Below are 72,089 nucleotides of genomic sequence, written 5' to 3'. Positions count from 1 at the left end.
TCCGCCTTTGCCGGATGCACGGGGGGTATGGTCACTAGTGTAACCAGGGGGTGAGGCCTCATTTAACACAGTAAATTCATCAGGCTTAAGCCATGTTTCAGTCAGGCCAATCACATCAAGATTATGATCAGTGATTAGTTCATTGACTATAACTGCCTTGGAAGTGAGGGATCTAACATTAAGTAACCCAATTTTGAGATGTGAAGTATCACAATCTCTTTCAATAATGGCAGGAATGGAGGAGGTCTTTATACTAGTAAGATTACTGAAGCGAACACCGCCATTTTTAATTTTGCCCAACCAAGATCGAGGCACAGACACGGTCTCAATGGGGAAAGCTGAGCTGACTACGCTAACTGTGCTAGTGGCAGACTCCACTAAGCTGGCAGGCTGGCTAACAGCCTGTTGCCTGGCCTGCACCCTATTTCATTGTGGAGCTAGAGGAGTTAGAGCCCTGTCTATGTTCGTAGATAAGATGAGAGCACCCCTCCAGCTAGGATGGAGTCCGTCACTCCTCAGCAGGCCAGGCTTGGTCCTGTTTGTGGGTGAATCCCAGAAAGAGGGCCAGTTATCTACAAATTCTATCTTTTGGGAGGGGCAGAAAACAGTTTTCATCCAGCGATTGAGTTGTGAGACTCTGCTGTAGAGCTCATCACTCCCCTCATCACTCCCCCTCTCTTACCAACTCCCCCTTCTAGTGTTGGTCCTGTATCCAAAAGGTTGCTGGTTCGAATATTCAAGCAGAAAAGGTGAAAAATCAGTGATTCTGTCCTCGAGCAAGGCACTTTACCCTAATTTTTGCCAGGGGCGCCATACTACTTCGTAGAATTAGTAAAAACAAAACATTTCACTGCACCTATCTGGTGTATGTGACAATAAAACATCCTCTCGCATGAACCATCATGAGATCATATTAAATGCCGCTGCAAAAGATTTGCATTAAAACACTTTGAAACGGCAACCTATGATCGGAATGTACATTTTTTGACTTTCATATTAATTTGTCGTTGTTTGAATCCCAGATTGCCCCTTTAACTGAGATGACGTAATACCCCTATCATATAGGTTTTTTTTTCCTTTTCTTTTTTATTTAACTAGGCAAGTCGGTTAGGAACAAACTCTCTTATTTACAATGACGGCCTAGGAACAGTGGGTTTGTCACGGTTGTCGTCGGTGAAGGAGGACCAAAACGCAGCAGGTACGTGTATGCTCATCTTGCTTTTAATAAATACAACATGAACACCAAAATAACAAAGAATGAACGATCAACAAAAACAGTCTGGTAAGGCACAAGGCTAAACACAGAACAATCACCCACAAATACCAAACACAAACACAGCCTACTATATGGGACTCTCAATCAAAGGCAGACAACATCTGCCTTCAACTGAGAGTCCCAACCCCAATTAACCAAACATAGACATACACTCACTAGACTCCACATAGAAATACCTAAACATAAACCAAAACCCAGAATTACTAAATCAAACACCCTTTTAACAAAACACACCACCCTGAACCACATAAAACAAATACCCTCTGCCACGTCCTGACCAAACTACAAAACCATTAACCTTATACTGGCCAGGACGTGACAGGGTTACTGCTTGTTCAGGGGCAGAATGACAGATTTTTATCTTGTCAGCTCGGGTATTCGATCAAGCATCCTTTCGGTTACTGGCCCAACGCTCTAACCACTAGGCAACCTGCCGCCCCAAAAACATCTTTATGTTTTCAAGTCAAATCAAATCACATTTTATTGGTCACATACACATGGTTAGCAGATGTTATTGCGAGTGTAGTGAAATGCTTGTGCTTCTAGTTCTGACAGTGCAGCAATATCTAACATTAATCTAACAATTCCACAACAACTAATACACACAAATCTAAGTAAAGGAATGGAATAAGAATATAATAATATAAATATATGGATGAGCAATGACAGAGCAGCATAGGCAAGATGCAATAGATAGTAAAAAATACAGTATATACATATGAGATGAGTAATGCAAGATATGTAAACATTATGGAATGTTGGAATGTATTAAAGTGACTAGTGATCCATTTATTTAAGTGGCCAATGATTTCAAGTCTGTATGTAGGCAGCAGCCTCTTTATGTTAATTATCACTGTTTAATGGCCTTGAGATAGAAGCTGTTTTTCAGTCTCTCGGTCCCAGCTTTGATGCACCTGTAATGACCTCGCCTTCTGGATGGTAGCGGGGTGAACAGGCAGTGGCCCGGGTGGTTGTTATCCTTGATGAACTTTGTGGCCTTCCTGTGACATCAGGTGCTGTAGGTGTCCTGGAGGGCAGGTAGTTTGCCGCCGGTGATGTGTTGTGCAGACCTCATCACCCTCTGGAGAGCCCTGCGGTTGTTTGCGGTGCAGTTGCCGTACCAGGGGTGATACAGCCCGACAGGATGCTCTCAATTGTGCATCTGTAAAAGTTTGAAGGTTTTGGGTGACAAGCCAAATTTCTTCAGCCTCCTGAGGTTGAAGAGGCGCTGATGCGCCTTCTTCTCCACACTGTCTGTGTGGGTGGACCATTTCAGTTTGTCCGTGATGTGGAAGCCGAGGAACTTAAAACTTTCCACCTTCTCCACTGCTGTCCCGTCGATGTGGATAGGGGGGTGTTCCCTCTGCTGTTTCCTGAAGTCCACGATCATCTCTTTTGTTTTGTTGACGTTGAATGAGAGGTTGTTTTCCTGACACCACACTCCGTGTTACGTTGTTGGTAATCAAGCCTACTACTGTTGTGTCATCTGCAAACTTGATGATTGAGTTGGAGGCCTGCATGGCCACGCAGTCATGGGTGAACAGGGAGTATAGGAGGGGGCTGAGCACGTACCCTTGTGGGGATCAGCGAAGTGGAGATGTTGTTTCCTACCTTCACCACCTGAGAGCGGCCAGTCAGGAAGGGCTTCAAGCTTAATGATGAGCTTGGAGGGTACTATGGTGTTGAATGCTGAGCTATAGTCAATGAACAGCATTCTTACATAGGTATTCCTCTTGTCCAGATGGGATAGGGCAGTGTGCAGTATGATGGCGATTGCATCATCTGCGGACCTTGTGGGGCGGTAAGGAAATTGAAGTGGGTCTAGGGTGACAGGTAAGGTGGAGGTGATATGATCCTTGACTAGTCTCTCAAAGCACTTCATGATGACAGAAGTGAGTGCTACGGGGCAATAGTCATTTAGTTCAGTTACCTTCGCATTCTTGGGTACAGGAACAATGGTGGCCATCTTGAAGCATGTGGGGACAGCAGACTGGGATAGGGAGAGATTGATTATGTCCGTAAACCCGCCTTGCGAGGGTTAACACGTTTAAATGTCATACTCACGTCGGCTACGAAGAAGGAAAGCCCACAGTCCTTGGTAGCGGGCCACGTCGGTGGCACTGTATTATCCTCAAAGCGGGCAAAGAAGGTCTGGAAGCAAGATGTCGGTGTCCGTGACGTGTCTGGTTTTCCTTTTGTAGTCCGTAATATTATTGTTTGTAGACCCTGCCACATACGTTGTGTGTCTGAGCCGTTGAATTGCGACTACGCTTTGTTTTTATACTGGCATTTGGCTTGTTTGATCGGCTTACGGAGGAAATAACTACACTGTTTGTATCGGCCATATTCCCAGTCACCTTTCCATGGTAAAATGCGGTGGTTCGCGCAGTGGAACTTGACATGTTCAAATCTGAGTGGGCGTAGAACCAGCAAGCAGGGTAGAACGTGTAAAATGGTATTTCCACAGCTTATTTTCAGTGCTGGCTAGCTGTCTTGTCAGTTATAGTGTGGAGGAGAAATTATAACTATTCACAATGACACCAGGAAAAGGGGATATTGAATTAAAAACGGTTTCTCAAGGTGGAAAGTGAAACAGTCTACAATCCTGTCAGTGTAAATGGATTTTTCAGATTCAGAAGGAAATACTTGAATTTGACGGGTGAGCAAAAGGTGACCCTGAGTAAAGTGACTGTCAGTGAGAGCGGTTAAGAGGACAATCTATACAGTGATTAAAAACGAATCAGTGTCACAGTGTGTCACACACACACACAATCACTAGACTAGAAGGGGAGTGGGAAGCACAGAGACGTTGTTTCCTCTCAATTGTCTTTCCTTGATTCCTCTCATCCTCACTCACCTCCCTCACAAAACGCATTGGAGGTCCAAGGTCCCTCCTCTCCGAACTTCTCCAATGCATTTCGAAAGGAGCTGAGGACATTATGAGAGACAATTGAGAAACATCCACTGGCCCTCAGAATGGGTGTTCTTTTAGAGTATGGACGTGTCCAGCGTGAGAAAAGGAGCCGTCCAGGCCCCTCGCGATCCTCCGAGGACACAGAGTACACAGAGAGGGCCCCAGGAGATTTCCTCTCTGTAAACTGGGATCCCGGTCCACAATCAACTGGGAATTACACACGGTGTCAACTAGGGGCCAAAGGATGCAGAGTGTGTGTGTGTGTGTGTGTGGTGCATACGTTTTTCCATACAGCTGTGAGGGGGAAAAAAACATAATCACCAAGTCTCCTTTCTCGGACTTCCACTCGGCAATCACTCATGTGATTTAAAAACACATTCGGACATCTTCTATCAAACTGAATGATGACTCATGGCTTCCAGCTAACTCCAGTCATTTTTTATCCTCATCTACTCCAAATTTCTGATCAATCGGTGTCTCAATTCCATCCCAGTTAGTTACCAGCTATAAGTGCAGTAGTCTAGTCGTCCACAATCAGTAGCCGACACAGTAGCCACATCTCACACAGTAAACGTCTCCTCAGTCGCTTACTAGGGAGAGAGACCGACATCAATATTCAAATTAACATTTTCACAGTATACAGGGTCCTACACCCCGTTAACATAGTGGCAGGTGAGCAGGAAAACCAAAATGTGTATTTTACTGCGTAGCTGGAGGCCACAGTGCTAATCTAGATGGAAAATCTCTCTACCTGACTGACTGATGTAGCAGAAAGCAGCAGTGTTGACATTCAGAGGGTCAGGGGGAATCCACAGAGCGGTGGCGGTGGAGTGTGTACTGTGTGTGTGCGTGCGTATCACCATATATAATTTATGGGGGAAAAATCATTATTTGATCACTGGATGTGATATTGCTTTCTACCTTTTCTGAGAAAAAATATATACAGTGCCTTCAGAAAGTATTCACACCCCTTGACCTTTCCAATTTTTGTTGTGTTACAGACTGAATTTAAAATGGACTAAATTTAGATTTTATGTCACTGGCCTACACACAATACCCCATAATGTTAAAGTGTGAATGATGTTTTAAGAACCGTTTCCAAATTAACTAAAAATGAAAAGCTGAAATGTCTTGTGTCCAAGGCTAAATAAGATCAGTAGTAAACATTTGCTTATCAAGTCACATAATAAGTTGCATGGACGCTGTGTGCAAAAATAGTGTTTAACATTATTTTTTTAATGACTATCTCATCTCTGTACTTCACACATACAATTATATGTAAGGTCCTTCAGTCGAGCAGTAAATTTCAAGCACAGATTCAACCACAAAGACCAGGGAGACTTTCCAAAGAAGGATGGCTATTGGTAGATGAGTAAAAAAAGCAGACATTGACTAGCCCTTTGAGCATGATGAAGTTATTAGTTACACTTTGGATGGTGTATCAATAAACCCAGTCACTACAAAGATACAGGCGTACTTCCAAATTCAGTTGCCGGAGAGGAAGGAAACCGCTCAGGGATTTCACCATGATGATAATGGTGACTTTAAAACAGTTACAGAGTTTAATGTCTATGATTGGAGAAAACGTAGGATGGCTTAACAACATTGTAGTTACTCCACAATGCTAACCTACTGTAAATGACAAAGTGAAAAGAAAGAAGCCTGTATAAGAAGGAGCCAAATATTCCAAAACATGCATCCTGTTTGCAATAAGGCACTGAAGTAAAACTGCAGAAAAATTGGCTAATTAACTAAATGTCCTGAATAAAAAAAGCATTATGTTTGGGGCAAATCCAACACAACACATCAGTGATTACTGTACCACTCTTCATATTTTCAAGCATGGTGGTGGCTGCATCATGTTATGGGTATGCTTGTCATCGGCAAGGTCTAGAGCTAAGCACAGGCAAAATCCTACAGGAAAACCTGCTTCAGTCTGCTTTCCAACAGACTGGGAGACACATTCACCTTTCAGCAGGACAATAACCTAAAACACAAGGCCAAATATACACTGAAGTTGCTTACCAAGACGACATTGAATGTTGTTGGTATTGTGTGTAGATGGGTGAAAAACCTTTTTTTTTATCAATTTTGAATTCTGGCAGTAACACAATGTGAAGAAGGAAAAAGAAAACTGCACACTGCTCTTGATAGTATCACTGATATTTAATAAGCTTACGTGTCGGCCTCACGGCCTTCGTCAGAGCTTTTGCGCTCTGACGAAGGCCGTGAGGCCGATACGTAAGCTTATTAAATATCAGTGATACTATCAAGAGCAGTGTGCGGTTTCCTTTTTCCTTCATCCTGTTTCAACTGTTGCCATGCACCTGCAAAAAGATTGCTCAGATGTGCGAGTGCGTTTTGAATTTTGGATGGCTGTAACACAACGAAATGTGGAATAAGTCAAGGGGTATGAATAATTTCTGAAGTTACTGCACGTTCTGTCCAATATAGAAATGTGGAGGGAGTCTAATGTACATAATCTTTCCGGCTGATAATGTGTTTTCATATATAATGTGTTTACATATAGCTTTTAACCAGTTTGTCGGTTTTGTGCCCTCTGTGTGTTTATGTGTGATGAAACTTAATAAGCTTGGGCTACACTTAGAGATAATATTCTCTGATGGGAGTTCTGCACATTCTGCATGTTATGAATGTATTCAATGGTTTATTAATCTCTCTAATGCACATAAGATGATTTGAATGAAGGACAAGGACACTGCTGGTGTTTGGGTGAATAAAAATCTTTTCTTTCCTTCCATTCCATCCTTAATTACAACGCAACCTCCAAAAGAAAGTATGGGACAGTTTCGGGTGAGATTTGAATAGAATATCTGAATAAAAAATGCTTGCTATTGTCTGGTTCAGCCACCTGGGTGTTTTAAGGTTTGGTTAAACCAACAAAATGTACAAACAAATAGATTCCCAGGCTTGACTTCCCAGGCCTGGTGGATCCAGAACGTAGCGTTCATTCTGGATCCCCCAGGCTTCCCAAAACCATCTCTCGCAAGCAAAAACAAGCTTTGTTCCCAGTATTGTGAGACGATTAGCTCTTTGATATGGGTATCTGGTAGCGGTGGACTACTGAACTGTTGTTTCGATGTTCACCATCTGCTGAGCGCTGCCCCCACACAGCTGCTTGGGACATAACTGCAGTCTGTCAAACATATGAAGCAGGAGAATTAAGTGTGTGTAAATGTTGCATCAAGGCCTTTATAGCCATCATGAGAGATGGAGGCCAAGTTAATTTACAGCTACCGGCGATGGCGAGTCATTTGCTGTAAAGCGGTCAGAAGGGGTAACATAATGCTCCTCGCTTTTATGCCCCCTCAGTATTGCTGTTTGTTTGTGTGTGTGTGTGTGTATGTTTGTGCGTGCGTGTGCGTGGGATGTGTGTGTGACGTGTGTGTGTGTGCGTGTGTGCGTGCGTGCATGTACAAATAAACCCCCTCAGTGTTGCTGTAACCTTGGAGAAGAATTACTTATTTTTTCCATGGCCCTTAGTCATCACCTTGCAGAGAGTTTCCAAATACCCTGAGATGGGTTTTGCCGCCTATAGGGCGGCCCTGAAAAACAATATGCTATTGGAAGTCAATCTCCACATTATAGTGCATTTTCTTCCTGCCTCTGACAGTGTAATTGAAGATCTTGAAGATGTCTAATTAAGGCGGAGGGAGAGTGTGTGAGCGTGTTTTGGTGGGTGGATAATACTGCTTGAAGGAGGAAGGATACACAGATAAAAGACCAAAGGACACCTCAGCTAGGAATATGAATCGCTACATTCCAAGTCATTGTTGCTTTTGTTATATGTCTCTTTTTCCGTACTAGTCATTAAGACGGTGGCGCTGAACAGGGCGCGCGTCTTGCCGGTTCCTTACTGAGCCATTGACTTTATGTTCGTATTCTTATCTTTTATTATTTCCCATCGTTGTTGCATTGTTGAGAAGTAAGCATTTCGTTGGGTGGTGTATACCATGTGCATCCTGTACATACCACCAATAGAAGTTGAAACTGTGACTTTAATATTTTCTAATCCACAGAACAACCTTAGCAAGTGTCGGCCCAAATGCATGTCTGCCAATTCGATGTTGTCAACAGGTTATGCTTGTTGTTAGGTGTGAATGCATACTGTAGTTCGCCTGTGGTTTTTATTAACCCATCCACCCCCCCCCCCACACACACACACACACACACACACTTCGGAGGACACATTTCTTGTTTGTTTTTTACAGTTTTTTGCTGCATATACATACATTTTACATAGACATTTTACATAGACATTTTACATAGACATTTTACATAGACATTTTGCCTAGACATTTTGCATACACATTTTACATACATGGTACTTTTATATTAAGTAGTCACATAACAATAACACATTACCAAACATAAACTCTTTAATACCAACCCTCAGCCCATCCTACCTATCACCATAGACCACCCTGGTTTGGTTTCCCTGTGCCGTATATTTTTCAATTGTGATGTGATGTTTTAAATAAATTGGTTTGCCTGTGTTTGTATGTAAGTTAAAGAGTGCAATGCCCAACCTTAATCATTTTCAAATCCACCAACCTCAACCAACGTCGAGCCAAATGCCTCTGTGTGCCAATTCTGTTATTTAAACACCTAATTTAAACACCCAACACCTAATTATAAGATGTGCTGCAATTTGTACATATTTACTCCAACAAATGTCATCCCAAATGTCACTGTGTGCAAGGTCATATTTTGTAAACAACTTATTATTATTGTGCTGCAACCTTTACTTTTTGAGTCTTGTTCTGGAGGTAGCTATGCAGAATAGTCACTAGCTGGCACAGCCATAAAGTCATAGAATCTGATTTTAAACCTAACCCTAACCTTAACCTTAACCACGCTGCCTAACTCTAACCTTAAATTAAGACCAAAAAGTCATGACCGTGAACATCAACCTGCTTCTACCACACTCCCTCCTCGGAGTGTTGTTCTAGCAGGGGGAGTCTCTCTTTTTGTGGTAGTAGGAGGGCCCAGTAAATAGTCAGTGCTGCTGCCTGCTTAACTAACTAGCCCCTTTGGCGTGTCTGCCTCTGCCACTGCCCAGACACAAGTCCCCTCTGTCTCTCTCTCCCTCTCCCTTCTCCTATCTCTCTGTCTCTGTCTTTCTCTCTCCCTCCTTCTCTCTATCTCTCTGTCTTTCTCTCCCGCTCTCTGTCTTTCTCTCTCTCACTCTCTCTCCCTCTCCCTCCTCTCGCTGTCTCTCTCGCTCGCTCTGTCTCTCTCTCCCTCACTCCTCTCTCTGTCTCTGACTCTCTCTCTTTTTCTCTCTCTCTCTCTCAGTGGCTGCTGAGTGTGTGTCTGTGTGTGGGTATAGGCAGGCTCACAGCATGCGTTCTGCAAGCTGCTGGCACTTCCTATCCACAACTTAAACTCTCATTCCAACCGAGGGCCATAGTGAGTAGGGACTGTCTTCATAATTGTTGTTGGTGGCCAGAGAAACAGTGAGTTTTCCGTAGCTGTCCCCCTGCACCGTATCGCCCCTTAGGAATCAATGTGTATGTGTATTTTGGCAGGTCATTATCTGATGTGAGTGCAGTGTGTGTGAGAATGAGAGTGTGTGTGTGTGTGTGTGTGTGTGTGTGTGTGTGTGTGTGTGTGTGTGTGTGTGTGTGTGTGTGTGTGTGTGTGTGTGTGTGTGTGTGTGTGTGTGTGTGTGTGTGTGTGTGTGTGTGTGTGTGTGTGTGAGAGAGAGAGAGACAGTGTGTTCTAATAAATAGTGTGTTCTAATTAAGATTATAAACTGGGTGGTTCGAGCCCTGAATGCTGATTGACTGAAAGCCGTGGTATATTTAAGCAATAAGGCCCGAGGGGGTGTGGTATATGTCCAATATAACACGGCTAACTCCCGAGGTGCCTTATTGCTATTATAAACTGGTTACCAACATATGTAATTAGAACAGTAAAAATACATGTTTTGTCATACCCGTGGTATACGGTCTAATATACCATGGCTGTCAGCCAATCAGCATTCAGGGCTCGAGCCACCCAGTTTATAACAGACTGTATACCAAGGGTATGACAAAACATGTATTTTTATTACTCTAATTATGTTGGTAACCAATTTATAATAGAAATAAGGCACCTCGGGGTTTTGTGATATATTGCCAATATACCACGGCTAAGGGCTGTGTCTTAGCACTCCATGTTGCGTTGTGCATAAGAACAACCCTTAGCCGTAGTATATTGGCCATGTACCACACCTCCTCAGGCCTTATTGCTTAAGTATGTTTCTAATAAACAGTGTGCTGTAATAAAGTGTGCTCCCATAAACAGTGTGCTGTAATAAACAGTGTGCTCCCATAAACAGTGTGCTGTAATAAACAGTGTGCTCCCATAAACAGTGTGCTCCCATAAACAGTGTGCTTTAATAAACAGTGTGCTCCCATAAACAGTGTGCTCCCATAAACAGTGTGCTCCCATAAACAGTGTGCTGTAATAAACAGTGTGCTCCCATAAACAGTGTGCTGTAATAAACAGTGTGCTCCCATAAACAGTGTGCTGTAATAAACAGTGTGCTCCCATAAACAGTGTGCTTTAATAAACAGTGTGCTCCCATAAACAGTATGCTGTAATAAACAGTGTGCTCCCATAAACAGTGTGCTTTAATAAACAGTGTGCTCCCATAAACAGTGTGTTCTAATAAACCCTAACAAGCACACACTGATTCCCTGGCCACCTGTCTCCATCAGAGATCCTCTACATCTCAATCGCTCAAAAACAATCACCATCGTCTCTTCCCTGTGTTGTCTGTGTGTGAAAAGGACATGCGCCAAAATCCTCTTTCTCCCCTGTTCTCTCCTCTCTCTCCACGAACCTTCTCTCTCCAAACTCCACATCAACCTCCCAACCCCTTATCTCTTAGCTCCCATCTGACTGTTACTGGTGGGCTCCTGGGGGAAAGGTACGTGTCTGTTCCTACTAGCCTCTGTAGCCATTTTGGCTCGAACATGACTTGTGCCAGGGGCTGCCGTCTTATACATACCTCTTCTAATGCTCCACTGTGTGTTATCTATGCTGGTCACCCAGACAGACCAGGAATAAACTACCTCTGGCATGTCTCAAGCCAGTCCTAAACTCCTTAAGCTCCTTACACAAACACAATAATCTAGGAACGTGCCAATCCAGCCCAAACAACATCAAAATGGTTTACATTCTTCAGGCGCCATTATGAGCAAATGCTTATTTTTTTGTTTGCTGAGTTTCAAGCCTGCCATAACAAGGCACAAGATACCATAAAGACAAACACATCTGAACGCCATGCATAGAAGGTTTACAAGAAGGTTTACAAGAATAGGCTATGTGATCATCCTAGCTACTCATGTCAGTTCATTATGCATGAAGATGTCCTATGCATTTACTAAATGCCGATATTCCAGGTTTGGACAAATACATTAGGTTTACATTACAATGAGCCTGCATTATAATAGTTCTGTACAAACAGTAATGATGTACTGTACACATACGCACACCTTTGTTGTCCACTCCACCACTAACTCACAGGCGTTAATGGCGCACCGGGGAAACGAGTGATATATGCATTAATTTACACATGTATAAAGCATGGCCAGGGCTGTGAATACAAACAGGTTTTCTCCCTTGATAAGACGGTACTTAGAGTAACGAGTGCTCTTAGAGGGAGAAGATGGCCGATCCATAAATCAATGTCTGCCTCCCAAATGAAACCCTATTCCCTATATAGTGCACTACTTTTGGTTAAATGTAGTCCACTATATAGGGAATAGGTGCCATTTGGATTTTTTAAAAATGCTTTCACAGTGCGGATGATGCTGCCTCTAGCACCTTCCCTTAAGACTGATGTTCAAATAAACATTTGCATTAAATAATCAACAAGCGTAATTTACTTTCCCCCATTTCTGCTTCCAAGCGAGCTAACCTTTCCTTATAGGGGATGTGCTCTTCCTGCAGAAGAGTCTGGAAAATATGCAAATAATAGTAAGAATGATACAGCATGTCTGAATCGGCTTTGGAGTCTGCATACATGTCATCAGGTTCAAAGTCTTCAAAGCGTGTGCGTCTGTTTGTGCGTACAAGAGTGCACGTGTGCATGCGCATGTGCGTGCGTACTGTACGTGCATGTGTGCATGTCTGTATATTCGAATGCAGCTGAGAAAAGATTGTTTAAAATACGTGAGCGTGTGTGTGTGTGTGTGTGTGTAACCGGTGTAAAATGGCTAGCTAGTTAGCGCTGCGCACTAGTAGTGTTTGAATCAGTGACCCCAGTTGCTCTGAGGTCACTGATTGAACGTGGCTTTTGTAGAGCGATAGGTAACGATGCTTCGAGGGTGACTGTTGTCCAAGTGTTCAGAGAGTCCCTGGTTTGAGCCCAGGTTGGGGCAGAGAGAGAGAGGGATGGAAGCAACAGTGGTGTGTGTGTTTGAAGTGTGAAGCCCAACTCCGCCCCTAACTCGTGCACATAAACATGCTGCAGACCAGCGGATACGATAGGCCAGAGGCAGATCTGTGAAAAGCCTGACCCTGTGGACCACAACATTCTATGGAGAGCTTCCCCACCAACCCCCAGAGAGACAGGAGACAGCCAGCTGCACATCTGAAGAGAAGACGACAACCCTGCCGGGTGATGTCACCACAGTGCAGACACGCACATGCACCCAAGCGCACACATACACACACACACACACACCTGATATGTGTCCAGCGGAAGCCCTAACCTGCACCCTGCAGAGAAGCTGATAAGACCGGAGGCTGGAGCAGAGAAAGCCATGGTGAGAGACAGTCTGAGGGTGTGTGCAGTGGTGTAAAGTACTAGTTTAGTAGTTTTTTGGGGGTATCTGTACTTTACTTTACTATTTATATTTTTGACAACTTTTACTTTTACTTCACTACATTCCTAAAGAAAATGATGTACTTTTACTCCATATGTTTTCCCATCCAAAAGTACTTGTTACATTTCAAATGCTTAGCAGGACAGGAAAAGGGTCCAATTCACACACGTATCAAGAGAACATCCCTGGTCCCTCTTACTGCCTCTGATCTGGCAGAGTCACTAAACACACATGCTTCGTTTGTAAATGATGACTGAGTGTTGCCCTAAGCGTGCCCCCCGGCCAGCCATGAATTTTAAAAACACAAAAATCGTGCCGTCTGGTTTACTAAATATACGGGACGTGAAACGATTTATACTTTTCAATAGGCTACTTGCTTAGTCTTATAACGAATCACATGTGAGGTATTTATCATACATGATAAATATTATGCCCACTACAACACTGTCGCTGTAAGATCACAACATACGACTGTATGTAAAAGTGTCATATACTGTTGCAGATGATATCAAAGAGACTTGACGGGTAATCCACACGTGTGACAATATTCAACCAAAATTCCCTGTTTACTTGAAGAGTTATGTCTTTGCCTCATTACAATCCCTCTCAGATGCCTCTGTTGCCATGATGAACACATGATATCGTGTAAAAAGAAACATTGTATTGTGTGTAAATGTTGTATTACGCCACAGTCGCTCATATTGAGTGGCAGGGGTTTAGTATAACCTCATGATCTGTGAGAATCAGACTTGGGTTCAAAAACTATTTGGAATGTAAGCGTTAGATTGAGCCTGCCTGGAGTACCAGATGTGGTGCTGGATTTGAAAATGTGGAACTATTCCCTTGGTTCCAAGGCGCCAGGCTCAATCAACCCCAGCTAAATGTGAACCCAGGTCTGATATGGAGTGTGGCGCTTGTTTAACCAGGCTATTGTTTCAGCTGAACAGTGGCACAGACAGGTGCCCGGTGCCAGTATTGATATCTTCATGGCAGGCAGACAAATGTAGTGTTTTCACACGAGGAGGACAGGATTGCGGTTAACGGACCACTTCGTCCCAAATGGCACCCACTTCCCTATACAGTGCACTACTTTTGACAAGGGCCCAAAGGGGGGAATAGGTTTCCATTTGGGACCCAACCCATGAGTGGGTCCTTTCCTTCCAACACCAGAGTTATGATAACAGCATTAAAATCAGTTGCCAATAAAAGCATGCCGTTTCAATTGTCTTTGTAATAGCTGTGAGAAATAGGAAACATCAATCGTTGGAGCGAGGTGCTTTGAAAAGGAAACAAAGAGCTTTCAATCTTCTTTATCTGCCTGCGCCAGTCAGCCCTGCAACACCTCCTTACCCCTAGAATAGATCAAAACAAAAATAAAACAGCCGCCATTTTTCAAATGACTATCAAAGCATAACAACAAAAATATCTGTCAAATGTTTCTGTTGTCTGACCGACATATATCAAACCACGAGGACACATTGTCTGTAATCGAATACAACGTCCAGAGCTCCACAGGGCAGGCAGGGAGAGGATTCTTCATACACAGAAATGAAATCCAAATTGCTGAGATTCTTATTTCCTTGGGTGTATGTCAAAGCAGATTATCAAAGGAAATACCAGACATTTATTACAGAGCACAAAGGGGACAGACCAGAGTACACCTTATAAAGGGCTGGCAAAACGCAGCCAGCCAACACAGGAAATGACACGTGATGTTACTAATTTACGTGTCAGTGAATAGCAAGGACACTTCATAACTTGATTCTGCATGCCGTCCTATTTTCTGGTTATTATGAGTCCGAAAATGACCAAACCAGATGCATCAAAGTCATGCCTATAGCAATGGTTCCCTGGTCTCTACAATACTATGTCTGCCAGTATGTTGTCATTGTAATGTAAATGTGACCGAGAACCAGAGGTGGAAAAAGTATCGAATTGTCATACTTGACTAAAAGTGAAGATACCTTAATAGAAAATGACTCAAGTAAAAGTGAAAGAAATCTCAGTAAAATACTACTTAAAAGTGTAAAGGCATTTGGTTTTAAACATACTTAAGTATCATAAGTAAATATACTTAAGTATCAAAAGTAAAAGTAATTTCACGTTCCTTAAAATAAGCAAACCAGACGGCTAGATGTTCTTGTTTTTTAATTTACGGATAGCCAGGGCCACACTCCAACACTCAGACGTCATTTACAAATGACGCATTTGTGTTTAGTGAATCGGCCAGATCAGAGGCAGTAGGGATGACCAGGAGTGTTCTCTTGATAAGTGCGTGAATAGGACAATTTTCCTGTCCTGTTAAGCATTCAAAATGTAAAGAGTACTTTTGGGTGTCAGGGAGTAAAAAGTACATTATTTTCTTTAGGAATGTAGTGAAGTAAAAGTTGTAAAAACTATCAATTGTAAAGTAAGTATAGATACCAACAAAAATGACTTAATCAGTACTTTAAAATATTTTTACTTAAGTAACCACTGCCAAGAACATGAAAGTGTTGCACTTGTGTGCTGTGTGAACGAGAGCACTATGGAAGTGTGCATGTTTAGGTAACGACATAGTGAAGCTGCTGTTACCACAGAAGTTCCTGGACATGTGATATTATTTAAACCCAGGTCTGAATGGGATGCAACGGGAAGGGACAGAATGTTTTAACAGGACAGGAGCCCGTGTTGCACATAAAGGTTTCTGACTTGGAACTGTAACGAGGCAGTGGCTGTGACAGCTGAGCGTCCTCCACGCTACATAGAAAAAGCAGAACAATGATGGAGGTTTCCACGCTACATAGGAAAGTGCTGGTTCAATTTCAGACACTCTTACCAGTTTGGACAGGGTGGGATATCCACTATCCAGTGTGTATTTAAAATCAAAAAAGTAATAACAGTTGATTTAGTGACAGGAGGAAAACAGATGATGGGGAAAAGTACCTAATTTGTTTGTCATTCCTCTTTTACATGTTTCAAACGTAGTGCAGTGTTAAGATATACCGAAGCGAGTCGGCTGGATAATTGGATTTGGATATTGACTGTACAACTGTGCCCTTTGGCCAATGAGTTCTCCTAAATAGCATTAGTCTATATCCTCCTTGAATAATGGATAACATGTCAAATATGAACTTTGTAAGTCCCTTGTATGGTCAAGGGTGTCTGCAACAAAAAGCAGAACAATGATGGAGGTTGGTTTCACCTAGACCTGTCAATTGCGCTACACAGTCACATCACAGACCATGTTAATTGAATGAATTTCCTCGTTTTAAAGTTGTTTGTTACCGAAGGAGACTAGACTCATTATTCATTAAAGCACCTCACAGAAACGTTACATTGGGCAACAAGAAAATTAAATGTCTGTTTGTGTCAGGTGTCCAAAAGTGGAATAATAAACGTGAAAAGAAAAAGGTATGTTGGATTGGATAATAACAGTAGTGTTCTTCTGTCACAGTACACTAGTAAATACATTCCCTCACATGTTCTGTAGTGACTGACATTGTGTAGTTAGTTACTGCATTATTCTGCATCGGCAGAAAATCATCCAGCATCCGGACCCCTGACAGGCATCATTGAGTCATTTGCTCACAAAAACAGGGGGCTGCATCCAATCAGACGGTGCCACAACTCTTGGCATATTTTGACTATGATTACTGACGTATGGAAAAGGTTGATGAGGTGGCGTGCTTCTAACAGATATTACTTAGTGAATAGTTACTAAACATGCAATTGTCATATGGGTGAGAAGGGGGGTATAATCATGCACGTTGTAATTTGCGCACACAAAATATCGAACCCCCTTCTCACCCATACGACACAATGAATCAGAATGGAATGAAAATGGAAATATTTTCGACTTGTTTTGAAGAATAACCCTGGATGAGTGGCCTAAGGAGTGATTATTTGGAATCAGATATTATTAAACCATGTCCAGTGATGGTAAAAATGAGATGTAGGCCTGTGCTCATTCAGCTCCTCCCTAAACTTGACATACTTGTCATACGTCCCATGCAATATGCATAGAAATATATAATTCAACCCTCTTTTTAAGGCAATATCACGGCTAGCCTATACTCCTCTGCCAAGCATCCTGCCCTATGCTTTTGTGTGTTTTTCTCCGTTTAGGTATCTTTTGAAATGCAACCGCAAAAAAGAGGGAGTGCAGATTGAAGAGCAGCATGTGTGTTGCCCCTTGTGAGTCCGGCAACGACTCTGCATTCTGCCTAGCACCATTTTCCCAGAGCTTGTGTCCCATCCGCTGCTCTCCCCCTGAGCTCCCTGGTGACTCGTAACGACCAATCGCCCCCTCGGGACGGCAGCAGCTGCACAGAGTCACTGGGGACTTAGAACTTTACAGCTAGGCCCCATAAGGCCAATTTCACTCAAACCAACAGCTCTGGGTTGGGGCCATGACTGACAGTGTTTTTGTTGCAGTGGTCATTTCAACTCACTTGTGGTTTTGATTTTGCTATGTTTCAAACATCTCTGCCCAACAAAAAATAATAATACAAACACATTTAGCATTATGTACCAGAGTTACAAAATGCACAATTAAGTATCTATTCCATTCTATTATATTGTGTACTCTACAAGGCCAAAAGAATGTGGACCCCCCTTCAAATTACTGGATTCAAATATTTCTGCCACACCCGTTGCTGACAGATGTGTGAAAAAAGGGGACACAGCCATGCAATCTCCAAAGAAAAACATTGGCATTAGAATGGCCCGTACTGAAGCACTCAGTGACTTTCAGCGTGGCACCATCATAGGATGCGACCTTTCCAACAAGTCAGTTAGTCAAATTTCTGCCCTGCTAGAGCTGCCCCGGTCAACTCTAAGCGCTGTTATTGTGAAGTGAAAATGTATAGCATACAAATCGTCTGTCCCAGGTTGCAACACTCACTACCGAGTTCCAAACTGTCTCTGGAAGCAACGTCAGCCCAAGAACTGTTCGTCGGGAGCTTCATGAAATGGGTTTCCATGGCCGAGCAGCCTAAGATCACCATGCGCAATGCCAAGCGTCGGCTGGAGTGGTGTAAAGCTTGCAGCCATTGGACTCTAGAGCAGTGGAAACGCGTTCTCTGGAGTGATGAATCACGCTTCACCATCTGGCAGTCCAACGGACTAATCTGGGTTTGGCGGATGCCAGGAGAAAGCTACCTGCCCCATTGTATAGTGCCAACTGTAAAGTTTGATGGAAAATGAATAGTGGTCTGGGGCTGTTTTTCATGGTTCAGGCTAGGCCTCTTAGTTCCAGTGAAGGGAAATCTTAACGCTACAGCATACAACGACATTCTAGACGATTCTGTGCTTCTGACTTTGTGCCAACAGTTTGGGGAAGGCCCTTTCCTGTTTCAGCATGACAAAGACCCTGTGCACAAGGTGAGGTCCATACAGAAATGGTTTGTTGAGATCAGTGTGAAATAACTTGACTGGCCTGCACAGAGCCCTGACTTCAACCCCATCGAACGCCATAGGGATGAATTGGAATGCCGACTGCGAGCCAGGCCTAATCTCCGAACATCAGTGCCCGACCTCGCTAATGCTCTTGTGCCTGAATGGAAGCAAGTCCCCTCAGCAGAGTGGAGGCTGATATAGCAGCAAAGGGTAGACCAACTCCATATTAATGCCCATGTTTTTGAATGAGATGTAGTGTATTATATTCTACTGAAGGGTTTAGTTTGCATGTAGTCTGGCTTCAGGTTGTATATGTCAGTGATGTAATACTGAAGTAGTCTAAACATCAACTGAATATTAGGCTATGGGTCAAATCTATACACTATCGGCTACATTGGAATGCCTGTTGAGTGTGTAGAGACGGGCGCGACTCCCTCTTGTGGCATCGCAGTTATTATGCGACGTCTCACTTAATCCACTTGCTAGAGAGGAGTGCAGGGCTCAGATGCTGGGGTCCTAGGCAGGCTGCGACTCTGTGGTTTGGTTTGGACTTCTCACTAAAAGAATGCCGCCAGTGGAATAGAATCAGACCATCCGGTGCTACTGAGCAACAAAAATATTTTTACAGATACTTCATTTGAGATTTTCTGACAGTTTTACAATCTCAAGGAACTCCAAGAAAAGCCATGGCTGGAGCGGGCTTCAGTTAAAAAAAAACAAAAAAAGGAATAGCATTTTCAGACAGAGGGATGGTGCTGTTATTGCGCATCAGTTTTATTTTTGTTGGGGAACAAAATACGCATTTAATAGATGAAACAATCTAGATACCACTGGAGCTTTTTATAAATTGAAGACAATTCACATGTGTGAGAAGAATGTTCCATTTCATCTCGCTTTCTTTTAATATTGGAAACAAACAACACTGAACAAAAACATTATGAATAACACTTTGTTTTGCCTTGGAATCCAACTATAACGTTTTCTTTATGGAGTTTCAAAATGACATATTCTAATTTGATGAACGAAAGCAATGATGGAATATATTTTGAAAAAGCTCTCAACGAATCTTTCCTGGACCAAATCTTATTCACAGACAACAGCACCAACTCCACCAGCTGCACGAACATCACACTGGACCCCCAGGTCATTGCAGTCGGGGTCTTTCTATCCATGTTCATCTTGGTGGCTATCGTTGGGAACATTTTGGTTATCCTCTCGGTGTTATGCAATAGACACTTACAGACCGTAACGAACTTCTTTATAGTCAACCTGGCCATAGCGGACTTGCTATTGAGCATTATTGTGCTTCCTTTCTCCGCGTCTTTGGAAGTGCTGGGATGCTGGGTGTTCGGCCGGGTCTTCTGCAACATCTGGGCAGCGGTGGATGTTCTCTGCTGCACCGCGTCCATCCTCAGCCTCTGTATCATCTCCATAGACAGGTACATCGGGGTCAAACACTGCCTCAAATACCCCACCATCATGACGGAGAAGAAAGCCGCCGTCATTCTGGTGTTGGTCTGGGTCTCATCCATGGTCATCTCCATAGGACCGCTGCTGGGATGGAAGGAACCGCCGCCGACCGACGAGAGTGTCTGCAGCATCACCGAAGAACCGGGCTATGCCCTCTTCTCCTCGCTCTTTTCCTTCTACCTCCCGCTTATGGTCATCCTAGTGATGTATTTCAGGGTCTACGTGGTGGCCCGGAGGACTACCAAGAGTTTAGAAGCGGGGGTCAAACGGGAAAGAAATAAGTCGATAGAAGTGGTGCTTAGGATACACTGTAGGAGCATGCTGGAGGATACTTCCAAGAGTAAAAACCACCCGTTCCGGAGTTCGCTGTCCGTGCGCTTGATGAAGTTCTCCCGGGAGAAGAAAGCTGCCAAAACCCTGGCGATTGTCGTCGGGATGTTCATCCTGTGTTGGCTACCGTTTTTCTTTGTTTTACCACTGGGTAAGTGTTGGTTTGATCATCAACGTTTAAAATGCATTGTATTGAGGCTACAGTTGAATTGGTTCTGTGTTTTTAACCATATGTAAAATATGTGTCTCAGAATCTGTAAATATGTGTGTGCGCTCGCGTGTGTAATCAGTAGAATTCTCTGTAATGATTGACGAGTGTGCACTTCACTGTTGCCAGAATGTAGCCTATCCAACGTGTCCATATTACTCAAATACGATTAAATTACTTTTAAGTTATATCTTGTTCACTGTGCTTATGTTTACATATTGAAGTGCACTATTAGAATATGAAACGTTAAACAAGGATGTTTAAAATTCCTCCAAGTGCATAATTATTATGAGAAGGTTGCGGGCAGCGTGCAAACTGCCAACACAATAGTCTTTTTAAATCTGGAATTGTAAGGTTTTGGTTTTTATTTTTTGCCCCTACTGTAAACGTACGGAGATAACCACTATTGTCTCTGGAAGATCACAATTACTCACAATTACGCACGACATATGCTCTGTAATACTGTACTTAAACCAATCATGAATAGTTCTAATTGTGGCATCCGGCATCATCAAACATAACTACAAGTCCGATATTTCATATGCCTATATACATGTGCAATTCATCGATTTATTGTTTGCAGTCCATAGACATAAAATATCCTTCAATGGCGTCATCAGTTGTGCTTATAGCCCTACTGTTTTGTAGCAGTATGTTGAAGAGCAAAAACAAGCCATTGTAATTCTGTCCTGACATAAAAGTACACTCAAGAAAAACTGTTTTATTTATCATAGTGATTAAGGAGTCACATTAAAATATATAATATGCCCCACCAACATCAGACAACTATACAGAAAAATGTAATTGCTTAAATAAGTAAATGAAATCAATGATGAGAGAATAGTCAGATGAACTGATAGCTGACACAGACATGGTGGCATAACAGGAAGATTGGCATGTCATGAACCAAGCGGTTGTGAGGACATGTTGAATCATAATTACTGTATAAATGAACATGCACCATTTAATTAATCAACTAAATTGAAAATATTTCATGTTAAAAGCTGTGTGTAATCAGTTGCACAGCCCTTTTAAGTTAAGATTCCCAAATAATAGTTTTTAGTTGAATGAACGTATGAGTTGAGCAAACGTCATTTTAAATTGACCGAATGTTTGACAAAGTTTTCTCAAGTTGGAGCTTGGTTTGGACCAACTAAATGATTTTTGTTCAGGTAACACTTGAACAGAAAACTTGAGTAAACAGAAAAAAGGCTGTGTAACCAGTTACTTAATAATAATTCGTTGAAATAACTAGAGTTGTGGGTGTTTTTTTTACAGTGAATTTCTCTACAACAACAGCTCAATAGAAAAAGGAGTCGAAAGGGAGTAGAAGGTGTAAAAACACAACACATAGATACACAACACAATATACTATACAGATAATCAAACAGCAATAAAAACAATGTGTAAGAGTAAGTGCTAGAAGCTTTGGCTGATGATGATTTGAGAAACAAACAGGTGTCTTGCTCACAGAGCAGCAGACGGTCAATAAAATGCTAATGAATAGAAAGGTGCTTTAACGGTGAAATGGGGTCAGGTGTAGAGATGAGAAGCATAACAGGAGGAAATCAAATGCCACTAATTATGTCAGGTAATAGGTTTTATAAGGAGCATCAATGGGAAAGACTGGAGCATAGCGGAGCCATTTAGGATAACATCCCACTGGGCAAAAACTAATTGAATCAACATTGTTTCCACGTAATTTCAACCCCACAAAATGATGTGATGACATTGAATCAACATGGAAAACTGATTGGATCAACTTAAGAGCATTTCATATTATCTTCACCCAAATTCTTACCGAAATCCAATGACATGGTGACATTTTTTTGTTGAATTCACGTTAGTTGAGAACTCATGGCTCCTGAGTGGTGCAGTGGTATAAAGGCACTGCATCTCAATGCAAGAGGTGTCACTACAGTCCCTGGTTCGAATCCAGGCTGTATCACATCTGGCCGCGATTGGGAGTCCCGTAGGGCTGCGCACAATTAGCTAAACGTCGACCAGGGTAGGCCGTCATTGTAAATACAAATTTGTTCTTAACTGACTTGCCTAATTAAATACATGTCAAATTTTAAAAAACAATTACATTTAAAGTAATCTAAACTAGATGTTGATCTGACGTCTCTGCCCAGTGTGATGTCAAGTAAGAAAGACACACACATTGTACACACCAATGGCGGTCAGTGCCATTTAAGATGAGGGAGGACACATCTATCTTTTCATGAGCATGGCCTTATTTCTCTTACAGCATATTGGATGGCTTTCATTCACATTCCATTCACCCAGTTCAATGTAACATCGATAGGTTTAGGTTACTACATGATACTAAAAATATCCCTATACCCATCATGAGGTTGCTACAACCTAGCCTAGGAATGAAAGTTTACAATGTAGGTGCACACTGGTCGAGAGAACATTTTAAGGTGACAGAAAATGACACATGGACAGACAGTGACTCATTCAATACTGCCTTGCACACTTGCCTGCATCTAGCTGATCTAGGGTGTAATCATTAGTCCAACAGTTGCAAACAGAGAGTTTCTATTAGTCAAATTCAGGAAAGTTTGTCCCTGTTTTGTTCTGTTTGCTTCCGTTTAAGAAACGTTTTTCAACTGAATTTTGCTAAATGAATACACCCCTGATCACACGTAAACACAGTTCCCTTTCAAAGCAGCCACGTTGTATTCCTTCTCGCATCTATGCGCTCTCCTCTTCTTACCTTTTCACTTCGCTTGTGGAGTTCAACCCACAACACACCGCCAAAGTCTAAGACATTAAAATGCCTATTTACTCTGTTCCATCTGACTGCGCAATCCACTGTGTCATCAGCCTTGCCAGGGAATGTAGGAACTTGATCTCCACTATAAAAAGCATCTAGACATTATCTCACATATCTTTTAGACTAACATTTAGTTTTCAACGTCGGAAATGTGTATAAACATTGCTGTCTGTCTATGACATTTGCAACATTGTTTCAATATTCAAATTCGATCTCCAGCTGTCCCATAGTAATGAACGTGTCGGGAGTCAGAACGAGACAGACAGGCAGGCAGTGTTTCTCAGCCAGTCAAAATCATGAATCAGCATAATTTTTATGGATATACAGTGCATTCGGAAAGTATTCAGACCACACTTTTTCCACATGTTGTAATGCTACAGCCTTATTCTAAAATGTATTAAATTGTTTTTTCCTCTCATCAATCTACACACAATACCCCATAATGACATAGCAAACACAGGTTTTTAAACATTTTTGCAAATGTATCCCCCCAAAAAACAGAAATATCACATTTACATAAGTATTCAGACCCTTTAACCTGTCTGGGCTAGGGGGCAGTATTTTCACGGCCGGATGAAAAACATACCCAATTTAAACAGGTTACTACTCTGGCCCAGAAAATAGAATATGCATATTATTAGTAGATTTGGATAGAAAACACTCTGAAGGTTCTAAAACTGTTTGAATGGTGTCTGTGAGTATAACAGAACTCATATGGCAGGCAAAAACCTGAGAAAAAGTCAACCCGGAAGTGGAGAATCTGAGAATTGTAGTTCTTCTTTCTAATCCCTTTCGAAACTACAGTATCTGTGGGGTTACGTTGCACTTCCTAAGGCTTCCATTGGCTGTCAAAAGCCTTCAGAAAGTTGTTTCAGCCTTCTCCTGTTACTGGGCAGATAATAGAAGCTCAGTTACTGAGTGGACTGCCTGTGGACAAAGGGATTGGATATGCGTGGTCATGCGAGTGTGCCGTTCCTTCTTTTTCTCCTTGAATGAATACGCTATTGTCCGGTTGGAATATGATCGCAATTTTACGTTAAAAATACCATAAAGATTGATTTTAAACAGCGTTTGACATGCTTCTAAGTACGGTAATGGAACATTTTGACTTTTCGTCTCTGGTACTGCGCTCGCGCGTTATGCCTTTGGATAGTGCTCTGAACGCACAAACAAAACGGAGGTATTTGGACATAAATATGTATTATTTCGAACAAAAACAACATTTCTTGTGGAAGTAGCAGTCCTGGGAGTGCATTCTGACGAAGATCAGCAAAGGTAAGAGAATATTTCTAATACTAATTCTAAGTTTAGGTTGCCCCGAACTTGGCGGGTGTCTGTATAACGTTCTGTGATGGCTGAGCTATGTACTCAGAATATTGAAAAATGTGCTTTCTCCATAAAGCTATTTTAAAATCTGACAAAGCGGTTGCAACCAGGAGTAGTCTATCTATAATTCTTTAAATAATTGTTATATATTTTCTCAACGTTTATGATGAGTATTTTTGTAAATTGATGTGCACATTCACCGGGAGTTTTGGTGGAAATACATTTTCTAAACATCACGCGCTAGTGTAAAATGCAGTTTTTGGATATAAATATGAACTTTATCGAACAAAACATACATGTATTGTGTAACATAATGTCCTAGGAGTGTCATCTGATGAAGATCGTCAAAGGTTAGTGCTTCATTTAGCTGTGTTTTGGGTTTTATAGACACATGTCCTTGCTTGGAAAATGGCTGTGTCATTATTTTTGTCTATGTACTCTCCTCACATAATGTAATGTTTTTCTTTCGCTGTAAAGCCTTTTTGAAATTGGACAATGTGGTTACATCAAGGAGAATTGTATCTTTAAAATGGTGTAAAATAGTTGTATGTTTGAGAAAGCTGAATTATGACATTTTGTTGTTTTTGTTTTTGCCGCCCTGATATTTCACTGGCTGTGTCCCGCAGGTGGGACGCTAGCGTCCCACGTAGCCCATAGAAGTTAATCAGCACAATACTTTGTTAAAGCACCTTTGGCAGTGATTACAGCCTCAAGTCTTCTTCGGTAGGACGCTACAAGCTTGGCACACCTGTATTTGGGGAGTTTCTCCCATTCTTCTCTGCAGATCCTCTCAAAATCTGTCAGGTTGAATGGGGAGCGTCGCTGCCCAGCTATTTTCAAGTCTCTCCAGAGATGTTCGATCTGGTTCAAGTCCGAGCTCTGGCTGGGCCACTCAATGACATTTAGATACTTGTCCCGAAGCAACTCCCGCGTTGTCTTGGCTGCGTGCTTAGGGTTGTTGTCCTGTTGGAAAGTAAACCACCCCAGTCTGAGGTCCTGAGCGCTCTGGAGCAAGTTTTCATCAAGGATCTCTTGGTACTTTTCTCTATTCATCTTTCCCTCAATCCTGACTAGTCTCCCAGTCCCTGCCGTTGAAAAACCTCCCTGCAGCATGATGATGCCACCACCATGCTTCACCATAGGGATGGTGCCAAGTTTCCTCCAAGTGCATAATTATTATGAGAAGGTTGCGGGCAGCGTGTGTCACGGTTGTCGACGGTGAAGGAGGACCCAAAACGCAGCAGGTATGTGCAGGCTCATCTTGACTTTTATTAACTATCAAAAATGAACGTACAAAAATAACAAAACACGAACGATCAACAAAAACAGTCTGGTAAGGCACAAGGCTAAACACAGAACAATCACCCACAAATAACAAACACAAACACACCCTAATATATGGGACTCTCAATCAAAGGCAGATAGACAACACCTGCCTTCAACTGAGAGTCCCAACCCCAATTAACCAAACATAGAAACAGACATACTAGACTAAACATAGAATACCTGAAAACCAAACAGTGCCCAAAAACCCCGGAATACTTCAACCAAATTCCCCTTCAACAAAACACACCACCCCGAACCACATAAAACGAATACCCTCTGCCACGTCCTGACCAAACTACAATACTAATTAACCCTTATACTGGCCAGGACGTGACAGTACCCCCCCCTTAAAGGTGCTAACCCCGGAAGCACCTTAAAAACAAAAAAAAACAAAAAAAACAACAACCCCAAACAACAAAACCAAAATTCCCCTCTACTAAAGGGAGGGAATGGAGGGTGGCTGCCGTCAACGACGGCACTGTGCTACACCCCCCCTCCCCAACCCACCTATATCTGGAGGTGGCTCTGGTTCCGGCCGTTCCAGGCTGTCGGGCCACTCTGGCATCGCCGGGGGGCAGTCGGGCCAGTCTGGGCAGTCTGGCAGCTCGGGCCAGTCTGGGCAGTCTGGCAGCTCGGGACAGTCTGGGCAGTCTGGCAGCTCGGGACAGTCTGGGCAGTCTGGCAGCTCGGGACAGTCTCGGCAGTCTGGCAGCTCGGGACAGTCTGGGCAGTCTGGCAGCTCGGGGCAGTTCAGGGCAGTCTGGCCACTCCGGCAGTTCATGGCAGTCTGGCCACTCCGGCAGTTCAGGGCAGTCTGGCCACTCCGGCAGTTCAGGGCAGTCTGGCCACTCCGGCAGTTCAGGGCAGTCTGGCCACTCCGGCAGTTCAGCGCAGTCTGGCCACTCCGGCAGTTCAGCGCAGTCTGGCCACTCCGGCAGTTCAGCGCAGTCTGGCCACTCCGGCGACTGTTGACTGGCGGGCAGCTCCGACGACTGTTGACTGGCGGCAGCTCCGACGACTGTTGACTGGCGGGCAGCTCCGACGACTGTTGACTGGCGGGCAGCTCCGACGACTGTTGACTGGCGGGCAGCTCCGACGACTGTTGACTGGCGGGCAGCTCTGACGACTGTTGACTGGCGAGGCTGGGTTTACGCACTTGAAGGCTAGTGCGGGGAGCGGGAACAGGACGAGTCGGACTGGGTTGACGCACTTCCGGGTCCGCACAAGAGACAGGAGCTGGAAACCCAGGGCTATGGAGGCGCCTAGTCGGTCTAGATCTTACCTCCTGCACAACCCGCCTTGGCTGGATGGAACTAGTAGCCCTGTACGAGCGGGGTGCTCGTACAGGGCAGACTGGGCTGTGCAGGGGCCTGATGGTAGCCGTGCGTAGAGCGGGAGTTGGGTAGCCTGGTCCTCGGAGGCGTACCGGCGACCAGATGCGCTGCGCAGGCATCCTCCTACCAGGCTGGATGCCCGCTCTAGCACGGCACCTGCAAGGGGCTGGAATAACTCGCACCGGACTGTGCATGCGTATGGGTGAGAGTGCGCTTCTCAGCGAAACATAGCGCTCTCCACCCCATACGCTCCTCCATATAACCACGGGTAGCTGGCTTCCGGCTCTTCCTACGCCTAGCCAAACTACCCGTGTGCCCCCCCAAAAAAATTATTGGGGGTGCCTCTCGTGCTTCTCCCTCAGCGCGTCCATGGCCTCGTACCTCCGCCTCTCTGCCTTGGCTGCCTCAATTTCCCACTGCGGGCGGCGATAATCCCCAGCCTGGTGCCAAGGTCCGGCCCCGTCCAGAACTTCCTCCCAGGTCCACTTCTCCCGCCAGTCCAACTCGAAGTCCCTCTGCTCCTTCCTCTGCTGCTTGGTCCATAGTTGGTGGGTGATTCTGTCACGGTTGTCGACGGTGAAGGAGGACCAAAACGCAGCAGGTATGTGCAGGCTCATCTTGACTTTTATTAACTATCAAAAATGAACGTACAAAAATAACAAAACACGAACGATCAACAAAAACAGTCTGGTAAGGCACAAGGCTAAACACAGAACAATCACCCACAAATAACAAACACAAACACACCCTAATATATGGGACTCTCAATCAAAGGCAGATAGACAACACCTGCCTTCAACTGAGAGTCCCAACCCCAATTAACCAAACATAGAAACAGACATACTAGACTAAACATAGAATACCTGAAAACCAAACAGTGCCCAAAAACCCCGGAATACTTAAACCAAATGCCCCTTCAACAAAACACACCACCCCGAACCACATAAAACGAATACCCTCTGCCACGTCCTGACCAAACTACAATACTAATTAACCCTTATACTGGCCAGGACGTGACAGCGTGCAAACTGCCAATACAATACGCTCTTTTTAAATCTGGAATTGTGAGGTTTTGGTTTTATTTTTTGCCCCTACTGTAAACGTATGGAGATGACCACTATTGTCTCTGGAAGATAAACGTAGCAGACTGAGTAAATTCACAATTACTCACAATTACGCACGACATATGCTAAACCTGTAAGTTAGCCATAGTTAGCTTGCTAGCAAGCAAGGGAACCGAACCGATAGAACGTACGACCAACCGGCTTGGGTAGCCACCTTAGATTTGTGTCGGGACTATATCTTGTGGAAGGATGAAATAGTATGAATAAATTAATCAAAATAACATTTTTAAGGAAAATATGTCAATTGTTAATTGAATATGTTGGTAACTCGTTTTATAAAAGTGATAATGCCCTTGAAGCCAGTGTTTGGACCTCGACTTTGTCTCGGGTCTAACAACACCGTGCCAATATATCCTCCAAACACTGGCTTCTCGGGCATTATCACTTAAATTAGCTAAAGTAAAGTCATAGTAAACATAGTTATTAGAACTAACGCGTTTGTAAACACGCTACAATCATGCAGTAAAGTTACAATGTACAGTCAATAAGCAGTTCAGCACTTACACCTTCGGGCCCCGGAGGCATTAAATGAGTAAAACCAAGCTTACTTTGACTTGGAAGAGTTCCAGTGTAACCACATAGCTAATATAGCATCCCTCTGTTTGAGCAGGGCGTTTGAGTAGGTTAAACTAGCTAGCTGCATTTGCTAGCAAAGTAATTGAAATTGAAAGTGAAAAATAAATCTCTCTCTTGCTTCTCCTTTATTTTGGAAGAAATGTACTGTATGTGTTCAAAACTGGTCAACTATTGTCTTTCTCTCTCTTTGAGTCAACTACTCACCACATGTTACACACTGCAGTACTAGCTAGCAGTAGCTTATTATTTCAGTACTAGATTCAAATCAAATCAAATCTTATTAGTCACATGCGCCGAATACAACAGGTTCAGACCTTATAGTGAAATGCTTACTTACAAGCCCCTAACCGACAGTGCAGTTAAAAAAAATATGGATAAGAATAAGAGATAAAAGTAACAAGTAATTAAGGAGCAGCAGTAAAAAATAACAATATATACGGGGGGTGACGGTACAGAGTCAATGTGCGGGGGCACAGGTTAGTTGAGGTAGTATGTACATGTAGGTAGAGTTAATTAAAGTGACTATGCATTGTTGACAACAGAGAGTGGCAGTGGTGTGGAGAGAGCGGGGGGGGGGGGGCAATGCGAATAGTCTGGGTAGCCATTTGACTAGCAGTACAGGAGTCTTATGGCTTGAGGGTAGAAGCTGTTTAGAAGCCTCTTGGACCTAGACTTGGTGCTCCGGTACCCCTTGCCGTGTGGTAGCAGGGAGAACAGTCTATGACTAGGGTGGCTGGAGTCTTTGACCATTTTTTGGGCCTTCCTCTGCCTTCCTCTGACACGCCTGGTATAGAGGTCCAGGAAGCTTGGCCCGAGTGATGTACTGGGCTGTTCCCACTACCCTCTGTAGTGCCTTGCTGTCAGAGGCCGAGCAGTTACCATACCAGGCAGTGATGCAACCAGTCAGGATGCTCTCGATGGTGCAGTTGTAGAACCTTTGAGGATCGGAGGACCCATGCCAAATCTTTTCCGTATCTTGAGGGGGAATAGGTTTTGCCGTGCCCGCTTCACGACTGTCATGGTGTGCTTGGACCATGTTAGTTTGTTGGTGATGTGGACACCAAGGAACTTGAAGCTCTCAACCTGCTCCCCTGCAGCCCCGTCGATGAGAATGGGGGCGTGCTCGGTCCTCTTTTTCCTGTAGTCCACAATCATTTCCTTTGTCTTGATCACGCTGAGGGAGAGGTTGTTGTCCTGGCTCCACACGGCCATGTTCTGACCTCCTCCCTATAGGCTGTCTCGTTGTTGTCGGTGATCAGGCTTACCACTGTTGTGTAAACAGCAAACTTAATGACGGTGTTGGAGTCATGCCTGGCCGTGCAGTCATGAGTGAACAGGGAGTACAGGAGGGGGCTGAGCACGCACGCCCGAGGGGCCCACATGTTGAGGATCAGCGTGGCGGATGTGTTGTTACCTACCCTTACCAACTGGGGGCAACCCGTCAGGAAGTCCAGGATCCAGTTGCAGAGGGAGGTGTTTTGTCCCAGGGTCCTTTGCTTATTGATGAGCTTTGAGCGCACTATGGTGTTGAACGCAGGGCTGTAGTCAATTAATTGCATTTTCACATAGGTGTTCCTTTTGTCCAGGTGGGAAAGGGCGGTGTAGAGCGCAGTACAATAGAGACTGCATCATCTGTGGATCTGTTGGGGCGGTATGCAAATTGGAGTGGGTCTAGGGTTTCTGGGAAAATGGTGTTGATGTGAACCATGACCAGCCTTTCAAAGCACTTCATGGCTACAGATGTGAGTGCTACGGGTCGGTAGTAATTTAGGCCGGTTACCTTAGTGTTCTTGGGCACAGGCACTATGGTGGTCTGCTTAAAGCATGTTGGTATTACAGACTCGGACAGGGAGAGGTTGAAAATGTAAGTGAAGACACTTGCTAGTTGGTCAGCACATGCTCTGAGTACACGTTCTGGTAATCAGTCTGGCCCTGCGGCCTTGTCTAAAGGTCTTACTCTCATCGGCTGCAGAGAGCGTTATCACACAGTCTTCCGGTACAGCTGGTGCTTTCATGCATGTTTCAGTGTTATTTGCCTCAAAGCGAGGATAGAATTAGTTTAGCTCGTCCGGTAGGCTCGTGTCACTGGGCAGCTCTCGGCTCTGCTTCCATTTGTAGTCTGTAATGGTTTGCAGGCCCTGCCACATCCGACGAGCGTCAGAGCCGGTGTAGTACGACTCGATCTTAGTCCTGTTTTGACGCTTTGCCTGTTTGATGGTTCGTCTGAGGGCATAGTGAGATTTCTTACAAGCTTCCGGGTTAGAGTCCCGCTCCTTGAAAGCGGCAGCTCTAGCCTTAATCCTATTCATTCTCTGATCCTTTGATTGGGTGGAAAACATGTCATTTCATGCTGCAAGAGCTCTGATAGGTTGGAGGATGTATAGTTTTATCTAAAAAGGAAAACTTTAAAAATCTTTTAACATTTTCATTTTTATGAAATTCACTGAGGAGTACGGTCCTCCCCATCCTCCTCCGAGGAGTCTCCACTGATACACGCACACACACGCACGCACACGCACACGCACGCACGCACGCACGCACACACACACACACACACACACACACACACACACACACACACTCTATACATCATCCTTTCTCATCCATTGTTTACAGTATGTATCAGGAAAATGATTCCAAGCACTTCATTAGAAAACCAGTTCCACCCAGCGCTCAATTTTTTGGCCTCAGTTCTAAACTCTTAACAACAGAACAATAGAACAAATGGACTTTGCCCCCAAGACAGACAATGGATTTTAGAGATGGGTAATTCTAATAGCAATATTCTGGCAAGCATTGCTTTTTGAACAATGGGGGAGTTGAGTCAGGCACCATATAGTTTAGAGAGGGAGGCATCTTTTAGAGGACAGCTACTAACTTTGCAATAGGGCTTTCTTTTAATGGGAAATCCTTTTCGCACCACAGGTGTTAGGTTTAGCCAGAAAAGTGTGTTTAAAACCATTGGGGATTTCCGTGTCAATGGACCATTGTTTGTAACATTCTTCTCATATAGAGCAAGCCACCACAGCCTTGTTTTGTATAAGCCTACACATAACATACTATACCTACTAATCAACTTGAGTTCCTTAGATTTAATTTCCTCCAATCCCCTGGAATGTTATTGTGCATACTTTGCTATTGGTTGGCTGATAGCATCTGTTGGCTCGGCCCCAGCCAGCACGCTCTGCTACTTGTGCCAGGCTAGCTGTGCCCCCCCGCCACCCAGCACCAGCCTTCCAACCACCCAGCCTCTCAGTCCTCCAGCCCTCCAACTTCCAGTCCCTCAGTCCCCAGCTCCCCAACGCTGATTCAATTACTTTTAAGTTACATATCTCTTTCACTGTGCTTATGTTTACGTATTCCAAGAGCACTATTTAGAAAGTGAAATATTAAACAAGGATGTTTAAATTTCATCGGCATGAAAGAGAGTCTATGAAGAGAGATGGGTAACTCTAATTGTGGTATTCAGGCCGCTGACCCCAAGAACTTAACGGTCCACTGCCATTAGGACAGCTGTAATTGAACTTCATTAGAGTGGGGGGTTTGCCCCCCCTTCTTCCTCACACGCCCAACAGCCAGGATGGGGGGAAGAAAAAGGATGGGGGGGAAGGGAGGAGGTAAAGATGGCACCATTCCACACGTACAATAGCCCTCTTGTTTTTTTGTTCTCTCCCCCCTTCTCTCTCAAAACCTGCCTTTCCTCTCTGCCTTTCCTCTCCATGTCTCTGAGCTAGCCTTTGCATGCAATTGCTTGGTAGAATGAAGTGAGAAACATGGCTTGGTAACCTCTTGACAGTGGACAGAGCGAGGAAGGCAATGACCAAGACAGGGCGCAACAATAAATCCACAATAAACAACCATTGAAGGCATTGTCATTATCTTAGGCTAAAGAAATGTGACACTGATGATGCTCATAACTACGTTTTTGTGGCTCCAGTCCGCATGACATATCTATTTGTGTTGGAACACAAGCTTCAGAATTTGTCCGAACACACAAACGCAAACACAAACGCAAACGCAAACGCACACACACACGCACACACGCACAAACGCACACACACACACACACACACACACACACACACACACACACACACACACACACACACACACACACACACACACACACACACACACACACACACACACACACACACACAGCCTCAGTTACCAAAGTCTTTCAAATGTCATCACCTCACCACTCAAATGTTGAGTGACCCTCGAATTCTAGGAATAGAGAGCAGTTCAAAAGAGATCATGTTTTACACTTCTTCCACGAGCCTTATCGCTGTAGGAATGTCAGTGTTAATGTGGTGGAGAAACTGCGACAGACTGACAGCAAGAGAAAATAATTTAATACAGTCAGCCCAACGTTTGACTTTTTCCTATGAACAAAATGTCAGTGCTGTCCATAGGTCTAATTTAAAACTGAGAAAATATCAACTTTGTGTGCTGTTAAAGTCGAGGAACAAAACAAACAAGACATTTTGAGGCCAAATGTCTCTACCTTAAGGAGATAAACTAGTCATATACTATATGCAGTATCCAATGTGTACAGTAATGTAACAAAAACCTTGATAAAGGATACGCATTACAAACATTAGTAATACAACTCTAACCCTATTCTGTAGATATCCAAACTCAATTCTTTAACAAACTGAACAGACACGTTGTACGCAATCTGAAACTGTAGTTACGCATCAGTTCTGATTGTTACAAAGGCATCTGATGATGGCCTCAGCACCACTATCAAAATGTTATTGAGGACACTGATGTTGTAAGGACTCCATGTTGCCTTTGACTCCAAGCAAAACGAGACTACTGTATGGATTCGTCCCAAATGACACCCCATTTCCTACATAGTGCATTACTTTGACCAGAGCCATATGGGCCAAACGTAGTACACTGTATAGGGAATAGGGTGCAATTAGGGACATACCCCATGACTAGTATGTTGTGCTTTTTTCCCATGATGCCACTGAGAATATCCCCATACCCGTGGTGGGGGAGAGGTGGGAGGTGGGAGGGAGCTCTGCTTTGCCAAAGGAAATAATTAGCTCAGGAAAAACAGGCCTGCCTGATATTATCTTTGAGGGGATTTTTTTACATTTCACATTCTTGATAGGTCTTGAGAATACTTTGGCCAATAGCGAGAGGGGCTTTGCCATTTGTTTCTTTCATCATCTATTTGAAAGAAGACATTGTGAGGGCTTGTCCAATTTAGCAGGTTGTGTCCACCAACAGACTACCTCTGTAAGCATAGTTTTACCATTCACCCTTGGCTATATATATATAATGATCAATGTTGGTCTAATTTTCCATGGTATTTCCTTTTCGCCAATGTTGGTCCAATTTTCAACCTGCTGTAGGCCTGTCAGACGCAATAACAATTATTCTTCCATACATTGTTTTGTACGGCCACATTTTTTGTACGGTTACACTTAGAGGATATCTGTCCGTTTGTACAGAGAAGGATGCTTCTTAGCACTTCTAAGCACTTTTGCAATCAACCCCTTTCTCCGTTGCACTGATCCGTTCCCTCTGATTCATAATGGGCCACTATTGCCAGAAACCATCTGAGTGAAAAGAGAATGTTGAATCAGAGTGTGTCCTACTATGTCCTCTTGTGCTTTTCTCAGCCACATCTTTATAGGACATCCAACGTCATTAGTCTGGACCAAGCATCTTATAACTCACCTTTAACACAACCTAAGACAGACTTAAAGGGATCCTTCATCCAAATGGTTTCCCTACCCTATTTAAGTGGTCTATGGACATGGAGTGCTGTGTTACCTTGTTCATAGGCTACTCACAGGGCTAAGAAAAACAATGTCATTTTTGGGTGGGTTGAACTATACCTGTAATGCTCTCTCTTGAAACTCACTCCTGTGTTCCAATGGCACGTTGTGTTAGCTAATCCACGTTTATCATTTTAAAAGGCTAATTGATCATTAGAAAACCCTTTTACAATTATGTCAGCACAGCTGAAAACTGTTGTCCTGATTAAAGAAGCAATAAAACTGGCCTTCTTTAGACTATTTGAGAATCTGGAGCATCAGCATTTGTGCATTCGATTACAGGCTCAAAATAACCAGAAACAAATACATTTCTTCTGAAACTTATCAGTCTATTCTTGTTCTGAGAAATGAAGGCTTTTCCATGAGAGAAATTGCCAAAAAACTGAAAATCTCGTACAACACTGTGTACTACTCCCTTCCCAGAACAGCGCAAACTGGCTCTAATCAGAAATGAAAGAGGAGTGGGAGGCCCCGGTGCACAACTGAGCAAGAGGACAAGTACATTAGAGTGTCTAGTTTGAGAAACAGATGCCTCACAAGTCCTCAACTGGCAGCTTCATTAAATAGTACCTGCAAAACACCAGTCACAATGTCAACAGTGAAGAGGCGACTCCGGGATGCTGGCCTTCTAGGCAGAGTTGCAAAGAAAAAGCCATATCTCAGACTGGCCAATAAAAAGAGAATGTTACGATGTGCTAAAGAACACAGACACTGGACAGAGGAAGATTGGAAACAAGTGTTATGGACAGACAAATCTAAGTTTGAGGTGTTCGGATCACAAAAAATAACATTCGTGAGACGCAGAAAAAATTAAGATGCTGAAGGAGTTTCTTGACACCATCTGTCAAGCATGGTGGTGGCAATGTGATGGTCTGGGGGTGCTTTGGTGGTGGTAAAGTGGGAGATTTGTACAGGGTAAAAGAGCTCTTGAAGAAGGAAGGCTATCACTCCATTTTGCAACGCCATGCCATACCCTTTGGACGGCGCTTAATTGGAGCCAATCTCCACCTTCAACAGGACAATGACCCAAAGCATAGCTCCAAACTATGCAATAACTATTTCGGGAAGATGCAGTCAGCTGGTATTCTGTCTATAATGGAGTGGCCAGCACAGTCACCGGATCTCAACCCTATTGAGCTGTTGTGGGAGCAGCTTGACCTTATGGTATGTAAGAAGTGCCCATCAAGCCAATCCAACTTGTGGGAGGTGCTTCAAGAAGCATGCCAAATGTCTGCAAGGCTGCAATTGCTGCAAATGAAGGATTCTTTGACGAAAGCAAAGTTTGAAGGACACAATTATTATTTCAATTAAAAATCATTATTTATAACCTTGTCAACATCTTGACTATATTTCCTATTCATTTTGCAACTCATTTCATGCATGTTTTCATGGAAAACAAGGACATTTCTAAGTGACTCCAAACTTTTGAATGGTGGTGTAAATAACTGGAACATTTCAATTTTGGAGAATCTCTTATAAAATGGGTTAAAATCATGTATAGTAACCCTAGGTGTAAAATCATACATAATGGCTATTTCTCATACAGTTTTAAACTGTCAAGAGGAGTGAAACAAGGTTGTCCACTATCGGCATATCTATCTTTTATGGCCATCGAAATGTTAGCTATTAAAATCATATCCAACAATAATATCAAGGGATTTAGAAATACAGGGCTTAAACACAAAGGTATCATTGTATGGTGATGATTCACGTATACTTTTTAAATACACAATTTGGATCCCTCCACAGCCTCATAGAGGATCTAGTTATTTGTTCTAACTTCACTGGATTACCAAATTATGAGAAGTGTACTATGTTATGTATTGGATCACAAAAAAATACAACTTTTACATTGCCATGTGGTTTACCAATAAAATGGTCTGATGGTGATGTGGATATACTCGGTATACATATCCCGAAATAAATAAATGATCTCACTCCAATACATTTTAATAGAAAGTTAGCAAAAATAGATAAGATCTTGCTACCATAGATCTTGCTACCATGGAAAGGTAAATACCTTTATATGTGTGGAAAATCACCCTGATTAACTTTTAGTCATATCCCAGTTTACCTATTTGCTTATGGTCTTGCCTAAAACTAGCAAACTGTTTTTTTTTTATTATATGAGAAAAAAATATTACACTTTATTTGGAATGGCAAGCCCGACAAAATGATATATATAATGAATATGAATTCGGAGGGCAGAAATGATAAAATATTAAAGAATTAGACCTCTCACTAAAGGCTTCAGTTATACAAAAGTTATACTTAAAACCCGAACTGATTCTCTAGCAAATTAGTAAGAATGTCTCACCCTATGTTCAAGAAAGGCCTTTTTCCCTATATTCAGATTACAACCTCTCACTTTCAGTTATTTGGAAAGGAATTCATCTCCCAAATGTCACTATTTTTAAAACAAGACATAGAAAGTTGGTTGCAATTTCAATTTAATCCACCAGAAAAGACAGAACAAATACTTCCACAAATATTGTGGTTAAACTCAAATATACTAATTGATAAAAAATGTAATAAAAAAAGGTATATTCTTCATAAATTATATCATAAATAGGACTGGTAGAGTTATGTCCGGACGACTGTGTGATCACACTCTCCGTAGCCAATGTGAGTAAGTCCTTTGACCTCTACAGGATCGGTCCCCCCGCGGGACGGTTGAGCTAACATAGGTGTTAAGAGATAGATGCTAGGGGTTGAATGGAGCTAAAGGTTGGGACAACTAATAATAACAAGATAACTAATATAAAACATACTGTGCCCGTAAAGCGTATATAGGTTAAGAACTTTTTTGAAAGAACACAGTTTGAAAGATATGGCAAATAGAAATCAAACCGGATGGACATCAGAAATAGAATGGGAGAGGTTGAGGGTAGAGGAAGGAAAGAAGTAAAAACAAACAAAGTAGAACTATTGTAAAATAGACTGTATCCATAAAATGTATATAGTATGTATAAGCTGGAAATACAGGCTTAAGCGTTGTTGTTCACTAGGGTTGGTAGGTTTGGAGGGTAATAAAGGAAATATATATATTTTTAAAGATATGTAAATATATGTATGTACTGTATATGTATTTATATGTATGAATGTATGTATGTATGTATGTATGTATGTATGTATATTTGCAAAAAATATATTGGGGATTGGAAGTGATGCAGACAATTACATTGATGGAAGCTACAATCTATCTGCAATATTAAAGCTGATCTACCCCCTAAAATAAATGTTTTGTATTCAAAGTATCTAAGTATCATATGGCCCAGCAAGATCCATCAGCTAGACCTGTAGGTGACTCACCCCTAGTGAGTGACGTCTGTCAAAGCTTGCACAACACTCACACAACACTCATTACACTGTTGCACAGTCCTTTGTAGCCCTCTCCACTCAAGGTTTCAATTACAAGGCATAGATTCATAGAACAATGACCTTTACTTTGAGTGTCGTCTTCAATAAAGTGATCCTCTCCCCCAACACTACACCACAGTTGATTGACAGGTAGCTCATTTGCATATTAGAAATGGCTGACACACAGAGTAGCATCCGGTAACACTTAACTTAAAGCCTGCCGTTATAATGCTTTATAACTTTTTATAAGCATGTACTGTATGATCCATTATAAGTCTTACTATGCATTATAACTGTATCATAATGCATTATATCTGCTGGTTTTAAGTATTACAGAGATTCTCCTGGAAGTAGGAATATTACCGCTGAGACATCACCAGCTCCTCCCACACTTAGAAGTTTAATAACCTACATTTTTCAAAGCATTCAATTTGTCGCTTTACAATGCCTTCAGAAAGTATTCACACCCTTGACTTTTTCTGCATTTTGCTGTGTTACCGCCTGAATTTAAAATGGATTCAATTGTGATTACTTTTGTCACTGGCCTACACATTATACCCCATAATGTCCAAGTGGAATTATATTTTTAGAAATGTCTTGAGTCAGTAAGTATACAACCCCTTTGTTGTGGCAAGCTTAAATAAATTCAGTAGTAAACATTCGCTTAACAAGTTAGATAAATTGCATGGACTCACTCTGTGTGCAATAACAGTGTTGAACATAATTTTTGAATGACTACCTCATCTCTGTACCCCACACATACAATTATCTGTAAGGTCCATCAGTTGAACAGTGAATTTTAAACACAGATTCAACCACAAAGACAAAAGAGGTTATCCAAAAGAGGTTATCCAGGTTATCCACAAAGAGGTTATCCAATGCCTAGCAAAGGAAGGTGCCTATTCGTAGATGGGTAAAAATAAAAAAGCTGACATTGAATATCCCTTTGAACATAGTGAAGTTACTAAATACACTTGGATGGTGTATCAATACACCCAGTCACTACAAAGATACAGGCATTCTTCCTAACTCAGTTGGAAAAACCGCTCAGGGATTTCACCATGACTTTAAAACAGTTACAGTTTAATGGCTATGATAGGAGAAAACGGAGGATAGATCAACAACATTGTAGTTACTCCACTATACTAACCTAAATGACAGATTGAAAAGGAAGCCTGTATAGAATAAAAGTATTCCAAAACATGCATCCTGTTTCCAATAAGGCAATAAAGTAAATTCAAATTCACCTTTCAGCAGGACAATAACCTAAAACACAAGGCCAAATATACACTGGAGTTGCTTACCAAGATGACTTTGAATGTTCCTGAGTGGCCTAGTTACAGTTTTGACTTAGATCGGCTTGAAAATCTATGTCAAGGCTTGAAAATGGCTGTCTAGCAATGATCAACAACCAACTTGACAGAGCTTGAAGACTTTTTTAAATAATTGACAAATGATGGAGTCATTCATGATTCACCAAACTATATTTTGAAAGAGGAAGCAACGTACTTTAAGCATATTTTTTTTATTTCAGTTCCTCCATCTCCACTAACTGAAGTTAATTGAAAGGATTACTTTTTTATTAATAGTGAAAAATTAACAGCTTTACAGAAAGACTCACTGATGCCTAATTACAGAGGAGGAACTTCTAGATGCAATTAAAGCCTTCAAGTCCGGGAAAACTCCAGGGCTGGATGACATACTGTACCAGTTGAGGTACAATACCAGTCAAAAGTTTAGACACACCTAGAAACCAGATATTGTACAATCCAGGTGTGCAAAGCTCTGCCAAAACTGATTCTAATATTTATTGACTCAGGGGTGTGAATACTTATGTAAATGTGATATTTCTGTATTTAATTTTCAATAAATGTGCTAAAATTTCTAAAAGCATGTTTTCACTTTGTTATTATGGGTGTATTGTGTGTAGATGGGCAAAAAAATGATAATATTTAATCAATTTTGAATTCATATTGTAAGACAAAATGTGCAATAAGTCAAGGAGTATGACTACTTTCTGAAGGCACTGTAGGGCTGGGACTATGTGAACTCTTTTAAACTGTCACGACTGAACTTTTCAAAACCATATCCTCACAAAAGACTAAAACAAAACATCTTATCAACAGAGAAGCTCCACATAAAAGAGACTCCACAATCTCCTAAAAGCAGCTGAAGTACTATAAAGTAGTTCATCATCTCCCGCTGCTGATGTGGTCATGGCAACAGCGGCGATGTGTCAAGGCAACAAGCCAAATCAACCCAGGCACTTCCTAAGCAGCATATGACTTGTGACTACAATCGGAAGTCTTCGCTCAAAGTTGTCATTTTGCCAATTAGAATCAATACACAACGACTTTTTTCCATGATGCGTTGTGTCTGATAGTTCATTTTAATGCTGTGTTGTTGTGCTGAACCAGTCAGCAGTGAAGCCTTTGGGACGACCAGGACCAAAGGGACATAAAGCTCTCCTTCTGGCAAATGTAAATTGGCGTGACTCATTCTTGAAACACGATTCCTAGCTCCACACCAGATGAAAGCCAATCTCAAACTGGGCAGATGAGGGCAGACTAGGGGAAGGAGGCTATAGAGTTGTTTATATGATTACATACCCCCTGCGGCAAAGTTAGAAGTGTGTGCATGCGAGTGTGAATAATGCATCTGTGTGTGCTGTATACACAACAGACCTGGGTCAGAAATCTTTTCAAATACTTTGAACGTTCTCTTGAATCTGCCTGGAGTGCCAGATGGGCACACTTCAGGGACTATTTCATTGGATCCATTGCGCCAGGCAAGCTCAATAACAGCAAGTAATAGATTTGGAAGATTTTAAACAGTCTTCGAACTATTGTATATTTCCCCAAAACTGGCAGAAAAGAGGATGTACTGTATACAACACACTGACAGTTGTATCTTTGTTTCATCATCAGCCTTCTACATAAAGTACACAACACTAATAACGAGGAAAAACACAGCAAGCCTCAAACAATGAACCACCAATTAGTTTAACTCTGTCTACATCACCCACCTAATGATACCGTGGCTTCCTGTGAGGCCTCTCTAACAACAGTACAGTAGTAGCCTAATGGGCCTCATACATCTAACAACAGTACAGTAGTCTATAATGGTGTCATCAGTCAGATCCCACACAGGGGGTCACAGGGGGTCTTCTGGTTCTTTTAAGGAATATTTATGTACAGTAATACCCCAAACATCCTGCTTGGTGGTGGTGGGTTCCTCAGTGCAACACTAACACACCAATTACCCATTACACACAAGCACATGCAAACACACCAATTACCCATTGCACACACACACACACGTACACTTATGCACACACACACCCATCTTGTCCAATGGAACGTGCTTTCATCTCAGAGACCTGATTACCCCCAAATTACCGCCATACTGGCCAAGAGAGGGGGCCTGTTGTGACCCTATGTCAGGTTGTTAAAGCTACTCCAGTGGGTGACGATGGGTGACAATAACCTCTCCTCTCCTCCCTCACTGCGCTACCTCCCTTCATCTCTACTTGCAAGTGTCCCTCTCTTTCGTTATTTATAGCTTTGCTACTGATATAGTGCCTGTGAAGCCGGAGCAACTCTGACAATATCTCACTTGCGTCTGAGGGTGTGTGTGTGTGTGTGTGTTTTCCTCACAAGGATAGTAAAACAAAGAACATTTGGACAACATTTCACCTGTCCCCACAAGTAAAAAGGCTATTTTAGGCTTAGGGGTTAGGTTTAGGGTTATATTTAGGGTTAAGGTCAGGGGTAAAAGTAAGGCGGTATGGTCCGGTACAGCGTCCCAGCAAAATAAATTGTGTGGTTACGCCGTACCGGTAAAACACAATTTAACAATGGCGCCGGAGAAGAAGTGTCACGGTTGTCGTAGGGTAGAGTGGACCAAAACGCAGCAGGAATATGTGCACTCATCTTCTTTTATTAAATGGACAAAGAAGGTAAACCAAAACAAACACGTACACAAAAAAACACAATGATGAATAACAGGCCGGTAAGGCAACAAAGCTATACCCAGCACAATCTCCCACAAAAAAAACCCCATGAAAACAAACTAATTATAGGACCTTCAATCAGAAGCAACGATAACCAGCTGCTTCCAATTGAAGGTCCAATCCCAATAAACTAAACATAGAAATAGACTAGACTAGACAGAATATAGAAATACACTAACATAGAACAGTGCCCATCAAACACCCCTCTACATAGACACACACCCCGAACCACATAAACCAAATGCCCCCTGCCACGTCCTGACCAAACTACAATAACAAATAACCCCTATACTGGTCAGGACGTGACAAGAAAGCTGACGTTTTACGTGTCCCCAACCGATTGTGTTTTTTTGTTCGTTTATTTGCGTTGTTTGTAACTTATTTTTTAACTTATTTTGTATATATTGTTGCTGCTACATATAACCGATAATAACTTAGGGACATCAGGACAGCGATAACTCACCATGGATTGGCAGAATCCTTTTTTTCCTCTAACGAGTCTGATTAGTAGGACGCGAATGATATACTGCTTTCTTGGGAACAGGCCCAGATGCCAGTGATTTGCGTGAAGAGGAGGAGGAGAAAAAGGGGCCAGATGGCAGGCTGCCTTCTGAGAATTCGTAGGCGATCGAATAAACCCCCACTTCCTTCCATTCTGCTAACAAACGCGCAATCTTTGGAGAATAAAATCGATGACCTACACGGAAGATTGAACTACCAACGGGACATTCAAAACTGTAATATGTTATGCTTCACGGAGTCATGGCTGAACGACGACAATATCAACATACCGCTAGCGGGCTGATTATATGCTGTACCGGCAGAATAGAACAGCGGCTTCTGGTAAGACAAGGGGTGGGGGACTATGTATTTTTGTAAATAACAGCTGGTGCACAATATCTAAGGAAGTCTCGAGCTATTGCTCGCCTGAGGTAGAGTATCTCATGATAAGCTGTAGATCACACTATCTACCTAGAGAGTTTTCATCTGTATTTTTTGTAGCTGTTTACATATCACCACAGACTGAGGCTTTCATTTAAGACAGCATTGAATGAGCTGTATTCCGCCATAAGCAAACAACAAAACGCTCACCCAGAGGCAGCACTCCTAGTGGCCAGGGACTTTAATGCAGGGAAATTGAAATCCGTTTTACCAAATTTCTATCAACATGTTAAATGTGCAACCAGAGGGGGGAAGAAACTCTGGACCACCTTTACTCCACACATAGAGACCCGTACAAAGTTCTCCCTCGCCCTCCATTTGGCAAATCCGACCATAATTCTATCCTCCTGATTCCTGCTTACAAGCAAAGATTTAAGCAGGAAGCACCAGTGACAAGATCAATAAAAAAGTGGTCAGATGAAGCAGATGCTAAGCTACAGGACTGTTTTGTTAGCACAGACTGGAATATGTTCCAGGATTCTTCAGATGGCATTGAGGAGTACACCACATCAGTCATTGGATTCATCAATAAGTGCATTGATGACGTCGTCCTCACAGTGACCATATGTACATATCCCAACCAGAAGCCATGGATTACAGGCAACATCTGCACTGAGCTAAAGGCTAGAGCTGTCACTTTCAAGGATCGGGTCTCTATCCCGGAAGCTTATAAGAAATCCCGCTATGCCCTCGGACGAACCATCAAACAGGCAAAGCGTCTATACAGGACTAAGATCGAATTGTACTACACCGGCTCTGACGCTCGTCGAATGTGGCAGGGCTTGCAAACCATTACAGACTACAAACGGAATCTCATCCGAGAGCTGTTCAGTGACACAAGCCTACCAGACGAGCTAAACTACTTATATGCTCGCTTCGAGGCAAATAACATTGAAACATGCATGAAAGCACCAGCTGTTGTGGAATACTGTGTGATCACGCTCTTCGTGACAGGTCAACAGGTCAACATTCACAAGGCCGCAGGGCCAGACGGATTACCAGGATGTGTACTGCGAGCATGTGCTGACCAACTGGCAAGTGTCTCCACAGACATGTTCAGCCTCTCCCTGTTCGAGTCTGTAATACCATCATGTTTCAAGCAGACCACCATAGTCCCTGTTGATTCTGTACCGGCACCCCCCTGTATATAGTCTCACTATTGTAATTTTACTGCTGCTCTTTAATTACTTGTTACTTTTATTTCTTATTCTTATCCGTATTTTTTTAAACTGCATTGTTGGTTAGGGGCTCGTAAGTAAGCATTTCACTGTAAGGTCTACTACACCTGTTGTATTCGGTGCATGTGACTAATACAATTTGATTTGATTTTACATCACAATAATGAAATCAAAATGACAAGAAAACTGTAGGCTATTACGCCAATGTACTTGGAACATGGTTCGACGAGAACACAGAAATTTCGCCAAGGCAGGGACGAGTAGCTGACACCAAGGCATGCGCGGACAGCAGTGGACTTGTAAATTCTGGCATAATGACAATCGCCAAATGTCATTACACTTTCTGGTGTTTTGTTTAACCGATGTCTCTTTCCATTGACCACTGTTTATGAGGCCGGTAATATGTTGCGAGTGGATGAACGTGCGCGGGTAGCATAGTAAAGGAGCCATTTGAAGTGATTATTTGACAATCATATGAAACCATGACTGGTTGTGTTTATGCCACAATAAAAGGTTGTACATGTTGATGAGGCCCACAGAGATCCTTTTGAATTAATAGGGATTCTATATAAAATTATATGATTAGGAGTATAAAAATTAACATGCAAGTGTGTGCACATATAGGAGGTCCCATTCCGCGAAGAAATAAATTCAACTTTCACCCCTGGTTACGGTTAGTACTAGGGTTAGGGGTTAGGTTTAGAGTTAGGATTTAAGGTTAGGGGTTTGGTGTTGAGGTTTAAAGGACATTTTAACCCCCGCAACATCAACATATGTTAAAATGGGGCGTTTCTATGTTTTGTAGTAAAAAAGATAGAGGGAAACAAGTGTTTCCAATGACATCGGTGTGCCTTATGTGATTTTAACCAATTATGAGTAGGTATTGCCTACTAATTAATTGCCTACTAATTGGTTGATGATGTCATTGTAAACACTTATCTTCCTCTATCTTTTTTAGTACAAAACATAGAAAAGTGACATTTTCACATATATTGATGTTGGGGTGGTGCTGGAGAGGACGAATATGAAATTAAAAAAATTGAAATTTCCCTTTAACGTTAAGGTTAAGCGTTAGAGTTTGGTTCAGGGTTAGGGGTTAGAGAAAATTGGACTTTGAATGGGAATCAATTGTTTGGTCCCCACAAGGATAGTAAAAACAAACGTGTGTGTGTGTGTGTCCTTGTGTGCGTGTGTGCCACGTCAGCTCCAATCTAAACTAAACTGCCCACAGGTCCCTAAGGAGAGGGCTCAAGCCAGGGCAAGGAGAGATGAGGGAAAGGAGGGCCGGTCAACACCGTGGCGGAGATGAGATGAGATTAGGGATGTGGGGGCTGTACAAAGCATTCCTCTCCACTGAAACATCACTACCAAGAGAGTTTTCATCTATATTCTTCGTAGCTGTCTATTTAACACCACAAACCGATGCTGGCACCAAGACCGCAGTCAACAAGCTGTATAAGGCCAAAAGCAAACAAGAAAATGCAGTTCCAGAAGCGGCGTTCCTAGTAGCCGGGGACTTTAATGCAGGAAAACTTAAATCTGTTTTTACCTCATTTCTACCAGCACGTTACATGTGCAACCAGAGGAAAAAAATCTAGACCACCTTGACTCCACACACAGAGATGTGTACAAAGCTCCCCCACCATTTGGCAAATCTGACCATAACTCTATCCTCCTGATTCCTGCTTAGAAGGAAAAACTAAAGCAGGAAGTACCAGTAACTCGCCCAATACGGAAGTGGTCAGATGACACGGATCCTACAGGACTGTTTTGCTAGCACAGACTGGAATATGTTCCGGGATACATCAAATAGTGGGATTTATCCGGCTTCATCAATAAGTGCATAGATAACGTCATCCCCACAGTGACCATATGTACGTATGCTGCCCACCAGAAACCATGGATTACAGGCAACATCTGCACCGAGCTAAAGGCTAGAACTGCCAATTTCAAGGAGCAGGACACTAATCCGGACGCCTATAAGAGGTTTTGCTATGCCCTCTGACAAACCATCAAACAGGCAAAGCGTCAATACAGGACTAAGATTGAATCCTACTACACCGGCTCTGATGCATGTCGGATGTGGCAGGTCTTGCAAACTATTACGGATTACAAAGGGAAACCCAGCCGCAAACTGCCCAGTGACACGAGCCTACCAGACGAGCTAAAGGCCTTCTATGCTAGCTTCGAGGCAAGCAACATTGAAGCATGCATGACAGCACCAGCTGTTCCAGACAACTGTGTGATCACGCTCTCCGTAGCCATTGTGAGTAAGACCTTTACACAGGTCATGGGGCGTGTACTCAGAGCACACCCGGACCAACTGGCAAGTGTCTTCACAGACATTTTCAACCTCTCCCTGACCTAGTCTGTAATACCAACATGTTTCAAGCAGACCACTATAGTCCCTGTGCCCAGGAACACTAAGGCAATCTGCCTGAATGACTACCGACCCGTAGCACTCACGTCTGTAGTCATGAAGTGCTTTGAAAGGCTGGTCATGCATCACATCAGCACCATCATCCCAGAAACACTAGACCCACTCCAATTTGCATACTGCCCCAACAGATCCACAGATGATGCAATCTCTATTCAACTCCACACTGCCCTTTCCAACCTGGACAAAAGAAACACCTATGTGAGAATGCTATTCATTGACTACAGCGCGTACGGCCCAGTACATCACTGGGGCCAAGCATCCTGCCATCCAGGACCTCTTTACCAGGCGGTGTCAGAGGAAGGCCCCTAAAGATTGTCAAAGGCTCCAGCCACCCAAGTCCTAAACTTTTCTCTCTACTACCGCATGGCAAGTGGTACTAGAGCGCCAAGTCTAGGTCCAGAAGGCTCCTTAACAGCTTCTACCCCCAAGCCATAAGACTGCTGAACAATTAATCAAATGGCTACCCGGACTATTTGCATTGACCCCCTTTTTTCACTCTGCTGCTACTCGCTGTTTATTATCTATGCCTAGCCACTGTACATATTACCTCAATTACATTGACTAACCTGTACCCCAGCACATTGACTCGTTACTGGTACCCCCTGTATATACTGTAGCCTCGTTATTGTTATTTTATTGTGTTACTTTATTTTACTTGAGTTTATTTCGTAATTATTTTCTTAAAACTGCATTGTTGGATAAGGGCTTGTAAGTAAGCATTTCACTGTAAGGTCTAAACCTGTTATATTCGGGCTCATGTGACAAATACAATTTTATTTGATTATTCTCGACTGTGTTGGTGTGTGTGGAAACATAATTTCTTAGTGATGTGGACACCGAGGAACTTGAAGCTCTTGATCCACTCCGCTACAACCCTGTCGATGTGAATGGGGGCGTCCTCGGCCCTCCGTTTCCTGTGACTTTGAGGAAGAAGTTCTTGTCGTGGCACCACACTGCCAGGTCACTGACCTCCTCCATATAGGCTGTCTCATCACCGCCGGTGATCAGGCCAACCACCATTGTGTCGTCAGCAAACTCAATGATGGTGTTGGAGTCGTGCGTGGCCATGCTTTTGTGGGTGAAAAGGGAGTACAGAGGGACTCTGTAGGCACTTCTGAGGGGCCCCCGTTTTTAGGGTCAGCGTGGCGGATGTGTTGTTGCTCACCTTCACCACCTGGGAGCGGCCTGTCAGGAAGTCTAGGATCAAGTTGCAGAGGGAGGTGTTAAATCCCAGTTTCCTGAGCTTAGCGATGAGCTTGGAGGGCAATACGCTGAGCTATAGTCAATGAACAGCATTCTCATGTAGGTGTTCCTCTTGTCCAGGTAGGCAAGGGCAGTGAGGAGTGCAATAAAGATGGCGTCATCTTTGGATCTGTTGGGGCTGTATGCAAATTGAAGTGGGTCCATGGTGTCTGGGATGATGGTGTTGATGTGGGCCATGGCCAGGCTTTCAAAGCATTTCATGGCTACAGATGTGAGTGCTACAGGCCTTTAGTAATTTAGACAGGTTTCCTTGGCATTCTTGGGCACAGGGACTATGTTGGTCTGCTTGAAACATGTAGGCATTACAGACTGGGTCAGGGAGAGGTTGAAAATATCAGTGAAGACACTTGCCAGCTGGTCAGCACATGCTCTGAGTATACTCCTGGTAATCTGTCTGGCCCCCCGGCCTTGTGAATGTTAACCTGTTTAAGAGTCTTACTCACATCGGCTACAGAGAGCGAGATCACACTGTCATCCGGAACAGCTGGTGCTCTCAGGTATGGTTCACTGTTGCTTGTCTCTACGCGAGCCTAGAAGGAATTTAGCTCGTCTGGTAGGCTTGCGTCACTGAGCAGCTAGCGGCTGGGTTTCCCTTTGTAATCCATGATAGTTTGCAACCCCTGCCACATCTGACAAGCATCAGAACCAGCGCAGTAGGATTCGATCTTAGTTCTGTATTGACATTTTGTCAGTTTGATGGCTTGTCAGGGGTTGTAGTGGGATTTCTTATAAGCATACGGATTAGTGTCCCGCTCCTTGAAAGTGGCAGCTCTAGCCTTTAGCTCAGTGTAGATTTTGCCTGTGAGCCATGGCTTCTGCTTGGGGTATGTACGTACGGTCACTATGGGGGGCGACGCTGTCGATGCACTTATTAATGAAGTCAGTGATTTATGTGGTAAACTGTTTAATCCCGGAACATATTCCACTCTGTGCTAGCTAAACAGTCTTCCAGTTTAGCATCCACTTCTTTGTAAGCAGAAATCAGGAGGATAGAGTTATGGTCAGATTTGCCAAATGGAGGACGATGGAGAGCTTTGTATGCATTTCTGTGTGTGGAATAAAGGTAATCTAGAGCATTTCTCCTCTAGTAGCACATGTGACATGCTGGGAAAAATTAGGTAAAACAGTTTTTCAGATTCCCTGCATTAAATTTACTGGCCCTATACAGCTGTTTATGGCCCTATGCAGCTGTTTATGGCCATATACATCTGTTTATGGCCCTATACAGCTTGTTGAGTGCAGTCCTAGTGCCAGTATCAGTTTGAGGTAGTAAATAGACAGCTACGAAAAATATAGATGAAAACTCACAAGGTAAATAGTTTGGTCTGCAGCTTATTATGAGGTATATTAACTCAAGTGAGCAAAACCTAGAGACTTTCTTAACATTAGAGATTGCGCACCAGCTGTTGTTAACAAAGAAACACACACCTCCCCCTTAACCTTACCCGAAGAAGCTGCCATTTGGTCTTGACGATGCATAGAAAAACCAGCTAGATGTCTCATTTCAGGCCAATTCTTGTCTTACACACAAAAAGTCAAAGTTTAAAAATGAAGAGATGAACATGTCTAGCACATAAGTTATCTTAAAGATTATCACAGATCCTAACGCCTCTCTCCTCTGTCCCCTCCCAGGCTCCTTCTTCCCGGCACTGAAGCCATCTGACATGGTCTTTAAGGTCATCTTCTGGCTGGGCTACTTCAATAGCTGCATTAACCCTGTCATCTACCCGTGCTCCAGCAAAGAGTTCCAGCGCGCCTTCACCCGCCTCCTCCGCTGCCAGTGCCACCGCCGCCGCCGGGTCCTGCGGCGCTTCTACAACCAGCGCTGGCGCTCGGCCGTCAAGGGCCACCACCACCAGGGCATAGGTGGCAGGGAAATGGATACTTTGGGTATCGGCAATGCCAGGGTGACAGACTGCCGACCGGGGTACACCATCAACCACGAGTCGTGCGGGAGCTCGCACTACTACAAGGGTACTAAAGGACCTTCACTGAGTTTTAAAGGGTGGAGCCTGTTCCCGCCGCTACAAAAGTCATCGTTCCAGCTCAAAGAGAAGATGAACAATCTGTCGAATAAGATTAAGGGAGGTCCGGGCGGAAAGGGAGGCGTCACGGCCCCCGCCCTGGCGAGGACTGAGATAGACACGGTTTCCATGGGGATTCACAACGATGTCGCCGAGCAGAGCTGCTATCAGATCTATGACCTCACAGAGCGCTACGGCCTGAAGGAGACAGACATCTAGATTCTTGAGGGACAGACAAAGGGAGTGGCTAATATGGATGGCTACTGTCATTAAATTGCTTAACCTTCTTCAATGACATTTTCAGTGGCGCTGCAAGTGAAAGCGCTTGATGGTTGCCATTGGGGTATCAACATGGGGAATAACCAATATAATTCCGCCATAAAACACCTAGATGGGGTTTGCCGTTGCAAACCTGAAAGAGGTAAAAGGAAAGTGGTCTTTTCCACTTGCGCCATGGAATGGAATGCGGAAATTCCCCAAAATGTAAGATCGGAACATGGGGTTATCATGGGAACATTTGACCAGCGAACAAACAGGACTGAAGGAACATTTGTCTGCAGAGAGTTGTTTGGACATCGATCAAAGGATTGAGTTAATTTTGTCTGGAAATGGCCCACTTTGATCCAAGCACAAATTGCTCCAAAATATGATATCAAACCTTAATGATTGTATCGTGTTTGTTTCATTTTGTTGGATGGAGATTGAAGTGAAGTGGAATGGAACGTTATTTCTTGGAGCTGCGTTAAAAAGACAAATGCAGAACAATAAGTGGGTATGGAAAAGTCACTTTCTGGACAGGTGGCAAGATGTCAAACTGACTTCTCAATGATAGGCTGGGCTCATCAGCAGCCGGTCACTGTGTCCTTTGAGCATTCTCACTCTCAACTCCAAACAGCTCAACCCCTACAACCAGCAGTAACATGGAGACACTATGAACCTCCATTTTACCATAACCTACAGACAAACACCTCTTTTCTAGGGTATCAGACCATCCAGCTTAACTTAACACAATGCAGCTGGGCACAGATGTGTGTTGTCTTAACAGAGCAAACACATATAACAAAGTGAAAGCCACTGACTTGAATGACGAAACCATTGCACAGGACAATTTCGGGATGATATGGGTAAACATAGGGTAATGTATGGGTAATTATAATTGCATCTGATTATTTTGCTAAGTGAATGAGTGAAGTGAACTGTGAATAACTGACATGAGCAGACCTCTGTGAAATTGCATTATAAAAGTGACAGGTCACGTTCAGACTGAAAACAATGTTTGGACCAGTTGAATAAGTATCGTGGTGTATTTACCTTAACTGCATTCAGAGCCAGAGAGAAGAGAGGTCATTTATCTTTTGAAAGGACAAGGATTGACAGAATCAAAGCCTTGAACCCATTGATTACAGTATTTGTCTGTTCTTTGCATTGCCAAAAAGACGCTTTGGTTTTGTTTGTATTTGCTGATGGTTCAATGACGTCTGTCAATGTCAAGCTAATAAAATGGAAAAAAATACCACTTTTTTTATTTTATGTCAGTTCTGGAGGGTGGCCATGGTCGGTGCAGGCTTTTGTTCCAGCCTAATGATTCAACTGAGGAACTAGCGAAACCTTAACTGACTGTATCAGGTACATTATACGGTAGCTAGGTTTGGACAAACTACACAAGACCAGTAGGGACGAATCTTGGTGGGGCAAAAAAAACAATGTGGGATGCATGCCAGCCAAGCCACTAACAACACATCACAACACTAAACAATACATGAATTGCACTATAACAGTGACAAACGGTGCCCACAAACTGTTAGGGCCTATATAAAGCTGTCCCAACAGCAGTCCCAACACCTTTCCACCTCTACACCTGGCTTTCAGCGGAGCCTGGTCTGGCAGCGAAACAGTTCATTCAGCCTCATTCACTGCCTTTTAAAAAAACATAGCTGATATGGCTGACTTGCTTAAACAAATGTGGTTTCTACTGACAATTGAGATGTGTAAACTATGGCATAAGGGGACGACAAGCGGATAAGAGGCAGTCCGTGATTTCCATTAAGACATTAATGAGCGAGCGACGACGGACGTAGTCAATATAACTATTTGTTCAGCACCTGTGAAATGTACAGCAACAGAATTCAGAACATGGGCCGTTCTTACTGTGTACTCCCTGTACAACAAGTCAGAACCGTAGGATAAATAAAGGGGGCATATAAACAGACAATGAAAGCTCTTACAATATTCGATGATTACATTTCTCTAAAACAGGTTATGGCTACATGTGTACCACCAAGTTAGAACAGTAGGTGAAATTAAGAGGTGAAAATAGACCAAAGTATTAGGGTGAGGCACATTGAACGCCGTTTGGGTCTTTGCATGTCAAAAAAGATCCATGTCATAACACTATTTGACACATTAAATAAGCTTTAATTTGACACGTCAAACAACACAATTCTATTATAGAATGTTTTATGTTCTGAATTTGTATGTGCAAGCCGCCACTACTATCAGTAGCACTGTCAAAGCTGTATAAAAAAAGTTGTCAAACAAGCATACACCGGCCACGTACGATGTGTTTACAATACAGCGTTGGTGAAAATAGACCAAATTTGTAGGGTGAGGCACATGGGCTACTAACAGCTTACTACACATCATGCACTTAGTATGACTTTCTTAGCTACAGCATACATATCTCCCTGGCATATTACATAATATATGCAGCAGCATACAAGACATTCTTGGACTCACCTTGTGAAGGTGGCGCGGCGGTCCTTTGTGGGAAAATTTTGTCATCAAAGTCTGGCATTCTCTGGATTAATGGTGGGAACTCGGGGAAAAAAAACACACAACTACTCCATTGAATAGCAGGCTAACGATGATACGTTTTATCATAATTTCTCTTCATTATTTCTCTTCATATGACAAGGATTAAAAAGGATTTGCCAGTAGATTGTTGACTTGATTCATGATGATGACTGCTAAAACATTAAAAGTAAGATGTTGACATGATCAGTCCAATCAAAGCTATTATACATATAACGTGAGTTGACGTAATTTTATCTGTGGCCAATGACCTTGAGCCTTCTTGGAAGGACACTTGTAATATAACTCTATGGCAGGACCCAAAGGGCTGAAATTTCGGATGTCTACACTTACTAAGGACTTAAACTTGCCGATGACGTACTGTCCCTGTGAGTGACAGAACACTGAGCCAATCACGGCGCAAGGCTCCTATTTTCTGCTGGCTTGCCCCACCACCACAGAAAGCACTGAGCTAGGCTGAAACACCTGCTTTTTGGAGCTGCCTTACTCAAGAAAACAAAAAAGAGACCATGTGTGTATCCAGCTTTATTAGCAGAATGATATATATATATATTGTTAATTGTTTGCAAACTGAGATGTGACACGTATGAATGCCAAAATAACATGCCTTAACAGGCAAGCCCCCAATTTTTTTGTTAAAATCTTTAATTTAATTTTGCAAAAAATGTGGGGCTCAAAACATGTGGGGCTCTGCCCCACCGGTCCTGAATGACGGGTCGCCACTGCACACCAAATATGCATTTTAACTATTATTGTACTGTACCTGTCATTCCCAGCAGGTGTCACTATTGGCAGCTGCTATTTACCATTTACTGTAATGCCCTACCAGCTGCAATCCCTCACAATTACAATTCACTTCAAATTTCCATGATCACATCAAAGATGGCTTCTCTGACACCATTTGAGTAATAGTAGCACTACCAGAGTAGTATAACTACCACAGATGAGGGCATCAAAAATGGTTCCTTGTCTCTGTGTGTTATACACTAAGACTATACTAAGACACTATACACTATACATTAAGAACACCTTCCTAATATAGAGTTGGTTGTCTAGGTCTTAATTGAAAGGAAAAACCAAAAACCTGCAGACACTAGGACCTCCATGGAATGAGTTTGACAGCCCTGATCTACACTGATCAAAGTAGATTTAATAAGTGACATCAATAAGGGATCATATCTTTCACCTGTATTCACCTGGTCAGTCTCTGTCATGTATAGAGCAGGTGTTCATAATGTTTTGTACACTCAGTGTATTTTCTTCCCCATAAATATTAAGACAAAGGAAAGCACTAGACATAAATTATAGGTCTGTGTCCCAAACGGCACCCTATTCCTTATATAGTACACTACTTTTGACCAGAGCCCTATGGGGCTTAATGGGGATAGGGTGCCATTTGGGATGCCGCCTTAAGTACTGTATGAGTCAGTCGCTGTGTGAGAGGCCCAGCCAAAATCTCTGCCGAGCTGACAATAACAAAATGGCCATACAAGCAATTACTCCAGACAGAGACTTCAGCTAAGAGGACGTAGAGTGGGAGAAAGAGAGACAGAGAGAGAGAAGAGAGCGAGAGATATTTTCAAGGTTTATTGTCATGTGCACAAGAACAGTGAAATGCCTTTCTTGCTTTCCCAACAATGAAGTAATCGATATCAGTAGTACTATATAAAAAAGTCAAGCAGAACAAAAAAGAAGAAGACGAGAAAGTAAGTGAGCTATATATATATACTGGAGTCGTAGGGGCAGATAAGTATAAGGGTAAGGTGTGACTTGTCATCAGTATATAGTACATGATAAACAGAGTAGCAGCAGCATACAGTATATGATGATTGTATGTGTGTGTGTAGAGTCAGTATGAATATGTGGCGTTATGTGTATGAGAGCAAATGAAATGTGTGTGTGTATGTATGTGTGTGTGTGTGTTGGAGTGTGACTGAGTGAGTGAGTGAGTGAGTGAGTGAGTGAGTGAGTGAGTATAGAGTCAGTGCAAAAATAAAATAGAAGGGTCAATGCAGATAGTCTGTGTAGCCATTCTGTCAGCCATTTAGTAGTTTTAAAACTTAGGGATAGAAGCTGTTCAGGAGCATTTGGTGTCAGACTTGTTACTCCGGTATCGCATATCGATATGTTACGAATTTGCAACATGTACAATGTGTTACGAATTTGTTAAATGCATGATATGTTACAACTTCCAATTTGTTGTGGCTAACATTAGCTAGGTGGCTAATGCTAGAGTTAGCTAGCTGGCTAATGTTAGCTAGGCTCAGGGTTAGGGGTTAAGATTAGAAGTAAGGTTAAAGTGTTAAGCAACCTGTCCATACCAAACGCAACTTATCATAATAATTTGAGTGTCCCGGATTAACGTTAACTCCGTTACGTCTAGTCTATGAGACCAGGTTGGATATTGAGGTCCTGGATTACAGGAAACTCGGCCCCAGTGATGTACTGGGCCGTCCAAGGTTGGTGCAGTTGCCATACCAACCAGTGATGCAGCCATTCAAGATTCTCTCAATGTTGCAGAGAGAGAGGGGGGCAGAGAGAGAGTGTGTTTGTGCGTGTGTGCATACAGCCTATATGCAGACTACTTGCTGCGCGTGGGGGGGGGGGGGGGGGAGTCAGTCGGCGTCTCAACTTACTGTTGGTATAGCTTGCTTTGGTATGGTAAGTATTCACCCCCCTTGGATTGTTTCACATTGTTGCATGACCAAGATTGAAATAGATTTATTGTGATTTTCTTCATTGACATACACACAATACTCCTTAATGTGAAAGTGTATTAATTTGACGTAAACAAATTAATACAAATTAAATAACTAAAATATAGTTCTTGCAGAAGTAGACCCGTGTGGCTCTGTTGGTAGAGCATGGTGTTTGCAACGCCAGGGTTGTGGGTTCGATTCCCACGGGGGACCAGCACGGGAAAAATAAAAAAATATGAAATGTATGCATTCACTACTGTAAGTCGCTCTGGATAAGAGCGTCTGATAAATGACTAAAATGTAAGTATTCTCCCCTTTTGTTTAGGCAAGCCTAAATTAGATCAGGAGTCAAATGTGGCTTAAGAAATCACACAATAAATTACATTTACTCACTCAGTGTGAAATAATATAGTTTGACATGAGTTTTGAATGAGTACCCCTTCCTCTGTCCCCCATACATACATCATCTGTAAGGTCCCTCAGTCAGTATTGAATTTCAAGCACAGATTCAACTACAAAGACCAGGGAGCTTTTCGAAAGCCTCAAGAAGGGCAGTGAATGGTATATGGGTAACAATAACAAATCAGACATTGAATATCTCTTTAAGAATAGTCAAGTTAATAATTATGCTGTGGAGGATGCATTAAACCACCCAGACACAATAAACAGTCCTTCTGAATTGAGTTGCAGGACAGGAATGAAACTGCTCAGCGATGTTACCATGAGGCCAATGGTGATGTTAAAACAGCTAGAGTTCGATGGCTGTGAAGGGAGAAAACTGAGGATGTATCAACAACATTGTAGTTACACCACAAGAATGATCTACATGACGGAGTGAAAAGAACAATAACAATACACAGAATAAAAATATTCCAAAACATGCATCCTATATGCAACAAGGCACTAAAGTAATACAGCAACAACAACAAAAACATGGCAAAGAAATAAACTTTTAAACCTAAATTTAAAGCCTTATGTTTGGGGCAGATTCAACACAACACATCACTGAGTAACTGCCTCCAAGCATGGTGGTAGGTGCATCATGGTATGAGTATTGTTATGATATGGGGGAAGGTTAGTGTTAGGACATAGACAAACACACTATCCAGATTACACTTCCACACTCCATTCCCCCAAGGGGCAGCAGCAATCTTGTCTAAATGCTGAGAATGCTTGATAAGCACATCAGGTGCTTCCAATTAAGGTGATCTGTCTGTTTTGAGTGTTTTGAGTTTTGGCATACCTTTGGTATTTTTATTTTCTGTACATATTTATGTTTTGTCATCATCTGAAAAAATGATTATATGCCTGAACTGTCCGACCAAGAGGTCAAGACGGAGCTGGCCCTAAACTCTGTAAATTGCAACACAGTCCTCAAATACTGATTTCTCACATAAATGCACACATTCATTCAGGTTACCGCCCATGCAACTAGGCCTAGGACTCTTAGACAAAGCGAGTGCAACAATATCCGTAGGCTAGTTATGGGTTTCGTCACAGTTTGCTTGACATCGACTAAGACTGGGGAGTGTAGGATGAAAAGAAACGGGATGGAGCTAAGCACAGGATAAATCCTAGCGGGAAACCTGCTTCAATCTGGTTTACACCAGACACTGGGAGAGGAATTCACCTTTCATCAGGACAATAACCTACAACACAAGGCCAAATCTACACTGGAGCTGCATATCACGAAGACAGTGAATGTTTTTAGGCCCCGATTCCGACCCGAGTTAAGCACGCGTAAATTGAACGTTATTCCCTTTTTTTTGCACTTTTCTCAATGTGTATTCTGACCTTGAACTAACTGTAAGCATGAGAATTGCATGATATTCACCTGCTTTTTGTTCTGGATGGAAATCTAAGAAATGAAGGTGTGATGGAGGTATGTCTACAGATATTCTGACCTTGACTTAATTCCATCATAATTCCACTACCTTTACGCGAGAGGAAATCATGAATAAGGTCGCATGAACCTACGGGTACCAAGTGGAAAAATCATCTACTTAGCAGCATTCTCCATGCACTGTAATTTACAACTTGATATAGCTAGGTAAATTAGTTATCCATTTGGATAAGGGAATTGTAAATATAAATTACACTTGTTTTAGATCTATTTTACCTTATAAACTCTGGAGACAAATGTGAAACCAGTCATATGGCAGCAAACTGAAGCATATCAACATACTGTATCAACTTTCCCACAGTAAAGTTTATGAAATGCTGTGCCATTAGGTAGAATTTAAATTGTACAGCCTTCGCCCATTCCTGCATGTTAAGTCTCGAATGTGTTAATTATAGGCTACCCCGACCTTCTCCGTTTCCTATTTCTATCATGTTAAATATTAGCCACTATCAGTACTGACCGTCAGTAGGCCTAATAATCACACGTATTCAACTGTCAATTTACTGTTAATTCCCTTCAGTTGGTATAGCCTACATTATCATTCCATTTAATTCCATTGTTTCATTTACCTTCATTTGTTTCCTCTGTATACACGGTCACGGACATGTGGTTGTTGCTGAGGATCCTTAGTAACAGTTCTTAAAATAAAATAAAAAGAAATGTAGGCTAATTAAATTGTTATGGAGCTGAGCGCAGGCCAAGCTACAACAGTTTGAACCTGACGCATGGCCCAATACTTGGCTGTATCATCACACTGTTCCATGTTTAGTGCAGGCAATAGAGGAGAGTATAGCCTACTATTGTTCACTATTCTCCATATTATAATTCTATGTACACTAATCTTCCTACATTATCATGGGTTAATATATTTTCTGCGTAAAAAGCTTACCATACATACTTCTCTAACCCCAAAATGTGCCTAAATAATCTACATCAGAGTATTTTTAAATCTACCTGTTGGTGTTGAAACAGAGAGGAATATGCATATATTTAGATGTCTTTCTTTCATTGAGCCCTATCGTCTGAGCCCGTTGTCTTGATGTATTCTAGTCTATCAACCAAATTCAAATTAAAGGTACACTGTTTTTAAAGGGATGGCTTAAGATAAATGTACTGAAACCCTGTTGAATGAAAACTCCATGAGAAAATGAGTTGGCCAGCAAATGGGAGGGTTTTCAGTGGTTGAATTATATTTATTCAGAGCGAGCAAGGGAACCACAACTGCAAAGCCCGTTACGCACCTTCATAAGGTAAGTTTGAATACAAGGTTCTTCTATATAGAATTATTTTAAGGTCATACCAAGGATCATTTTGCTATTTGATTTTGAAATGTAAGACCCCTTGAAGTATAAAAAAAAATATTAACAAATGATTTGATGAAAAAGTATTTTTGGCCTTACTGCTATTAGCCTATACAAACGCATCAAATAACAGATTCACTACATGGAATAACAGATAGTCCCAAAAAACATCAAAATGAAGTGTGTAAGAAAGATCAAGAAACACACTACCGGTCAAAAGTTTTAGAACACCTACTCATTCAAGGTTTTTTCTTTGTTTTGACTATTTTCTACATTGTGGAAAAATAGTGAAGACATCAAAACTATGAAATAATCCATACGGAATCATGTAGTAACCAAAAAAGTGTTTAACAAATCAAAATATATTTGAGATTTGAGATTCTTCAAAGTAGCCACCCTTTGCCTTGATGACAGCTTTGCACACTCTTGGCATTCTCTCAACCATCTTCGTGAAGAAATGCATTTCAATTTTAACAGGTGTGCCTTGCTAAAAGTTCATTTGTGGAATTTCTTTCCTTCTTAATGCCTTTGAGCCAATCAGTTGTGCTGTGACAAGGTAGGGGTGGTATACAGAAGATAGCCCTATTTGGTAAAAGACCAAGTCCATATTATGGCAAGAACAGCACAAATGAGCAAAGAGAAACAACAGTAAATCATTGCTTTAAGACATGAAGATCAGACCATACAGAAAAAAATGACTTTGAAAGTTTCTTCAAGTGCAGTCGCAAAAACCATCAGGCGCCATGATGAAAGTGGCTCTTGTGAGGACCGCCACAGGAAAGGAAGACGCAGAGTTACCTCTGCTGCAGAGGATAAGTGTTTTGCTGGTGACAAAGTCAGTGATTTATTTAGAATTCAAGGAACAATTAACCAGCATGGCTAACACAGCAATCTGCAGCGATACACCATCCCATCTGGTTTGCCTCTTAGTGGGACTATCATTTGTTTTTCAACAGGATAATGACCCAACACACCTCCAGGCTGTGTAAGGGCTATTTGACCAAGAAGGAGAGTGATGGAGTGTTGCATCAGATGACCTGGCCTCCACTATCACCCGACCTCAACCCAATTGAGATGGTTTGGGATGAGTTGGACAGAAAAGGGAAGGAAAAGCAGCCAACAAGTGCTCAGTATATGTGGGAACTTCTTCAAGACTGTTGGAAAAGCATTCTAGGTGAATCTTGTTGAGAGAATGCCAAGAGTGTGCAAAGCTGTCATCAAGGCAAAGGTGGCTATTTTGAAGACTCAAATATAAAATGTATTTTAATTTGTTTAACACTTTTTGGTTACTACATGATTCCATAGGCATTATTTCATAGTTTTGATGCATGAAAAATTATTCTAACATGTAGAAAATAGTAAAAATAAAGAAAAACCCTTGAATGAGTAGGTGTGTCCAAATTTATGACTGGTACTGTACATGTTCCTGAGAGTCTCAGCTTTGCACAGAGGGGTCATATTAGTGTGTAGCCCAAGTGGTTTAGACACTACAAACAGAAGTTGGCGAGTCTCCTGACACTTGTGGAAGTCGTAGAGCAAAACCATTGTGCTTGTGAGAGTCTCGTCTTTCCATAGAGGGGTCATAATAGTTTGTAAGCCAAACCGTTCGGACACTACAGACGATTTTGTGAGAAGACCGATTTTCGGGATGTCTCATGGTCTGACAAACACCGCTTTAGCTCTGTCACCTATCACCGCATCCCTTAATTGCAGTCAGAGTGCAGTATAACTGCAGTACGCTGCACTATAACTGTAGTTAGAGTGCAGTATAACTGCAGTATGCTGCAATTACTGCGTCCAAAATACCACAGTCGACTGCAGTTACTGCAGTATTACTGCAGATTCAAAACTACAATCTTTTTTTGTAAGGTGTCACGACATACTTCATATGAATATCTCTGCAGGAATGACGACAGGATTGCCAGTGTTACTTTGTATCCAAATCAATGGCCTGTGACAGTGCAAGGGTTTTGCCACTGTCTGGTGGTCAAGCATAGGCAGGGACTCCCAGAAAGTAAGGGGATAAGCCACAGGAAAAAAGAGCGAGGTGCAAACAAGACGGCTTTTGAATAGAATTTTAACCCCCAGCTAAAACGTGGCCTTTCAAGGCAGTCTGCAGTTCTTTGGACCACTGCTTTGGAAAAAGTTGGACATCCACCTCAGTTAGCAAACATTTTGAACAAGGCAAAACCAAACCCAGCTCTGTCAGAGCTCTACAGAGTTCCACTTTTAAACATCAAAACAAAAAGCTTATTAGTAACAAGTAACATTAACAAAGCACAACAGTGAGAATCACGGCCTTCCGCTCACCATAGACTGACGTTCTCTGGACTGTTCTGCCTAGCTAGTAGAGTGAGATCTACACACTAATGCACACACACACATTTTAGTTTGTCCCACGCTGAATCACACACACACAGCCTTGACAGAATGACATAACTCTGTTTTAAACCCATCTGTTCACCAATTTTTCCCTGACTGGTTATAAATGTCAGCTAGCTAGCTGAACTAGCTAACTAGCTAGCTTGCTAGCTACCTGGTAACCATGGTAATAGGAGTCTTCTTCTGATTACTGATTGGTTACGTTATCACAACTCCATACTACTTTTAGTAAACAATTGCCTACACTACTAACACTAACTACAACTAACACTAATAATACATTACTACTGTAGTTACGACATTGTGCATTTGGAAAGTATTCAGACCCCTTCCCTTTTCCCACATTTTGTTACATTACAGCCTTATTCTAAAATGGATTTAAAAAATAATAATCCTCATCAATCTACACACAATACCCCATATTGGAAAAGCAAAAAAGGGTTTTAGAAATTTGTGCAAATTTATTACAAATAAAAAACAGAAATACCGTATTTACATAAATATTCCATAGCCTTTGCTATTGTTAGGTTCTAATTATCAAAGTAAGAACTCGAAGGACACTGTGAAAGCTTAAACCAAGTTTATTCATCCCAGAGGATCGAACAGCTGTACCGACAAAGACATGGTTCCACCAGTGGTGGTATACATACCCCACTTTGTGTGGAGTCTCCTCCTTCTCACTAAACGTTGCATCTTTTTTGCTAGGCAGGAAACTAAGTGAAACGGGCAATAAACTGTTCCTTCTCCCTTAACATGACATGACCGGACCTTGACCCCCTTCATCACTAATCCATGGCCCTTTCCCGTTATCAATGACTGCCACATGTGATCATTTTCCCTACACTCAGTACATTCAGAGCTTAATACCTTCCTCCAACAGATAACCATTAACTTCTGGTGTAGACCCAAGACTGTGGCACACCTCATGTCTCTAGCACAACTAATGATTAATAATATTCAAAGTTTAGAAATCCAAACCCATCCCTATGAGACTTGAAATTGAGCTCAGGTGCATCCTGTTTACATTGATCATCCTTGAGATCTTTCTACAACTTGATTGGAGTCCCCCTGTGCTAAATTCAATTGATTGGACATGATTTGGAAAGTCACACACCTGTCTACATAAGGTCACACAGTTGAAAGTGCATGTCAGAGCAAAAACCAAGCCATGAGGTCGAAGGAATTGTCCTCAGAGTGCAGAGACAGGATTATGTCGAGGCACAGATCTGGGGAAGGTTACCAAAACATTTCTGCAGCATTTAAGGTCCCCAAGAACACAGAACTCCATCATTCTTAAATGGATGAAGTTTGGAACCACCAAGTATCTTCCTAGAGCTGGTCGCCCGGCCAAACTGAGCAATCGGGGGAGAAAGGCTTTGGTCAGGAAGGTGACCAAGAACCCGATGGTCACTCTGACAGAGCTCCAGAGTTTCTGTGGAAATGGGAGAACTTTCCAGAAGGACAACCATCTCTGCAGCACTCCACCAATCAGGCCTTTATGGAGAGTGGCCAGACGAAAGCCATTCCTCAGTAAAAGGCACATGGAGTTTGCCAAAATGCGCCTAAAGGACTCTCAGACCATGAGAAACACTAAACTTTGGTCTGATGAAACCAAGATTGAACACTGTCTGGAGGAAACCTGGTACCATCCCTACAGTGAAGCATGGTGGTGGCAGCATCATGCTGTGGGGATGTTTTCAGTGGCAGGGTCTGGGAGACTAGTTAGAATTGAGGGAAAGATACACGGAGTAAAGTACAGAGAAATCCTTCATGAAAACCTGCTCCAGAGCACTCATGACCTCAGACTGGGGTGATGGTTCACCTTCCAACAGGACAATGACCCTAAGTGCACAGCCAAGAAAACGCATGAGTGGCTTCGGACAAGTCTCTGAATGTCCTTGAGTGGCCCAGCCAGAGCTCATACATGAACCTGATCGAACATCTCTGGAGAGACCTGGAAATCGCAACAACGCTCCCCATCCAACCTGACAGAGCTTGAGAGGATCTGCAGAGAAGAATGGGAGAAACTCCCCAAATACAGATGTGCCAAGCTTGTATCATCATACCCAAGAAGACCCAAGACTGTAATCGCTGCCAAAGGTGCTTCAACAAAGTACTGAGTAAGTAAAGGGTCTGAATACTTATGTAAATGTGACATATCCAAGCTGAATCACATCCAGCCGTGATTGGGAGTCGCCTAGGGATAGGCCGTCATTGTTAATAAGAATTTGATCTTAACTGGCTTGCCTAGTTAAATTAAATGAAATAAATATATATATATATTTCTGGTTTTATTTGTAGTAAATTAGCAAACATTTCTAAAAATCCGTTTATGCGTTTATGCGTCATTATGGGGCATTGTGTGTAGATTGATGGGGGGGGGAACAATTTAATCAATTTTAGATTAAGGCTGTAACGTAACAAAAATGTGGAAAAAGTCAAAGTGTCTGAATACTTTCCAAATGCACTGTACATGTCCATGGTGTAAGTAAATGCAGTAAACCACTCATTATAAACTCACTAGTAATCCCTAAGGATTTAGTATGACATACACATGACTTTACTGACAAACTTAACTGGTGCAACACAGCTGTAGGATGGTAACCTACTGTGTTATAACATAAACTATTACCCAGCCTATGAGGTGCATCCTCCATCAGAGCTTGTTATGATGTTTCTTGCAGACTAAAACAGCCATAACAAATGATGCTCTATGAGCTGTGAGAACACATCTGCCATACTCATCAAACAGCCTATATAACCTTTTGCAAGTAGAGAAGTTTCATTTTCCTTTTCCTCTTCCAAATCACCAATCCCATGCAGGGAGAACTGTTGTTATCACAATAATCATCCAAGCAAGGGCAGATTGGGAAGTCCAGGAGGACACGTGTTTTAACGCCTCTCAAAGGCTTCCCGCTGTGATGAAATAGGGTAGGGTCCTTTTTTAGGAAGGAAGGAAGTTATAGGAAGAAACATTCGAATAATGGAACGGTTTGATTTTCTAGTGAGAAGGTAAACCATATGGAGTTACACATCAGATTCTGTATAGGTAAACATGGGAAATGTGTATTCCTCTTCTTCTCATCTTCCTTACACAAGCCAGATCTCAAGACTCTTTGCCACAGATGAAGGATGGAGAAGCAAATCTGAAATATGTGTGTGTGGTGTGCCTGTGTGCGTGTGCGTGTGCGTGTGCGTGTGAGTGTGCGTGTGCGTGTGTGTGTGTGTGTGTGTGTGTGTGTGTGTGTGCATGGGTTCTTCCTGTTGCACCTCCAGATGACTAATCCACCTGAGGTGTGTGTGAGATGTGAATCTCTCTGGGAGTAAACAGAAAGCACTCAGCATGACAAAGCTATGCTTCAAGTCACAATCTGTTATCCTATCTGTCTCTCCACTCCCCCTGGTTCTGCCATAAATATATATCTTGTAAAATTCAACTAAATGTTCCCAAAATGATATCACTCAGTATTCTGCTTGAAGGATATATTTTTTCTTGGCTGTTTTCAATGTTGGGCCGGATCTGATTTAGTTGTGGTTCATATGGTCTCTAAAAGAAAGTGGAGACTCACTTTGTTAGAATAGAGAGCGGAGAGAACGTTTGTGAGATGTGTTTTTGGACAAAGTACATAGAAGTACACAGGTGGAATTTCCTTTCTCATCTTGTTCCATTCCCTCTTTTCATTCTTCACATTGTTATTCACTTACACCCTCTCCTTCTCTTACTTGTTCTCTCCTTTTCCTCTCTCTCTCTCTCTCTCTCTCTCTCTCTCTCTCTCTCTCTCCTCTTCTCCCACTCTCGTTCTCTCTCCTTGGCATGGACCTGAAGTCCATCCTCCCCCTTATTATTCTTATTTGGCACGGCCAGACTGGCTGGTGCCAGTGCTTGACCCTGTCTGTCCAGTCACAGGCAGTAATCATTTCATAAGCACCATTTAATCAAAACATAACCATATTTCCGATTCTATTTTCGCCTGGCTATTTCCTCGAACAAATATGTCCTGAGAGGCAATCTAAACCCAAGTGTTTATACCGTATGTGTTTGCATGCGTGAGTGTGTGTGTGTGTGTGCGCGCATACTGCTTTATTACAGCAATCAATTTGAAACTAGTTAGTAATGGGTCCACACTTGGCAGGGGACACATCGCACATTCATGGCCAAGTCATATAGAGACCATCCTCTTATTATAAACTAGTTGAGCCAAATTACTTCTGTGTGCTTCCCTCTTCTCTAATCAACACGGTAGTCGGTAGTGAGAAGAACTCTATGCAAACAGAGTGTGGACAGTATCCTCATTATAAGGTGACTATATAAGATCATAAAAACTTTCATCAGAGTTGTGTACAAGGTTATTATAATACATTAAAACTGAAACGAAAACCAATCATGAAAAAAATATTTAGTAAACTGAAATAAAATAATTAACAAACCTGTTTGAAAAACTAAAACTATACTGAAACTATTATCTTTGACTCCAAAACAAACTTTTTTATTTTATTTTTTTATTTAACCAGGTAGGCCAATTGAGAACAAGTTCTCATTCACAACTGCAACCTGCCCAAGATAAAGCAAAGCAGTGCGACACAAAAAACAACACAGAGTTACACATATAATAAACAAATGTACAGTCAATAACACAATAGAAAAGAAAGTCTATATACGGTGTGTGCAAATGGCGTGAGGAGGTAAGGCAATAAATAGGCCATAGTAGCGAAGTAATTACAATTCAGAAAAGTAACACTGGAGTGATAGATGTGCAGATGATGATGTGCAAGTAGAAATACTGGTGTGCAAAAAAGTAAATAAAAACAATATGGGGATGAGGTAGGTAGATTGGGTGGGCTATTTACAGATGAGCTGTGTACAGCTGCAGCGATCGGTTAGCTGCTCTGATAGCTGATGTTTAAAGTTAGTGAGGGAGATATAAGTCTCCAACTTCAGCAATTTTTGCAATTCGTTCCAGTCATTGGCAGCAGAGAATTGGAAGGAAAGTTGGCCAAAGGGGGTGTTGGCTTTGGGGATGACCAGTGAGATATACCTGCTGGAGCGCGTGCTAAGGGTGGGTGTTGTTATCGTGACCAGTGAGCTGAGATAAGGCGGGGCTTTACCTAGCAAAGACTTATAGATGACCAGGAGCCAGTGGGTCTGGCGACGAATATGTAGCGAGGGCCAGCCGACGAGAGCATACAGATCGCAGTGGTGGGTGGCATATGAGGCTTTGGTGACAAAATGGATGGCACTGTGATAGACTACATCCAGTTTACTGAGTAAAGTGTTGGAGGCTATTTTGTAAATGACATTGCCGAAGTCGAGGATTGGTAGGATAGTCAGTTTTACGAGGATATGTTTGGTGGCATGAGTGAAGGATGCTTTGTTGCGAAATAGGAAGCCGATTCTAGATTTCATTTTGGATTGGAGATGTTTAAAATGAGTCTGGAAGGAGAGTTTACAGTCTAGCCAGACACCTAGGTATTTGTAGTTCTCCACATATTCTAAGTCAGAGAGTAGTGATGCTAGAAGGGCGGGCGGGTGCAGGCAGCGATTAGTTGAAAAGCATGCATTTAGTTTTACTGGCGTTTAAGAGCAGTTGAAGGCCACGGAAGGAGTGTTGCATGGCATTGAAGCTCGTTTGGAGGTTTGTTAACACAGTGTCCAAAGAAGGGCCAGATGTATACCGAATGGTATATATATATACAGAGAAAAGGGTCGGCCCGAGATTTGAACCCTGTGGTACCCCATAGAGACTGCCAGAGGTCCGGACAACAGGCCCTCCGATTTGACACACTGAACTCTATTTGAGAAGTAGTTAGTGAACCAGGCGAGGCAGTCATTAGAGAAACCAAGGCTGTTGAGTCTGCCGATAAGAATACGGTGACTGACAGAGTCGAAAGCCTTGGCCAGGTCGATGAAGACGGCTGCAAAGTACTGTCTTTTATCGATGGCGGTTATGATATCGTTTAATACCTTGAGCGTGGCTGAGGCGCACCCGTGACCAGCTCGGAAACAGGATTGCACAGCGGAGAAGGTACGGTGGGATTCGAAATGGGCAGTGATCTGTTTATTAACTTTCGAAGACTTTGGAAAGGCAGGGCAGGATGGATATAGGTCTGTAACAGTTTGGGTCTCGAGTGTCACCCCCTTTGAAGAGGGGGATGACCGCGGCAGCTTTCCAATCTTTAGGGATGTCGGACGATACAAAAGAGAGATTGAACAGACTGGTAATAGGGGTTGCAAAAATGGCAGCGGATAATTTTAGAAAGAGAGGGTCCAGATTGTCTAGCCCATTTGATTTAAAATAAAATAAAACCCAGCATAAATTATGTTTAGTTTTAGTTTCGTTAAACTTTGGCCAAAAACCGAATGGGGTTTTCAAGCTTTTTGGGCATTTTCAAGCAACTGAATCTGGCGGGTTAATGTGGCCAGGAGATGGCGATGTTTCATAAAGGCCTAGCTTGTGCATCCCTGTCACTAGCTTTCACTTGCTAAAAGATCAAAAAAACATCTAGGTGGCTAACTTTCATTATTCTTATATGAAAATCACCATATTTTTTTGCACCAGTCTTGGCGCTATTCCTTTCAAATCCAAGTCACATTAAGATTAATCCCAAATGTGTGACTGAGTCTGGTGAACCAACGTGTCAAATTTGGCCTTCGTTAGCCAATATAGAAAGACCGGGAGAAACTTCCGGCGCGTTGGCTTAATCAGCTGAATCTGCCAACCAATCATCTCCCACAACACTTTCCCCCTAGCCCTCCCCGGTACGCTAGCACAAGCACAAAGCCATGCCTCGCAGTCGTGTGATTTGATGATGACAAATACTTTACTCAAAGTCAATCCCATAGAATTCTATGGTCAGCCCCACTAAGGCTAACTTTGAATCGTTGATGTACCAGGCTTATATGCACTGTGAGCAATAGCCTGGGGACAAGGTTACATTAAGATTGACTTTATAATTTAAACTTAGCCTAACCTTAGCTCTCAAGAACCCAAGGACATACAGCCATAGGGTTCTAATTTGAACAATAATTATTGACCACAGAGGGGCCTACATGTACAACTGTACAGACACTGTGCCTACAAGTTGATAATCACTGCGTTCAATACGTAAACTTCAGAAATTCTACTTTCATATCAGCCCAAAATTATTTTACAAATACATTTTAACACAGATTCCCACTGAGGTTTTTTGAGCTAATGGAAACTTGGGAGGGAACCAAAAAAAAACCCGGCCCAAAGCTGGTACACAAAAAAAACTACTGTGGAAATCTGTGGTTTTTTGATTTTGATTTTGATACACTTAGTATCTTTTTAATTTGTAAAGTTATTTTTGGATGATAATCAAGTTGAGCGTTCAATCAAGGATCAATGGTTACTAGATAGAGCATTTCACGCTTGACCAAATCACCTCAGCTAACTGAAACTAAACTGAATTCAAAATAAAAATCAAAAAACGAATAGAAATAAAAGAAAAATATAAAAAACTACAATAACCTTGGTTGTGTACATCATTATACCCCATATATTAATAATGACGTCAATCATCATAGAAACCCAAACACTTAATCGAGTGACCAGTTCAGACAAGCAGACATGACAATTTATTTTGGATTGCTGAGGTTTTCAGAAATGCAAAATAAGAACCAGACATTGTATTTATTTACAAACTAGAATAACATTTGCTGAAGAGTATTCACTTCTTTCTTTCTTAAATGTATTTTCTTTCTCTCTTTTTTATGTATAACTGCTACTAAAATACAATGTTTATTTGCACCCTGTCATTTGAGTGTTTTGCAGTTCAATCTTGTGTTTATTTCAGTTTTGTCCCTCAGAAATGCACAGAATGTTTTAAATGTCAATTCCTTCATCAGTCAGTGGCTTAATTCTCTCTAATATAACAATAACAACTTAATCCCTTAAATTGGCCTCTACCAATTAGCCGGTATTGAAGTATTTTAAAAGTCTCCAGTCTCCTATTGGTTGTCTGTGTGTCCCGTTGCCCTCTTTCTTGGCGTGTGATAGGTCCATGCCACGTCCAGGTGTGGAGCGTTGCAATTCTATTGTGTGGAGTGTTGCAATCTCCTATTGGTTGACCTTGCGTTCGTTGCTCTCTTTTGATAAGTCCATACCCGGTGAGGAGCTCGACAGACATATCCGACATCCCATAATCATCATAAACGCCCTACGGAAGGATCTATTGAAGAACCCATACAGGAATGGGTTAAGCGACGAGTTAACGTAACCCAGCCACATGAAAAACTCCCACACCTCCACCGCTGTGCTGTAGTTGATGAAGGGATCCACGATGTTGACGGTGAAGAAGGGAAGCCAGAAGAGTAGAAAGACCCCCATGATGATCCCCAGGGTCTTGGCTGCCTTCCTCTCCCTCCTCATGGCGTTGCGGTGCCTCTGCTTCTTGCTGGAGTCCTTGCCCACCCCGGCCGAAAACTGGCTCTCCATGGCGCTGATCTGCATGGCCTGCCGCTTGGCCGCCTTGTAGATCTTCCAGTAGGCTGCCAGCATGACGCCCATGGGCAGGTAGAAGGCCACCAGGGAGGCCATGACGGCGTAGACGCGGTTGACCAGGAAGACGCAGGCGTCCTCGGGTGGCATGGGCACCATGTTCACCCCCGCCTTGTGGAGGCCCAGCATGATGGGCCCGAAGGAGATGAGTAACGGGACGGCCCAACAGACCACGATCAGGAAGGCTACCCGGCCCTGGGACATTTTCAGGTGGTAGACCAAGGGGTTACACACGGCATAGTAGCGGTCGAAGGCAATGCAGCTGAGGTGGAAGATGGATGCGGTGCACAGCATGACGTCCAGGCTGGAGTGGACCCGGCAGAAGAGGGCGCCGAAGAGCCAGCAGCCCTCCACGGTGCGCACCATGCTGTAGGGCATGACCACCAACCCCACCAGGCAGTCGGCCACCGCCAAGGACATGACGAACGAGTTGGTGGGCGACTGCAGCTGCTTGTAGTAAGCGATGGCCAAGACCACCAGGAAGTTGCCCACCACTGTGCACAAGATGCCCGCCGTAAAGAAGGCGTACAGGATCACCCGAGATGCCTGGTGCCTCGACGACGTAGCGCAGAAGTCCTCCAGGTCACCATGGAGAGAAGAAAGGTTGGCATCACCATCCAGATCCTCGGGCCATCCCAAACTGGTATTATTCATGGCTTGGTCTTGTTCTGTCAAAATACACACAACATCCATGATGTGAACGTTTTGGCATGATTTAGCAGTATGGTGAGACATTTCCAAAACAGAACATATTGCCCCTGTGAGCATTCCGTATGCTTAAACAATCTTACCAATACAAACAAATCACCCAGAATTATGTTGGTTCTGCTTAATCCATCCCTCTCCGAGGCACTTCATCATTAGTTAAACCTTAAATTGTGTGTTTTTAGCCTGGCAGAAGAAGCTAATAGTTCTGGGGCCGGGTTCGAGTTCCTATCTAGACGGCAATCTCCCTGGTGGTCTATCTGAGGAAAACCAGTCTCTCTCTCTCTCTCTCTCTCTCTCTCTCTCTCTCTCTCTCTCTCTCTCTCTCTCTCTCTCTCTCTCTCTCTCTCTCTCTCTCTCTCTCTCTCTCTCTCTCTCTCGCTCTCTGCCAGCCAGCACAAAGGAAATGACAAATGAACGATGTTGGCAAATCTTATCAGAAACAATCAAACAGTGAGACATCTCCCAGTAAACATGCTCACCCTGGCATGATTATCCCCATGTATGCTGCCAACATTTGGCCAATGCGCCTTTTCTATTTAATAGGAATTTATTTATTCATTTTTTTTTTTATACAACTTAATTAAATGCATCAATTTAGTGGGTCATTTTCCGCAAAAACTAAGAGCGTCGAGGCACGACTTCTCTTCTGTTTTGGTGCCCTGGCTACCACGGTGTGAACAGCATGAAGCGAGCCCATGCACATGGACAGATACTGTGTGTGAACAGTCACACACAGAGAGCGAAGTCTTGCATCTCACTCATCTCAATATCTGCAGTGCTGCTCGTGGCAAAGTCATTTTGCTGAGTCCACCTTTAAGTTTCTCATATAACATATGCACTTAAGTTTTTTTTAAGTAAGATGACTTCATCATGGGCAGTGTACAATATTTTTTTTTATGTATCCATCACACAACAGAACACTTGTGCCTCAAAAATAACTGTGTACAAACCACGCCCCCAAATATTCTGAAGAGCCCCCGCCTTTAGCTGGGCTTGGTGTGGGCTAGCCCCTGTTGGGCTTGGTGTGGGCTAGCCCCTGTTGGGCTGGTGTGGGCTGGCCCCTGTTGGGCTGGTGTGGGCTAGCCCCTGTTGGGCTGGTGTGGGCTAGCCCCTGTTGGGCTTGGTGTGGGCTGGCCCCTGTTGGGCTGGTGTGGGCTAGCCCCTGTTGGGCTGGTGTGGGCTAGCCCCTGTTGGGCTGGTGTGGGCTGGCCCCTGTTGGGCTGGTGTGGGCTAGCCCCTGTTGGGCTGGTGTGGGCTAGCCCCTGTTGGGCTGGTGTGGGCTGGCCCCTGTTGGGCTGGTGTGGGCTGGCCCCTGTTGGGCTGGTGTGGGCTAGCCCCTGTTGGGCTGGTGTGGGCTAGCCCCTGTTGGGCTGGTGTGGGCTGGCCCCTGTTGGGCTGGTGTGGACTGGCCCCTTTTGGGCTGGTGTGGGCTGGCCCATGCTCACCTTGCTCAACTACCCACATGGGGTCAATGGGGTCATGTTTGCTGGGATGATGCTTATGTGGGACTCAGCGGCCATTTTGGAAAACTGTCAAGCACAATGCAAAAGAAAGCACTTTGTTTGACCTTCCCTGGGCTCCCTTTTCCCCAGTGGAACCTTCAAGAATATTCCCCTGTGGATACAGCTGTCATCAGTTCTGTTGGAATGGAACTGTCCAGCAGGAAACATAATCACACACTGTGACAGATAGACAGGCATAACATTTTACACCTTTCAACTGAACCCTTTGGGTGACCCATTTAATTTAACCATGGCACAAAGCAGTATCCTCCTTTCTCTCCTGAACGTAACTGATGCTTGCAGGGTGTTCTGGGGATTTCCTATCTGGCAGGTTGGTAGAGTAGGTTGTTAGTGGTCAA

At 42.8% G+C, this 72,089-nt stretch overlaps 2 protein-coding genes across 2 annotated transcripts; one reads left to right on the top strand and one right to left on the bottom strand.

Moving 5' to 3' along the window:
• Positions 1-19,165: 19,165 nt before the first annotated feature.
• Positions 19,166-51,421, top strand: LOC115192017 (alpha-1D adrenergic receptor). Its single transcript, XM_029750104.1, has 2 exons — positions 19,166-20,363; positions 49,514-51,421. Exons 1-2 carry the CDS (start codon positions 19,412-19,414, stop codon positions 50,122-50,124), a joined length of 1,563 nt encoding a protein of 520 aa, XP_029605964.1. The 5' UTR covers positions 19,166-19,411; the 3' UTR covers positions 50,125-51,421.
• Positions 51,422-69,079: 17,658 nt separating this feature from the next.
• Positions 69,080-70,174, bottom strand: LOC115191617 (5-hydroxytryptamine receptor 4). The gene has a single exon (XM_029749404.1). The coding sequence runs from the start codon at positions 70,172-70,174 to the stop codon at positions 69,080-69,082; it is 1,095 nt and encodes a 364-aa protein (XP_029605264.1).
• Positions 70,175-72,089: the final 1,915 nt, after the last annotated feature.

Source organism: Salmo trutta, chromosome 4, assembly GCF_901001165.1.
Source record: "Salmo trutta chromosome 4, fSalTru1.1, whole genome shotgun sequence".
Lineage (NCBI taxonomy): Eukaryota > Metazoa > Chordata > Actinopteri > Salmoniformes > Salmonidae > Salmo > Salmo trutta.
The sequence above is the reverse complement of the archived record's forward strand: the minus strand, read 5'-3'. Positions and strand labels throughout refer to the sequence as shown.

Bases quoted from the DNA above. Each gene is read 5' to 3' on its own strand.
- LOC115192017 (XM_029750104.1), top strand. From the start codon at position 19,412: ATGACATATTCTAATTTGATGAACGAAAGCAATGATGGAATATATTTT. The intron at 20,364-49,513 runs GTAAGTGTTGGT...GTCCCCTCCCAG, and splicing joins TTTCTTTGTTTTACCACTGG to GCTCCTTCTTCCCGGCACTG.
- LOC115191617 (XM_029749404.1), bottom strand. From the start codon at position 70,174: ATGAATAATACCAGTTTGGGATGGCCCGAGGATCTGGATGGTGATGCC.